General features: G+C 44.8%; 1 protein-coding gene across 1 annotated transcript; it reads left to right on the top strand.

The window, feature by feature from the left end:
• Positions 1–2082: 2082 nt before the first annotated feature.
• Positions 2083–43543, top strand: LOC138785307 (tRNA (32-2'-O)-methyltransferase regulator THADA-like). The gene is made up of 31 exons (XM_069961122.1): positions 2083–2195; positions 4750–4927; positions 5651–5737; positions 15222–15249; positions 15746–15894; positions 17226–17348; positions 17838–17958; positions 18514–18659; positions 19845–19926; positions 20091–20149; positions 21843–22040; positions 22260–22926; positions 24355–24507; positions 25689–25798; positions 26414–26571; positions 27797–27939; positions 28433–28612; positions 30026–30171; positions 30264–30392; positions 32167–32271; positions 32354–32548; positions 32658–32808; positions 33964–34189; positions 34275–34502; positions 35400–35604; positions 36364–36561; positions 36656–36876; positions 37639–37824; positions 37896–38141; positions 38247–38455; positions 41480–43543. The coding sequence occupies exons 1-31, from the start codon at positions 2083–2085 to the stop codon at positions 41719–41721; spliced, it is 5382 nt and encodes a 1793-aa protein (XP_069817223.1). The 3' UTR covers positions 41722–43543.
• Positions 43544–53814: the final 10271 nt, after the last annotated feature.

Raw genomic sequence — 53814 nt, 5'->3', positions numbered from 1 at the left:
ACTACATCCTACTCAGCACTTATCACACAGATCTGGTGGTTCTATGTTCGTGTATTTATTGGAACTGTATGAAGTGTATTTCAAGAGACGTTGTGTTACTTGCTGCACATTTACAAGTAGTAAACCCAGTCAATGTTATCAACAGAGTCTGTGATTATTCACTACCACCTGCCAAGCACATACGCCGTAACCTTGGGACATCTCCCCTATCTGTGGGTGGCGGGTCCTACCACTATTCAGGAGGGTTACTACACCGCTCTGACCACCTGTGACTACACTATCCCAAGGGACCCTGCAGAAACCCGACAGGACACCGACCACAGGGGAAAAGGGTACAACCGGCCTTACATTCTACAAGCAGGCGCGCCATCACACCTGTGTGCTCACCAGGCACTGGAGTCACATGACAAAACCCTTAAGCTCCGGCCTTATCTCGGCCATCCACCACAGTAGTGGCGTCACAGTTCCACCTAGCAAGTGACCGGCCGTCCCACCACTACAACATCCTCCGGATCTCACCTTGTGGGGTAAGGATGATCCCTTACCCCAGAACTACAATGGAGGACCTGGTCAATAACCTGAAGAGAGCGGGGACCACTGTCTGACAGATTTTTATTAGTAACACAGGGCACGCAAGGTCCCTGCAGATCAGCAATGGTTCCTTGACCGACCAATACCAAAACAAAAATACGGCTATCGCCGACTGGTCGTTGTCCCTATTACAAGGGGTGATATTGGCCTGTCCAGCTGGTATTTATCCCGTTTAATAGGCCCTTATGGTGGTTTTACACGGAACGATTTATCGTTCGAACTTGCACGATAACGATCCAATTCGAACGATAATCGTACGTGTAAACGCAGCGAACGATCAAGCGACGAGCGAGAAATCGTTCATTTTGATCTTTCAACATGTTCTCAAATCGTCGTTGATCGTTCGCAAAAAATTCGCAGATCGCTTTGTGTAAACAGTCTTTCGACGTTTTCACCTATGTGTGAGATAGGCTTAAGCAATCGCAAAACGATTGCATAACGATTTTTCCGTACGATTTATCGTTCCATCTAAACGCTGATCATTATAAAAAAAAAATTGTTCATTCAAAATCGTTAATCGTGCGATCAGGCAAATTATTGCTCCGTGTAAAACCACCATTAGTCTATGACCTGTTTCACCAATACATTTTTTAGTTTGTATTACAGCCGCAGGTCTCGGTCTCACTAATGACCTGGACTGTTCGGGTGGAGTTTTTCAGCACAATTTGGCATGTATAAAGGTCGGTAGAGGCCCACTCCTTACAATGGGATTCACACTGTAGAACTTTTTGAGGGGAAAATTTTTAAAGCGGTAAAGGAAAAAAAAAATAGTTTTCAAAACAATCAGTGTCAGAAAGATACATAGATTTGTAAATTACTTCTATTTAAAAATTTCAAGTCTTACAGTACTTATCAGCCGCTGTATGTCCTGCAGGAAGTGGTGTTTGACACAGTGCTCTCTGCTGCCTCCTCTGTCTGTAACAAAAACTGTCCAGAGCAGGAGAGGTTTTCTATGGGGATTTACTACTACTCTGGACAATCCCTGACATGGACAGAGGTGGCAGCAGAGAGCGCTGTGTCAGACTGGAAAGAATACACCACTTCCTGCAGGACATACAGCAGCTGATAAGTACTGGAAGACTGGAGATTTTTAAATAGAAGTAAATTACAAATCTATAAAACTTCTTGACACCATTTGATTTAAAAAAAAACAAACAAAAAAAAACTAAAACCATTTTTACCTGAGTTTCCCTTTAACTTTAATGGGTTCCATTAGGCTGAGGTATTGTTAGATTCTGTAACAGAGCAGATGTGAACAGACCCATCTGCCTCCATAGTACCATAGAGTCCTGACAATGTATGTGGGATATGTGACTAGTGAGGTCCAGGCTGATGTCTCCTCTCACTGACCCCTTCTACAAGAGGCATGACACGTGACCCAGGCTTCTCAGGCAGGGGTGCAGTTCTCCTCCGCGGCACTAGGTGGCGATATACAGAGCGTAGAATACTAATAGACACCCTCCTCTGTGTCTGCAGATGGCTGCCCCCAGGATGGCACACGCTGAAGCGGCGCTGCAGGACCCCGGGCAGTGCGTCTGTTTCTATCAGGGACGAGGACTGCATTCTCTGGCCTCACTGATACTGGCGCTCCAGCGCTTCACCGAGTGAGTGTCCCGTCCGCACATGATATCTATCATACATGTCTGTGGTGCCAGGCTCGGTGTATGGAGGCTGGGATGAGACGGGCACCAGCCTGTCACTATGGCATCTCTCTGGGCTGTGCTATAGAACTCCATACATAATGCAGGGTATTGTACAAGGATGAGGAGGGGATCAGACACAATATACTGTACCTGTATGTACATATACAGAGAGATATATATATACATACAGATACTGTATATACATAATGCAGGGCAGTATACAAGAATGAGGGGATCAGACACCCACAATATACCTGTATGTACATATACACAGAGAGAGGTATACATATACACAGATACTGTATATACATAATGCAGGGAAATATACAAGAATGAGGGGATAAGACACCCACAATATACCTGTATGTACATATACACAGAGAGATATACATATACACAGATACTGTATATACATAATGCAGGGAATTATACAAAAATTAGGGGATCAGACACCCACAACATGCCTGGTACACATACACACACACATATATATATATATATATATATATATATATATATATATATATATATATTTATGCTGATACACGTACATATACACACACACAGATATACCTATACATATATATATATATATATATTGATAAATGTACACATACACACATACAGATATATATATATTTATACTGATACACATACATATATACTGATGCAAGTAAATGTAAACACAGATATACCTATACACACAGATGTATAGTTAATGCGGGGAATTGTACAAGGATGAGGGGATTAGAGACCCACAACATAACCTGGTACAGATATACAAAAACACAGCAACACGTACATATACACAGACAGAGACACACATACACACACACAAATAGCTTTCTAATACGGAACTTAACCTAGTAGAGGTTTTGCTGAATTGCTAGATATAAGGCCTCCCCCAAAAGTAAGACCTACCAAAGGTTTTGTTTGGAAGCATTGCCGCCGAACAGAACACCAGACCATGCAGCTGGGATTCTTTATAGCCCGTCGCCGTTGTCCCCGACCTTCACCGTCCATTGAAGAGCAGCTGCATGCAGGACATGAAGACCATCCATCAAATGCCGCCAACACCAATGTTCCCTTCTATGGGCAAGGCATCAAGAGGCTCGTCGTCTGCTGCCATCCCCATTGTCCCCTACCGCCAGATGTAGAGCTGCACACAGTCTGCCATTATCCTGTCACCTGCCACCATATTGTATGCTGTCTTTGCTGTACTGTACAAGTATGCTGTGGTGATCTCCCTCTAATGGCCAGAAGCCGGGCTGAAGCACTGGAGGCAGGCCGATCCACCCCAGTGGGAGGAAACCGCCATTGATCCTAATAGAGCCGCGTCATAGAGGGACGGGGGTTCCTCCCACTGGGGGAGGGTTAGCCCGCCTCCACTGCTTCAGTCCAGGCCTGATGGTACATTCACTTTAATAAAGCTCAGACTCTCTTCACACCACAGTTATTTTTTGCATTATAACAGAAGCTGTGACAGCAGTACTGGGCATCAACGGTCTGTTCTATGTGCTGAACTGTATGTTTGCCATCAAATCATAGGGAACTAACACTGGACAGCAATGTGGATGTGCACCCGTAGCCGTCCCCATTAGCACAGAGCCAGTCATTCAGAATAAGGGATCCAGGCCCCAACATGGACTTATAATATGTACAGATATGGGGCTATAGAAATGAATTGGTCCTTAGTCTGTCCCCATATTTTGATCTGCAAATGTAAACCCATTCATTTCTATATCCCCATACAAACATCTGTACATATTATAAGTCCATTTTGGGGCCTGTAGAGGTACTCTGATGAAAATAAATAGTTTTTAAATCAACTGATGTCAGAAAGTTGTATAGATTTGTAAATTACTTCTATTTAAAAATCTCCAGTCTTCTAGTACTTATCATCTGCTGTATGTCCTGCAGAAAGTGGTGTATTCTTTCCAGTCTAACACAGTGCCCTCTACTGTCACCTCTGTCCATGTCAGGATCTGTCCAGAGTAGTAGCAAATCCCCATAAAAACCTCTCCTGACATTGACAGAGGTGGCAGCAGAGAGCGCTGTGTCAGACTGGAAAGAATACACCACTTCCTGCAGGACATACAGCAGCTGATAAGTACGTAAAGACTGGAAAATAGAAGTAATTTACAAATCTGTAAAAGTTTCTGACCCCAGTTAATGAAAAAAATAAATATTTTCTCTGGAGTTCCCTTTTAAGACTAGTGAATGGGTCAGTGCAGTTGCAGTGGCTACAGATGCACATCCATAGTGCTGTCCATGGCAGTGAGCCTGTGGCTGCAAACAACCCTACAGATGTGTGAACCTGACTTTTTACTGTTTGTCTATGTTCCAAGTTTGAGAATGTATAAGGAAACATAGGCGGCCGTAACATAGACAGGCGCTCTGTGTTTTGAAGGCTAAAATAATCTAAATGACCTGATGTTTAATGCAGCTGCACTCACGTCTCCTGCTATTGCCGATCCTCTCTTCGCCATGGTATTTATTGTTAATATTTCCTCAGATCATCAGTGAAACGATGTAAAGAGAAGCACCTAGATGAGGCTGTCATCGCGTTGGAGGCGGCAGTGCAAGCTATGGAAACCGTCCCTGATAATGAACTGCTCCCATTACTCCATTATATCCTCACCACTCAGGTGGCCTGTAGTAGCTCTTCTAGTTTTTTCCTAAAGCTTGAAAAGGTGAATTGGATATATGTATAATGAAATTACATGACAGTCATGCAATAGGGAAAATTGTGCAAAGTTCACAAAGTGTCAAAAAATGTACTGTATATCATATGGAATATGGACAAAAATAAGAACTTTAGACAAGTGTTTATAGTGTTATTTACTGAAGAAACTGAAGATGTGATTTTCTGTTTGTAGAATGCTCCTATATTGTGTTTCTACAAAGAAAATGCCTTTTTTTTTAAAGGGAAACTGACAGCACGGTTATGCCTATATCTGTGCTGTCACTTTCCCATTGCCGATCATACGAGCATTGCATACTTACCGTCTGCACTGCTCTGTGATCTGGCATATTCTTAAAAAACATTCTTTATCCAAGGGCTGATCGTGTCACAGATGTGGCCTCTGCCCACCCCACTTTCCAGCCAATGCAAGATCTTCGGGCTGTCAATCATTCTGGAGGAGGCGGGGAGTGGCCAAAAGATACAGCATCGGGTGGAGAGCGGGGCGGGCGCAGGCGGTGTCACAGACTTACCTCTGTGACATGATCAGCCCGGGGATGAATAATGTTTTTTAGACGACGGATCACAGAGCAGTATGAAAGGTAAGTATGCAGTGCCCATGTGATCGGCAGTGGGAAGCTGGCAGTATCTGTGCTGTGTCAGTTTCCCTTTAAGAAATTGAAATCCTGTCTTTGTATATCTGACCTAATTTTTACCTAATTGCTTTCCTCAGGTATTAGCAAAGATTTCTCAGGTTAGACCAAACCTTGTGGTACAGGTCAGAGAATCCTTTTTGGCTCGCCTGTTACAGAGTAAAAAGGTAGGATTAAGTGGACGTAATACACTTTAACAATAGAGTCTTCTTACATATTTGTTCATATTTATTAAATGGTTTCTCTAGTTTCAGACATTGATAATTGGTGGGGTGCTACACCCTGATAACCAGCAGTTCAGCAAGGCTGGGTGTCCTGATATACACAATGTACATCAGCCTGAAGCCTTGGCTCTGTATGTTGTGTGGAGGTGGCTCGGGTTACTGCAGTTCAAATCCCATTAATTTCACTGGTAACTGAATGATAATAACCCAGCTGCACCACTGCGCAATGAACAGAGCTGAAGCTTCTGGCTGATGTACACTGCATATATCTGGGTGCTGCGGCTCCCCTAAACAGCTGATCAGTTGGTATGCTGGGTGTTGGCATCCTACCGATCAGATGTTGAAGGTTTATCCTGAGACGCCCCTGGTGTCCTCTTGCAGCGTCTTAAGGTCCCCCGCTGAACGTTGTCACCCATGCTTCTGAGGCGGACTCGTCTTGGCAGTGACAGCCCACTCAGCCCATCACTGACTGAATTGGGAGCACACTGTAGCAAGTGATTGGCTGAGGGGTCTGACATTGCAGAGATGAGTGCATTTCAGATATAGAGGTGGCAGGGTTTAGAGGGGGACCTGAAGAAGATGCAGGAGGAGGATACTGGGGGGAGGGTGGTGAAGTAAGAATAGGATCTTTATTATGTTCTATGCAAGGACAGCAATATATAAAAATTTAAAGGGGTTATTCAGTGTAAATCTTTTTCTTTCAAATTAACTGGTGTCACAAAATTATATAGATTTGTAATTTACTTCTTTTAAAAAATCTCAATTCTTTCCATACTTATTAGCTGCTGTATGTCTTGCAGGAAACGTTTTATTTTCAGTCTGACTCAGTGCTCTCTGTTGACCTCTCTAGCCAAGACAGGAACTGTCCAGAGCAGGAGAGGTTTTCCATGGGGATTTGCTGCTGCTCTGGACAGTTCCTGTCTCGGCCAGAGATGTCAGCAGAGAGCGCTGTGTCAGACAGGAAATAAAACATTTCCTGCAGGACATACAGAAGGGAATAAGTATGGGGGGCGTGGCTTAGCGATGGCGCTGTGAGGACGCACACGACGGGAGCTCCGTGTACCTCAGCGCCTTCCACCTCTGTTCCTGGACTCCCCTTCCTTCCCTGGCATGCCCGGCAGCCGCAAGAGACCTCCGGTGAAGTCCCCGCACCCGTCGGCACGATTATCCTCCCTCCGCTCCCACTTTGAAAGGTACCGGCGGTCCCCTCACCAGACGGCAGCGGCGCACGTGCCGAGCAACATGGCGCCGACACGTGCGGGACAGAGCAGTGAGGACCTCACTACATCTCCTCCGCAGGGGGCACAGAGTGAGAAACAGCCTTCGGGCTCCCCCAGCCCTACTCCCTCTCCTCTCTTCCCCTGGGACTGTGACCCATTGCCCCAGCGCACGACGGCAACTCAGGCTGCCTCCTTCTCCCTCACACAGCCGCAGCAGCCATCTTCTCTGCAGGGAGAACTATATGCTCTCAGAGAGCTTATTCAGGCTCTACCCTCAAAAAGTGACTTAGATGCGGTAGTGCAGCGCATTGAGCTGTCCCAACAACAAGCCATTGAAACTGTGAGAGCTGAAGTGGAGCAATTAGCCAGCAGAGCCACAGCTACTGAATCTGCTACCTCAGCATTACATACAAGGGTGGCAGCATTGGAGCAGGAGGCTGAGGCGAACAGGCGCCATATGCAGACGCTGGCGCTGCACTTAGATGATCAAGAAAACAGGGGACGCCGAAATAATATTCGGATTAAAGGACTGCCTGAAATACCTGCTGGTGATGATCTTCCTAACAGAGTTACTCGCCTTTTCAATCAACTCACAAATCGCCCTGCTGATGCCTCATTCACAATTGATAGAGTACACAGGGTCTCAAGAGCTTATGTTGGAGAAAATATGGGCCCGAGAGATGTCCTGTGCAGGCTACATTATTTTACTGATAAAGAAATGATCCTGAAAGCAGTCCGTGACCTAGACAATGACATCCCTGACGGAAGCACAGTACGTCTGTACCCTGATGTTTCAGCTCGTACACTGTACATGCGGAGGCTGCTGCAACCCCTGCTAGCTAAGATCAGAGAATCTGGGGCCACGTACAGATGGGGTCACCCCTTTCACATCATCATCAGGAAAAACTCATCTTCCTTCATGCTGCGCAGTCCTGAGGATGCTGGAGCACTCTTCCAATTTCTAGGTATTCCTGCCTTCTCTCTACCCAACTGGCTAGCCCTGGGACGACAAGACCCACCACATGCTCCAAATCGGCGTAGACGTTTTTCGACACGTGTTCCCCGACCGGAAGCCACAGTAGATGTCCCTTGGATGCCGGCGAGAGACCGTTCTCAGAACTTCCCGCAGGAGGCTTAAGGCGAAGTGTATGGGACGTAGTACAACGTTACATTTGGAACTACTCCAGATCCATTCCCTCTGACAGCTGGTGTTGCCGCCTTGATGTACTGTCTTTCTCGAGAATCCTCAAAGACTCTCCATGATGTCATTCGGCGCTGAGATATGCCTGTTGTCAGATACGCTGCCGCCATTTGCTGACAATATATGGGGATAATGGGACAGTTATTTGTTCAGAATATATACTTGCTTATTTGGTTGGGTCCGCTAGCGGCAAGCTGGCTTACCTTATGTTGCCCCCTTCCCCCTGGGTTCTCTCTCTCCCTCCTCCCTCCCCTCCCCCCCTCCCTCCTCCCCTCTCCCCCCACCCCCCCTTCCCTCCCCCAGTTATTTGGGTTTGTCCAGGAACCCCTCAATGGTTACTGAGTGGGATACGACATGCGTTGTTGCACTGTTTGCTTTACTCTAATTTTACTGTGTCTTGCTCTCCCAATGTATAGGTACGGAGGTGGCGGAGCTCCCACCCGTCGCTTTCCATTGCTCTCTACTCTCTTGTGGACCACCTTGGTTCCACGTGCACTTTAGTGCCTGTCTTGTTTTGTTATTCTACATTTCTCTGATCTCTCTTTTCTGATCCTTTCTTTATCTTTATCTAATCTCCCTTCACCTCTGCGTCTTCCCCCCTTCCTCCTCCCCTTCGTCTACCCTCTTCCCCTACTCCCTCTCCTCCCTTTCCTGTGAGGCCTACCCGGGACAGTCCGAGACCCCTCTGCCGATTTTAGACATCATGCCCACGTCCGTGCTATCAGAACTCCAGGTGGGAACCTTGAATGTGAAGGGACTACATGACCCGGGTAAGAGATCCATTCTTTTAAACACCCTAAAAGCTAAACAGATCCATGTAGCGCTTCTCCAAGAAACACATATTACAGCTGATGCCAAATTCAAACTCTCTAACGGCTGGTTCCCCCATGTATATCACAGTCATACGTCCGATACTAAAGCCAGAGGGGTGAGCGTTTTGTTGTCACGTTTGGTGCCCTGGGAATATGTCGACTCTCGCAGTGATGGTGAGGGAAGGTTACTTATGGTCAAGGGTCGCATTGCTACACTGATGTACACTATAGTGGTGCTCTATTTGCCAAACACGGGTCAAGACGCGACTTTCAATAGGTTTCTGGAGCTGATTGAGGACTTTGCAGAGGGTACGCTGCTGATGGGGGGGGACCTAAACATAGCCTTAGACCCGAAAGTTGATACTTCCACTGGGATGTCACATCTGACATACGCCACTCGTAGGCGGTTTAATGCAGCCCTGAGGGAGTTTCAACTGATGGATGTGTGGAGGATTTTACACCCAACAGACAAAGATTTCTCCTTTTACTCCCCTGCTAGAGATATGTACTCCAGACTCGATTATTTCCTAATTCGCCATCGAGATCTTCACCTAATCTCTGCCTCCTCCATAGACAATATCACCTTTTCTGACCATGCTTTAGTGTCAATGAGGCTCTCCTTACCCAGCCCCATCCCCCTGCAGTGGCAATGGAAACTGAACTCATCCCTTCTGTCAGACACAGTTGTAGTTAGTGACTTGAAAGCAACACTGACGGACTATTTTCATACGAATGCCACTGAGGACGTCTCCCCAGGGATTTTGTGGGAAGCCCATAAATGTGTGGCTAGGGGGACTTTAATCAAACATGGGGCCAGACTTAAAAAAGGCAGGGCCACGCAGATACTAAAACTGCTCGAGGAGCTTAGGGGGGTGGAGAGGCAACATAAGACCAACCCCTCGGAGGACCTCAAGGTCACCTTAATGCAGGTTCGTGAGAGACTGAGGAAGGCACTGACACATAAAGCCAAGGCTACCCTGGCCAGATGTAGATGCCACTTCTACGAACATGGAAATAAGTGTGGCAGATCTTTGGCGCGAGCACTCCGAGCACAACAGCAGCAATCCTACATCCCTCATATTCACTCTTCCTCCCGTTCCAAGGTGCACTCCTCCCTAGATATAGCAGAGGCCTTCAGATCTTTCTATTCTCGTCTATACGCCACTGACGCCACTAACCCTGCCACAGTGGATTCCGCATTCCGTGATAAAATACGTCAATATGTGTCGCAATCTGGTATGCAACCACTTAAAGATGAGGACATTGAAGCACTTGAAGCCCCTATTACGGCTGGTGAATTAGCGGTAGCTATTAAAGAGACACAAACAGGGAAAGCCCCGGGACCTGATGGATTCGGTCTGTTGTACTACAAAACCTTTTTGGAACAATTGAGCCCACATTTTCTGAGTGCATTTAACTCTTTAACTCAGGGGGCCTCACTGCCGCTAGATGCCACTAGAGCCCATATAGCAGTCATACCCAAGCCGGGGAAAGATACCTCAGAATGTGCCAATTACAGGCCAATTTCTCTGCTCAATGTAGATCTCAAATTATTTTCCAAAATTCTTGCCTCTCGTCTTGCACCACTTCTTTCTAGGGTGGTCCATCCTGACCAAACTGGCTTTATGCCTGGTCGTGAGGCCAGAGACAATACCATGAAGGCCATTAACTTGATCCACAGGGCGAACATCTCCAAATCCCCCTTGCTGCTTCTCTCAACCGATGCAGAAAAAGCCTTTGATCGAGTTAATTGGACCTTCATGGAGGAGACCCTTAAACACCTGGGTCTGGGCCCATCTTTCCTGGCTTGGATACTGTCCCTATATGCCTCGCCCACCGCTAAAGTTAGGGCAAATGGTATTCTCTCTGGTGACTTGACCATACACAACGGCACGCGGCAGGGATGTCCCCTCTCTCCCCTGATCTTTATTTTGACCCTGGAGCCTTTCTTGTGCTACATTAGATCGAATCCAAATGTCTCGGGCATGTGTATCCGAGGTCAGCATTACAAAGTGGCGGCGTACGCCGACGATTTATTGTTCTTTGTTACCAGCCCCTTAATATCCCTGCCTAACCTCATGACGGAGTTTGACACGTACGCGAGACTATCCAATTTTAAAATAAATTTTTCCAAATCGGAGGCCCTTAATATCACTTTAGAGGATGCTATGGTGACTCAGCTTCGACCTAAATTCAGTTTTAAATGGTCAGACGATGTCATTAAATACCTAGGGGTTATCCTGACCCCTAATGTCGCAGATTTATACCGTCGCAATTACCCCCCACTCCTCTCTAGGATTGCTGCTGATTGTGCAAAGTGGTCAAAAGGTTTGCACACCTGGTTTGGCCGCTGTGCAATATTTAAAATGAACATTCTGCCACGGTTGCTCTTTCTATTTCAATGTGTGCCAGTGCTTCTCCCTACTGCTTTCCTTCGCTCTCTCACATCCATTCAAACCCGGTTTATCTGGGGAAATAAACCTGCTAGAATTAAGAGGAAGACGTTATTTAGACCCAAGGAGCAGGGAGGGATCGGACTTCCAGACCTTAGACGCTACTACCTAGCTTCACACTTGACACATGTGCTAGACTGGTGTAGAAACTCGAATACGAAACCCTGGATCTGGATAGAACAGGCGTCCTCTCAGGTTCCCCTCCAGGTGATCCCATGGATCACTTGCCCGGCCATTTCCTCTCTGAAGACACACCCGACCATAGGACCCACATTGAAAATTTGTGCGGATAGGGTGTTACGACAGTGTTTCTTTGATGTGCATTCCCCCCTGGCTCCCATCTTGGGCCATCCAAATTTTCCGCCAAGCTTTACTGATCCGGTTTTCAGACGGTGGGTAGCGGCGGGGAAATGCAGGATCACAGATTTCCTATCTGGGAGTTCATGGGTTGATACCAGCACGCTCTTGACATGGGATGACCCTTGTCCTTTGGGTCATTTTCGGGTCGCGCAACTTCGTCACTATCTTTCCTCTCTCCCCACACCCCCACAGGTTACGAGGGTTCTCACCTCTTTCGAGACTCTTTGTCTTGAAAAGAGACCTCTTAGACATACCCTTTCCATCACGTACCAGCTCTTACTGTCCTCACCCGAAGAACCCATCCCTGATTTTATGGCTAAATGGGAAGCGGACTTGCAGATTACCTTCACTGCGGAACAGCGTACGCGTATTTTCTGTTTGGCCCATAAGTCGTCAATCAGCTCCAGATTCCAGGAAGCTGGCTATAAACTGCTATCTCGGTGGTACCGAGTCCCTGCAAAGCTTCATGCCCTAATGCCGTCGGTAGACCCGTTGTGCTGGCGATGTGGGACTGCTGAGGGTACATTGATGCATATATTCTGGGACTGCCCAGTTCTCTCTCCATTCTGGAACACAGTTATTAGGGTGATACGAGAAGTGACTGGTCTCACCCTGCCCATGGGCCCGGCGCTTTTTCTCCTCCATCACTGCGAGATTCCTCTACGTGAATATAAGCGCTCTCTCCTTAAATTCCTGGTGATGGCAGCACGCTCTTGTATTCCCTTGTTATGGAAAAAGCAAGGTCCCCCATCCCCCTCTCTCTGGCTGTCCAAAGTCAATGACCTGATGTACATGGAGGACCTGACCTCCAGTGTCCTACACTACGAAGACCGCTTCAAACGCATTTGGTTTACATGGATGCAATTTCAAGATACTGAGTCCTATAAAGACCTACTGAGAGACTCCACTTCAGCTTGAGGCCTTGCTCGCTGTCGGCCCTGAAGGCCCCTTGGGTCGCTGGGTTTGGGCCCCCCCCCCCCCCCCCTCACCGCCCCGGACTGTTCTCTATCCCCCCCCCCCTTCCCCTCCTATTCCCCCCCCATCCCTGTCCTCGTTTCTCAGTCTTCCCTTGCCTTTACTTAATTATTTTCTCTTTTCTCCTTTCCTTTTTTCTTTTGCTAATCTGCTCCTTTTACTTTGTCCTATCTTACTTTCCCTCCTCGGGACCATCTTTCTCTTTTCTCGTCACTACGGCTCTGGATCTTGATCCTGGAGCTTGTGGTGTACATGTTGTTTATAATACACTAAGAAATGTTGTTCGTTGGGCGGAGGGGTTGGAGCTTCTCCTTCAGTCGGCCTTATTTCAGTGGAACTGCGGTTTCACTTTCTGCTGCGCTTTTTATTCTGTCATATGCTGATGTAATAACTCTATTGCAGTATTGTCTCTCACTCATGTCTACTGTCGGAGATGTTTCCGATGTCTTTTTTTGCCTGACGTCAATTTAAATAAAGAATTTAAAAAAAAAAAAAAAAAAAGAAGGGAATAAGTATGGGAAGACTTAAGATTTTTTAATAGAAGTAACTTACAAATCTATATAACTTTCGGACACCAGTTGATTTGAAAGAAAAAGATTTTTGCTGGACAACCCCTTTTAGTGGCCAGAGTACCCTTTTAATATCTGAAATTAGAATTGCTGGGAAAAGCTGGGAATGCCCCTTTTAATGGATAGGAAAATGTTAATAGACTAAGAGCTGTATTAAACGGCCTAACATTACACTGGAAGCGAACACTGATTTGCTAGATCAGTGCTCACTTGCCGAGCCCATACACATCTCTATTATCAAACAATAAGGCCTGTATATAGTTAGCGATGTCCGTGCAGTCCTGATGTACTTACCTGTTCAGGCTCCCCTGGTGTCCTTCAGCATTGTTCCTGTGTTCCCTCACTGCAGCCGCTTACTTCTAATCCTGTCTATGAAATGACAGGCCACTCAGCCAATCACTGAGCAAGACTGGTCAACGCCACTGTCTGTGATTGTCTAAGCGACCTGTCACTTCAAAAACGGGTTTAGAACTGTCAGAGGACACCGGTGAAGCCTGGACAGGTAGGTATAATGTATTTTTTCGTCTTTACCTTAGCATCAGCCGTTGCCCACGCATCACTATTGCATGAAGTCATGTGCGGCGGATGATTTTTAAACATTTTAAAAGACAACGATCATCGGATCGTTTTTTCCCTCTGATCGTTGTCCTTATTACATGGAGCGATAATCTGCCGAATCAGCCTAATTCAGCAAATTATCGCTAAATGTAATAGGGCCCGAATACAGTCTCTATTGTGAGATGGAGTTAGGTTCCATGCAAGGATCAGGAAGTGACAGGGCAGATACATACGGAGCATTTCTGTGTATCATTTGCTGCAGCAATTGAAAGGATCTTTTATTTAAAGTGTCACTGTCGTTTACATTTTTTTTTTTTTTTCAGAAATCAATAGTACAGGCGATTTCAAGAAACTTTGTAATTGGGTTTATTAGCTGAAAAATGCATTTTTATCATGAAAAAGCAGTTTGAACCCCCCTCCCCCTGTCTTCATTGTTTTCTATGGAGAGGGGAGGGGTGGAGGGAGATGAGGCACCAAAACAGGACAACAAAGAGTTAATTTACAGCTACATCACCGGGCTATCTCCTCTGAAGCACTGACCTCTCTGACCTCTGAATACCGGCTTTCACACAGCTTCCGCTGTGTTATCCTTTGTTTGTTCTCTGCGGCCGACTCCCTCCCCTCTCCATAGGTTACACAGGGCCCAACTGATGTAAAAGTCCAGATTTCCTGATAATGAGCAGTGAATTAGAGAGAGGAGGGGGGTGGCGGGGGGGGGGGGGGGGGGGGGGGGGGTCTCGGGAAAGTCTTTTTGAATGCATATTTGCCTAATAAACACAATTACAAAGTCTCTTAAAATCGCCTGGACTATTGATTTCTGCAAAAAAAATAAAAAATGACAGTGACACTTTAAAGTAAATCTGTCACTTGTATCGTTTTGCTGCTTTCCTGTTATGCAGGAGAACAGACTCCATGTTGCTCCCTCAAATAGGGCAGCATAAACCTAACAATAGAATAAAAGGGATTTTCCAGGACTAGAAAAAAAACCTTTGTCTGTTTATTGCAAAAGGATATGACCGCTTATTTTGTCACTGTCAAAATCGATTCATGGAGCACATTTCTAGTGGTAAGCTTATGTAGTCCTGGTGTCAGACACCAGTAGTCCATCTCTGATCCACCAGTGTTAGTATGGAGAAGCCTATTGTGTGATCTGTTGGCCAAAGTGGGTATGGGTCTGTACATTTATAATTAGAGTTATTTTCTGGGGATTAATTACCCCGAAATGATAATATGTGGCTAACCCTATAAATCCTTTTCATTTTGTTATTTTAAATCATAGGTGTTCGAGGTTGTTGAACTGCAGACAGGTAGGACACCGATATATATACCCCTCCTTATTGATAACATAGGTCCTACTCCTACCTGACTAGAATCGTACATGTTAAGGTGCCCATAAACCCTCATCAGCTGTCTGCTGAATGCTCATTTGAGTGTCTATCTTTCCTAAGTCCTCCATTCACACAAACATTCTTTCAAATGAATGTTCCTGTTTTCAGAGGGCAGGTAAGCTGCTGCCAGGCAGCTCTGGTGGTGGCTTATCTCCCTAAACACAAAAGGGTCAAGCAGTTTAAATCCAACATGCCTGATTCTTTTATTCTCTAACAGCATATGTTGGGAAGGAATCAGGAGGCCAAATTACACATTAGTCAGCTGGTCCTGCTAAAAAAAGCCAGGTTTGTCTGACCTTTGACTAATGTGTATGGGGGCATTACTTTCTCTAGCTCTTTGATCTTCTCTAAGTACTTTCTCCATTTTTATTTTATTGTCACGTGTAGTAATTGCAGACTGTTTTTGTCTATGCAGTATGTATGTATTTGGAAGGAAGCTCGTCTGGAAAAACATATTTAGAAAAAAATCTACAAGCTTTACTTTCAAAAATCTCTTCAACATTTTCTTCAATGATGCAAGGAGAGTTTGCTCAACTTTCTGACTACTATCATCTCAGTGTTAAGGTAAAGCGAAAAGCTGTATCAAAATGTGCATTGCTACTAGTCTTACATGTAAATGTCAACTTTTTAATGTTTAAAGGGAATCTGTCATTAGATTTATGTGGCTTCAAATGAGGGCAGCATAAACTAGTGACAGAAATGCTGAACAGATAGGTGTATTACTTACATCATTCTGTTCAGCCGTTCTCCTAATATGCAGGAGAATAGGATTCTTGCCGCACCCCTCCCCCGCCTTCCAGCTGGTGATTGACAGTTGCCTTCACATACACAGCATGGATAGATAACTGCCACTCAGCAGCTGGTGGGCAGTGTGTGCTCGTGCTCATGAATATTCAGAACTACTGGGCTCATGCACATAATGGAGAGGACTACTTATTATACCTGTTATTCAAGAGGATATATCTGGATCAGCTGCACAGAACAATGTAAGTGATACATTATTCTGTTCAGCTTCTCTGTCACTAATTTAGGCTAGGTTCACACTGCGTTTTTTTCATCCATTTTTTGCAAAAAAACGGATGAAAAACTGATGAAAAAAAACAGATGCATTTGTGTGCATCTGTTTTGATCCGCTTTTCCATTGACTTCCATTGTTAAAAAAAGGATCAAATGGATCCGTTTTTTTTAACAGACACAAAAATAGTGTTAGCTACGTTTTTGTGTCCATCAAAAAAAACTGATTCATTTTGATCCGTTTTTTTTTTCAATGGAAGTGTGCATCTGTTTTTTTCATCCTTTTTTTGGAAAAAACGGATGAAAAAAAACGCAGTGTGAACCTAGCCTTAGGCTACTTCTCGATAGGACAGCATAAACCTACTGACAGAGTCTCTTTATGCTAGTGTGATTGTATGGAAAACAGGGAGCTTCACTATTGTTTATAATGCATGAGAGAAGAGTAATGCTGACATAGTACACATGACACAGTATATACATCCTTGGGTTTCGAAATACCAATTGAGGTGACTACTGTAGTTTATTTCTTATGCCATGTTATGTAGTTGTTGTACACGTGATTACTGCTTTACCTCCATGCACATAAACAAATGTATCCCACAGGGATTCCATTTACCCAGTATATGCCAAGAGTGCCCTTTTGGCATATGCCAGGCCCGTATACGTCAAACATACGTTTTTAAAGTAATAGCTGCATGGGCTGTATGGTTGGTTTTTCTGTGCTTACATTTTATATGCAGGTGTCTACTAGATTGGTTTTTACTGTCAATTTTTATTGCGTTTTAAACAGTTCATGTACTCAAATTATTTTTTAGCACAGAAACTTGTGCATGTGTACTGTATATTTAAATGGTCATGCCGTATACTTGTGTTCCCTCCAGTTGTGCCTTCAGCTGTTCAGAGAGTTTGCTGACAGTATTAGCCCACTAGTATGGGATTCTGCCTCTATTCCAAACCCTGTGGAAAGCATACTGGGATCACTCCTTCATATAATTACAGACCAGGTATTAAATGTTTGAATACTTTATTAGGCTATGGTCACATGTCACGTAGTATGAGACCGGTCGTTCCGAGAAAAGATCATCCCGGCCGATACGGCAGTACCGGCTGGATGATCTTTAGTGCTGCTGAGTTTTGATGTGGGCACATCCATGCGCACCCGCATCAGCACACAATGGAGCATGCGGCTGTAGCCGCTCGCTTCATTGTGTGAACTGACAGGGTTTGCTGCGGCCGCTATTCACTGAATAGCGGCCACAGAAAACTGACTCTAGGGGCCTTAAGTGTCTCCAGGGTAAATCTCAATAAATGATTTTATTATTTTTTAAATGAAATCAAACACCCACGTGACATGTTTCTGTATCCTAGTTATTGGGGTCAAAAATCCCTGCCTAAGCAATTGATCACTTGTGCTATTGTATTGTACTTGTGCTGTTTTGTTATGTATGTCTGCTTTTAATTACTTTTTTTTTTCTATATTTTTTTTTTTATAGAATATCAGCCGTGATGCCCGGTTATTAGCTGGCACAGCTTTGGCCGCCCTGGCAAACACAGGACCAGATGTGGAGAATGCTGCTCAAGCTGCAATGCACCTAGTACAGCACTTTGAAGTTGGTGAGGAATTGGAAGATATACTAGAAACCCTTTTACCAAAAGAGCTGCAAAGGGCTTATCTTCCAGCTGACTGTAAATCAAGGGGGGGGGGGGACATTCCAGCTTGAGGCAATTCAGGGACTTTGGAAAGCCTCTTTAGCCCTGTGAACTGAAGAATAAAAGCATTTTTCTATTTTGGGTAAGCACAGACGGATACTGTATATGTAAGGTACCATGTGTCTCCTTGCCCTAACAGCTATGTAACAGTGTCAGCAGTTTAGAATGTCACTTGTAACTGACAGATTCATTTTAATATCCCAGCCCCCCTTCTACTTCCCTAGTAGAGTACCAGTTTGTTCCCAATGTCAAACCCCTGTAACAGATTCATGGTATGGGATATGGGTTTGCCTTTTGTCCCGAAACCTTTGGCAGAAAAAAAAGTAATTATATTTCTCACAAAGGTCTCCAGCTCCCACTCCCCCCTCAAACTTATATCAACTTTTCACTTATAAAGTTTTACCTGTGTATATTTCAAGGTCAATTTCACTATATATTTCTTTTATAAATGCCTTGCAGCCAGTGGTGACTTACAGTTTGGAAAGTTGCATGTGTCTGACTATAGACACACGACCAATGAAGTGGGATTGATAGCAGTATTACGAGGGCTCCTAACCTGTGGTCGCGGAGATCTTCTCACCTGTATATTATATTCTTCGGCCAAGGTAATGTAATAAATTAATAAATTACCCTTTTTCTTTTAAAGGGTAACTAACAGCATTGCTTTGTGTTCAGTGAGACAGCCTGTAGAGGGGCGAGGAAAGAAAGAACAGGCAAGGCCGCCAAACAAGTCCATGGTGCTCAGAGCGGTGATAGGAAGCCACCACAAATTCTTCCATCCGGATCAGTGTTGGTGCTTTGGAATTCCTCCATCACCTTGATGACACTGTTCTGGCTGCGATAAGCAATAAGTAGGCCAGAGCTCTCTCCGAGGACTTGAGAGAGAAAACCGATGAGATAGAGTTGTTATGTATTGTTACTCCAGTAATAATATGAAGGAGATTTGCCACTTTACTCCTTAATACCACCAGACATGGGACATTGTGCCACAGATGCTCCCACATCTTCTATGGAGGACTACGGGAGCCTGGATGAGATTTTATAGAAGTCTGGTAAAATTAAAAACCACAGTGCAGTCAGTGGGGTGAGGAACATAATAAAGAATGTATACTTACCTGTCCCTGTGCCTGCTCCTGGACTCCTGACAGCCTTCTCCAGCTCTCCCTCCTGCAATGTTACAACCCGGCTGATGGATCGCCTGATCAGCCAGTCAGTGCCTCGGGCGGGACACCTCTGCAGTCACTGCCTGACTAAGGCGGCAAACCATCCGCCAGGTTAGATACTTAGCAGGAAGCCGTGAGATAGAAGGAAGCCAGAAGAAATGAGTTCCAGCGTCACACCAAAAGCTGGTGATGTGTCTCTGCGGGGGGGTGATGTGTCTTCTTTATGATGTTCCCCACCCCCCTGTCTGCACTGTAGTTTTTGATTTCGCCAAACTTCTCCTTTAAGCAGCAAATCCAAATGGAAATCAACCTAATTTGCATGTTTTTAAATTCTGCAACATGTATTTTAGATTTTACCTCTTGACTTCAAAGAGGATGGCAAAATCCAATGAATTTGTATTGTTTTGGACTTTGCTGCACAAATTCTGCGGATCTACAACAAAATCCATTACTATGGGTTTTAAATAGGAAAAAGAAATGTGACCCATGAAAATACTGCCACATATTTATTGTCTCTCAATATAAATCTCGGTCCTTCAGAATCTAGATGAACTATAAATACCATGTAGTATATTGATGTACCTGTTTATGACCAGTATTTTCCCTGTGTATTTTGTCCATCCTTAGAGTATGACCCTGCTGGAGTGTCTGTTTCCTGCTGTAGCCCGCCTATGTGAGCAGCAGGTTGAACCATTTTACAGTTTTCAAGGTAAAATATCCAAAGAATCATAGGTTTCAGCAGGGATTTCAAAAGTAAAAGAAAAAAATGACTTATTGTTCCTCCTTTCTATATAGTGCTCTGTCTCTGGTTACAGCGAGTACGGGAGCATCTCACTGCGCTGCTAAGAGTCCAAGGGGCTTTTTTCTTTACAGAAGCCAAAGACACTGCTTCTCGTGTGGTGAATGTTTTATGGATTGGTGCTGAAATGCAGGTAATAATGATTGTCTTAGGGCCCTATTCCACAGTAATGATAATCGGCCGGACCGGCCCCCATTTGGCCCGATTCGGCCGATTATCGTTCGGTGAAATAGAGAGAGCGGTCAGCCGATGATCGTGTCATCGGCTGATCGTTCATTTAGGGCCAGACCTAAAATCATCGTTCCCCCACCGCGCATCGCTACGGTTGAATAGCGGTGCGCGGCGGGCGACCGACGATTTGAGAAGAAACAGCAGCATCATCATACATTACCTGTCCAGGCTTCTTCTCTGCGCTGTCTTCATCCCTGGGTCCCGCACGCTCTATCTTCTGAATGGCCGGTCAGCTGACGGAGTGCTCAGCCAATCACAGGCCGGGACCGCCGCGGCCTGTGATTGGCTGAGTGTGGCCTGTCAGCTAACCGGCCATTCGGAAGATAGAGCGCGGGGGACCCGGGGAGGAGACGGAGCGGAGGACAAGCCCTGCAGCCAGGTAATGTATGATGCTGCAAGGACATCGGTAACGATGGATGTCCTTGCAGCCCTCGCTCAACTATCATCGGGCCATGGAATAGGCCCAGTAAACGAGCGGCGATCTAGCAGATCGCCGCTCGTTTACATCGTTGATCGGGCCCTCCTCAGCCCGTGGAATAGGACCCTTATTCTATCTGTCCAGAAAATTGTATGTTACTATTAGAGCCAGCTTTTCTTTTGATTTGCCATATGAAATATCTCAATGTGTGGTGCTGGTAGTCCTGTGATGTTTCCTTAAAGAGTCTTTGTTGTTAAAACTAACTTTTGACTTATCATTAGTCATGTCAAAAGTTATCGATCACATGGGGTTTCACTGCTGAGACCCACTAATTACAAGATACAGTGGTACCTCGGATCTCGAACATAATTGGTTCCAGAAGGAAGTTTGAAAACCGAGCAGGAAATAATGTAAATGTTTTTAATTGGTTTCAGCACCCTCCAATAATTACTTACAATACCCATATATTACATTGAAAAGTGCCCAGTATATTCTGTACAGGACATTATACACAAGAAACATTTAACAAAACTATCAATTATAGTACAGTAGTCACCAGCTCCTCACTCCTCCTTTACTGTATAGTGCCCCCCACCCCAGCACTGTACAGGATGGGAGATGGTGGTGCACTGACTGTACTACTACTGTACTGTATATGCACTCCAGCAGTCTTATATAGTACTGTACTGTATGTGAAGCCTCACCATTGCTAATCTCACCAGGTACAACCTACCATCCACGCTCCCAAAAACTTTCAGATACCGAGTACTTTAAAACTGGGGGGCCAAAAAGTGTTTGAGAACCAAAGCAAACTTTCTTTGAAAATACAGTTTGAGAACCGAGGTACTACTATAATGCCGGGGAGAGAGTCTGGCAGCAGAGCAATCCACTTCCCTGCCATATCTCTCTAATGGACAATTTCAACAATGTAAGTCAATGAGGCTACATTGTCGAAATTGGTGACCAGGGAGTGGATCTTGTTGCTGCCATGTCCTCTCCCCGGTTATATCTCCTGATCACAGCAGGTCTCATTAGTGTGACCTGCTGCGATCAATAATGTTTCACAGGCCTGATGACATGTCAAAAGATATTTTTAATGACGGGCACTCTTTAAGCCTTTAAATTATTCCAACCATTTTATATAACAAAGGTGCTCTGTAACCTTATTCCTGCACAGGTGGACGGGATGACAGCACTGATGCTCAGCTGCTTCCAGCACTGTTTGCACATTCACCGTCAGGAGTGTCAGCTCTTGGCAGGAATGGAAGAGACCTTGCTGCTAAATCTACTGCAGAAAATCACAGAAATCTCCTGGCAGTCTCGGTCAAGATATACTGTACTCTGTGCCCTGTTACCATTCCTTGGATCGAAGAAGGTCAGAACTCTTTTTTTTTTTTTTTTTAAGCTATGAAATATTTGGTTTTGACTAATTCTTTAGTTTGGACAGTAGACATATTGTATATTATAAGTATTCACCTGCTTTTTAGGAAATTCACATATATTATGTTCTTACAAGAGGCTGTTGACGTATTTCCGTATTATGTCAGACCAGTGAATGGTTGTAGGTTGACAGATTTGCTTTTTTTTCTTACAGGCTTTGGCTCTGTATCCTTTGCTTCCATCCCACCTGTTTTCTTGTTTGGCTACTAACTACCTGTGCCCGCCAGCTGCGGAGACTTACCGCACCCTTCTTCATTTGCAAAAACAAGAGTGGGTTCAGGAGGGAACCGTGAATGAAGAGGAGCTGGGTAAACATTGGGCAGAGATTTGGCTTGCACCCCTTTCTGGTGCATTAAGTTCCACAGACTGCGGTCTGCAAAACAATACTGCTACTCACATACTCCCCTGTACCTTGCGCACATTTAGTGGCTCATCCAGATTGCTAGCTAAACAACTGTGTGGGTTAAACAATCCACATCTCCGTGGCTGGATCAGCCTTGCACGGGCACAGAAAGTAGTCCTGGGTCAAGTAGTGGAAGCAGAGGAGAGGCTGCGGCTGTGTCTGGAATCTGCTGATGATGGAGTACGTCTGGACGCAATGAGTTTTCTGTGCTGCGGTCCGAAGACTAACCAACCCCCTTCCTCTGATGAGCTGCAACTTCTTAAAAAATATCTGCCTTACAATATGGGCTGTGACAACCCAGGCTTTCGACAACAGCTACAGGCAGTGCTACGCAGAGCTCTGGAGAGGCTTCGGGATGCAGCCATGTCTGCCCTCCGCAAGGGACATACTGAGGAGAAAACTGTGGCCATGGCAATTGGTAAGAGCTGTATATAAGTTAAATGAGCACGGTCACTAAAAATAACTTTTGACATGTCATTATAAATCCCAAGGCTATGTTCACACTACGTATATGTCCGGCCGTGGGAAAAATAGACATGCGGCCGGATTGCGAACATGCGTACGCACCACGAACATACGCCCGTAGTACAGTTATGCTTCCCTAGCTTGTTTCGAAGAGATCTGAAACAGGTCATTTACTTGAAAATCTTCGCCCAGCCCAATAAAACACACAGAACCTTTTGGATCTAAAAATCAAGTTTAATTTGGCTGAAATAAGTACTTCGTACGGGACCGCATTAAAATTCACAGCCGTGAGTTGGAACAGTTCCGGCCGCCAACGATGGTCTTGTTCATTTTTCACGGCGTCGTATACGATCCGGCCGTAAGCTCATACGTAGTGTGCATTGTGCGACCGGAAATCGTATACTTCCAAGCGTATGCATCAACCTCAAAACTACGGGCGTATATTTGCGGTTCGCACTACGGCTGGAAATATACGTAGTGTGAACATAGCCCAAAAGTTATTGCCCACAGTGGTTCTTACTGCTGACACCTGCTCTGATCAGAAGATATAGCAGGAGAGATCACGGTAGTACGATCCTCTCACCAGCTGGCTACTTATTTCATCAATATTTTCTTATAGACTTACACTGAGAATATTGACGGACTTCATGGTCGGGAAGTGGATCGCGCTGCCTTGATCTCTCTGTGGCTATATCTTCTGATAAGAGCAGATCTTAGGAGTTCAGTAATGACTTCTATTAGAGTTTAGGTCATGTTGTACAACAGTGCGTCATACAACAAGCTTTCGTACATTTACATATACATTGCAGTATGTCTACCTTACAGCTGCAAAGATCAGTTTCGCCAATAGTGTAGTTCAGTAGTAAATATACAGCAGTTTTTTGAACTGTAAAATTACCTTTTATGGTTTCAAAACTGTATGTAAACATAGCCTTGGAATAGTATAATATATAGCTAGCATATACCAAAGTGTTCTTATCAGTCGAGATCAGAGATGACTTGCTGATCCTGGAATCAAGGAGGCTGAGGGCCCTATTACACGGGCTAATCAGCAGACGAAGGCCAACCTGTGCGGTCAGCACTTGCTTGCTCCCCTTTCCCTGCTCGTTGCCGGTGGTATTACATGCGATGACAGCGAGACGGTAAGTGCGGCATTTTAGCAATTTGCATTTGCTTCCTTCAGTGGAAAAACACCTGGAAATCCAGGATGAATAGATTTAATTTCCCAATATCATTGTATCAACAATTTCAATTAATATTGGAGTAATTTTTAACAAACATGCTTTTGAATTAGGGAGGTTATTATAATTTAGATGCCATTACTAACACTTGCATGTCAAGCATATTTATGTATGTTTCTTATCTTTATTTACTGCATCAGAGTTCACGGATTGGATGTTTCGTCTGAGTGTTTCATCCTTGACCACTTCGGGGAATTATCAGCGGCGTTGTTCTGCCTTGATCACACTTTGCTCTGTGCTGGAAACTTTTACTGACTGTTGGAGCCCACAAAAGAAGAAGGGACAACCCCCACGTGAGTACTGGGTAGAATTTACTAGGTTCGTGTGCGACCGATCCCTGTATCATGCATATATCCGTGCTGACAGTTTCCAGATGCCAATCACATCAACAGTGCATACTTACCATCAGCGCTGCCGTTCCCATCTCCAGCCGCTGCTGTGTCTTGATTCATTCAGGAGGCGGCAGCCTGAATACAGTGACAACTAGACAATGAGACAGGATCTGAATGTCACAGACCCGCAATCTGTGGCACTGTCAACCTCGGAAAAAGAAGGCTAAGATGACAGATCACACAGCAGCGCTGGTAAGTATACACTGCAGATGTGATGGCATCGGGAAACTTGCAGCACGGATATATGCATATCTGTGCTGTTAGTTTTCCTTTTGTTTTCAAATTATGTGTAAAAAAAAAAGATTAAACTTTGAGGCCACAGCATTAACAAATATGTAAAACTAAAAGGGTTGTTCATTGACTTCTTCCACTTAAAGGAGAAATCTGGCGAAAATTTTTATTAAAGTATTGTATTGCCCCCCAAAAGTTATACAAATCCCCAATATACACTTATTACGGGAAATACTTATAAAGGGCTTTTTTCCTTGCACTTACTACTGCATCAAGGCTTCACCTCCTGGATAACATGGTGATGTCACTTCCTGGATAACATGGTGATGTCACTTCCTGGATAATATGGTGATGTCACTTCCTGGATAACACGGTGATATCACGACCCGACTCCCAGAGCTGTGCGGGCTGTGGCTGCTGGAGAGGATGATGGCAGAGGGACACTGAGGGACACAGGGCACTGGAGGGACACTGAGCATCCCCCTGCCATCATCCTCTCCAGCAGCCACAGCCTGCACAGCTCTGGGAGTCGGGTCGTGACAAATCTGCTTGCATAAACCATACCTTTTATGTACCTTTGCTGTATCATTTTACCCCCTCTGCTATAAACCTAACAGGATAGAATAGTGATGGGGGTACCATAGAGGCATAAGTGAACAATTTCTGGATCATTGCAAATCTGCTACTGAATTCACACTCAGAAACACTCTGTGTCTAAGCTGTTGGCACTTTTCTCTGTGAGATGATCTTGGTAATACGGTTATATGCAAGAATTAATTCTGTACAGATATTTTGTCCAGAACCTGTTCCAGTACTGTTCATCCAATCTCAGATTTCTGCTATATTTACAGGCGATGTGTTTCTTCTACTAAAATCTGCAAAGCAGAAAGGATGCTGGGATTTCCTGTCTGCTGGCAATATGCGGACTCTGTTAGGATGTATACAGGACAGTACTAATGAGGTAAACCAGCTTCAGATACACAATTCTCACAATGCTTAACCAATCCTAATTACTAATAAAGGGGTATTTCAAGAAAGATTAACTTGTCCCCTATCCACAGGGTAGGTGACAAGTAAGAGATCACAGGGGATCCAAACTCCTGACCCCCTCCCCCAGCCATCTCTGTATTGACCCCTGGTTTCTGTGTTATGAATACAGCCGCGGGTCACATGCTGTACCAGCAGCTGTATTCATAACACAGAAACCTATGAAGATGCTGGAAGAGTGCTGTACTCGTCTCTCTCCGGCACCTCCTTAGGAATTAATAGAGCCGTGGGTTTCAAGCCGCCGTGTTCGGAGGTCGGACCCCTAATGATCTCATACTTTTCCCCTATCCTGTTAACGGGATAAATAAATTTTTCTTGGAATACCCCTTTAAGTCACTGACTAGTTATATTAGTCCATAAATAGAATCTTGTCAGGATTCCCTTCCTTTTATTGTCTGTGTAGATAGAAATGCAGTATGTTCGCTCTTTGTAACTTTTGAGTTGGTATAAGCTGTTGTTAACCTCTTATATTCTTTTCAGTTCAGCTATTAGCATATGTAATTTTCTGATATGTTGTATTACCGTACAGATTCGGGAGATGGCGTCTGATATTCTGGCCCATTTTTTCCTGCCAGTCTCAAAGAAGCTGACTGTTACATTGTTTCAACTAGGGCAGACATTACTTTGTAGTCCCCGCGTACCAATGGCAGAGTCCGGAGCGATCATAATGAAGACTATGTTGCAAAGGTACTTGGAGAATAGGAAACTGAAAAAACTGGTATGGCAATTTATAAAACTGGTGTAAAGTGAAACTGGCCCAGTTGCCCCTAGCAACCAATCAGATTCCACTTTTCAGTCCTCAAAGACTCTTTGGAAAATGAAAGGTGGAATCTGATTGGTTGCTAGGGGCAACTGAGCCAGTTTCACTTTATGGCTTTGGCTATATCCATGTTTTCCCAGACTCCCTAGGGCTGCAGCCAACTTCAGCAGCCACCGCTAATCAAATGCCAAACGCTCGGGTTTGGACGAACCAGAGCGTGCTTGAAGTCCACACATGTCTAATTGCAAATACAATACATTTGGCATTATACACATTGGGGGACATTTATTTATTTAGTTTTTTTTGCGCCGGCTTAAAAATGTCCCAGCAGCGTCGACAGTACGCAGATTTATGTAGAGGGGCACTGCAAAATCATAAATTTTGCGGACCTAGAGTCCATGCCCCCCGTTCCGCCCCCTCCTCACCCCTTCCCCGCTCTCCTGACGCAAGCGGCTTAAAGGGGTAGTTCACCCAAAAAATGTTTCTTTCAAATCAACTGCTGCCATGAAGTGCCAGAGATTTGTAATTTACTTCTATTAAAAAATCTCAAGCCTTCCAGTACTTATCAGCTGCTGTATGTCCAACAGGAAGTTGTATTATTTCCAGTCTGGACAGCAGGAGAGGTTTTCTATGGGGATTTGCTCCTGTTTTGGACAGTTCCTGACATGGACAGAGTAGGCAACAGAGAGCACTGTGTCAGACAGGAAAGAAAACACCACTTCCTGCTGGACACACAGCAGCTGATAAGTACTGGAAGACTTGAGATTTTTTAATAGAAGTGAATTACAAATCTCTGGCACTTTATGGCACCAGTTGATTTGAAAGAAATTTTTTTTGGGTGGACTACCCCTTTAAACTGGGTAGATGCGAACATTTTATTTGCAAAAAAGCCTTTTGCGAATAAATTGATTTGCATCTGCCCGTTTTACGCCAAAAAATAGAACTCTTAACATTGATAAATTCCCCCCCATTGCGTATTAGTATTATAAACATTAGTATACAGTCACAGAAACTTACATCATAGTTACCAGATTTCTCGTTTAGGAAGCAAAGTTGTAGAAGTAATATAGATTTTAGATAACTGCTACTTTAAAAAGAAAAAAGCTTAGTATGTATGGAATCACTTTGTTTTTGTTTGTTTTCTGGTCCAAGGCCTAATGATTCTGTGTGCTTCGAAGAAAGGGTTCCTTTGTCTGCCCTAGGAATTGTTACCTATCTTACCAAGATGCTTAAGGATCATTATTGTTGTGCACAGGAGAACATCCTACTTGCAGCTAGGGAGAAGCCCATCCATGGTAAGTATTCTGTTTTATTGAAAGGGTATTCTAGAGAAATGATAAACTCAAGGTGCAGCTGTACTAAAAAAAAAAAATCCTCTACTTACCTCTCTTACTCTACCGCAGCTTTCTCTGTGTCGGTCCCCTGCTTTACTGCAATTCCTTATATCCTTGTCACGCATGGACCCTCCCGCACAGCCAATGAGTGGTTGCAGTGGTGTCTTGGCTCCTGGCTGATTGGCTGAGCTGTAAGTTCCTTGTATGACAGACACAGGGAAGTGCGGTGCAGCGGGGGACAAACATGGTAAACGTGGCAGCGTTGGGGAAGAGAGGGGGGTAAGTACAATCATATTGTAACAATTGTGTCTTATTATAGATTTGCATTCAAATACACAATTCCCTGAATGTTTAGTTTGTTCTAGGTAAAGGAATATATAAAGTAAAGAAAATATTGCATGTCACTGGTATAGAAGTCATCTACATCTTTTTCTTCCTTGCCGTCACCATATAGGGGTGCTTTCTGCTCTGAGGTTATGCCTGCTGGATGTTTCCCCTATGTCACAATCCATTGTCCAAGCGGATCATGCCACCAGCTGGCATTGTCTTCTGCAGAACCTTGTGAGCTTGTTACAAGAAATAGCCTCCTTCATCCTCAGCCTGCTGCACAAGGCATGGAGGGCAGAGCCGTCAGGTAAGATGCTTATAATTTTTTAACATGTTTTTGTGGTTCTGCTGTGTTTTGAAATGCAGTAAAAAAGCATTTGACAAAGTTTTGTGCAGCATGTTTTTTTTAATAGGAAAATCATTCTTCATTGTTCACTTTTAAGAACTGCAGCAGTCCACTGTAGTACACATATGGTCATTAGGGGACACAGAACATTGAGAGGTAAAGGCTACTGCTAACAGAAGGTGGCCATTAAGGGGTAGATCACCAGGGGTAGATCACCAAATTTTTTTTCTTTGAAATCAACTGGTTCCAGAGATGTTATTTACTTTTATTAAAAAAAACCTCAAGTCTTCCAGTACTTATAAGCTTCCTGCAGGAAGTGGTGTATTCTCTCCAGTCTGGAGAGCAGGAGAGTTTTTTTTATGGGGATTTGCTACTGTTCGGGACAGTTCCTATTACGGACAGAGGTGGCAGCAGAGAGCACTGTGTCAGACTGGAAAGAATACACCACTTCCTGCAGGACATACAGCAGCTGAAAAGTACTGTAAGACTTCTGTAAGACATTCTGGGACCAGTTGATTTTAAAGAAAACATTTTTTGATGAACAACCCCTTTAAGCCAACAGTGCCAGGTTCTCCTGCACACTCTTTAACCATGCAGACACTGAGCTAATTGGTTTTAGCTTGGGGCCCTTTTACATGGAAAACAAGAGTCCGTGGAGCCTCGGTTGCGAGTCTCAAAACACGGGAATAGCCAGATATCCCTAGCCTGTTGCCATGGGGTGCCTCCATGATGGGGAGAGCACCACACCACCCTGATAGGTAGCGCCTTAAGTCCCACTCTGTTGCGAGTATTGGAACACAAGTAGGGAAACACAGAATAGGAAACCCTTTTACATAGTCCAATATGCCGCTGTGTATGGAAACAGACGAAGTCCGATCAGCGAGGTGCCCATTAGCAGTACTTTTACACAGCAATTATTCAAGACGCCAGGCCACACGAACGATTGCTGCATCATTTGTGTGGCCATTAAGTACATTATCGGCTGTACATCCCCTGTCTAAACAGAGAGATGTGCGGCCGATAGTGAAGACTATACTAACTGCACAAAAGATCAAATGAGCCAACAAGCAAGCATTTGCCTTCTTGATTGGCTAATTGCTGGCCCTTATACCCGGCCCCATATAATTCAGTGTAATTCCACATATGTAGTTCCTTCATTTTCTGGGATCATATGGAGTAAACAATCATAGTTATGATTGTAATTAACGACTATCGTACTGTGTAATATGGCGAACGATTTCAGGTTAATGATAAATTATCCAGTTAGCATTAGTTTATCTTTAATCGCTAAAAATCGCTTTGTATAATAGGACCCTAAGGCTTTTGGAAACATATGTCTTACGTTTCCAATTCATTACCATGTCTCTCACACAGAAATAGCCGCCCCATCTTTTCAAGATATGGGCAAGGCCGTTCGTGTACTGATCGCACATGGCAGAGGTCTAGACGAAGTCCAGGAAGAGCTTCTTATTTCTGAAGAGCACAGCCTCATCATGACTTTTTGCTGGGTCTCCTTAAAGGTGAGGCCCCAGTAAGATAATAAAACTTTGTTTGCCACAAATGTCAATATCTGGTTATTTTTCACAATTTGTTTTCTTATGAAACCCACCAGGAAATTGGAATGTTTCTCGGGCCTCTGGTAGAGAAGTTGATTGCTTCTCCTACACCAATAATTTCGGACTCAGCAGTAGAGGGTTCTATGGCAACATATCACGATATATTCATGAGGTGTCGTCACTGGGTAAGTTTCATATTGTGGTTCTTATAGACAGATGAACTTGTTTCCTGTATAAAAATCACCTGTCCGCACACTCAATTAATCACACTCCAAACTCTCCACCATGGCCAAGACCAAAAAGCTTTTTAAGGGCACCTGGGACAAAATTGTAGACCTGCACAAGGCTGGGATGAGCTATTAGACAATAGGCAAGGAGCTTGGTAAAAAAGGCAACAACTGTTGGTGCAATTATTTGAAGATAGAAGAAACACAAAATGACTGTCAATCTTCTTCTGTCTGGGGCTCCATGCAAGATCTCAGCTCGTGGTGTAAGGATGATTCTAAAAAAGGTCAGGAATCCGCCCAGAACTACATGGGATGACCTGGTCAATGAGAAGAAGAGAGCGGAGACCACAGTCTTGAAGATTACTGTTAGTAACACGCTACACTCTTATGAATTTAAATCCTTCAGGACCCGTAAGGTCCCCCTGATCATGCCAGCACATGTCCAGGCCCTTTGAAGTTCACCAATGACAATCTAGATGATTTAGAAGAGGCATGGGAGAAGGTCATGTGAGACCAGAATAGAACTTTTTGGTATCAACTTCACTCACCATGTTTGGAGGAAGAAGAAGGATGAGTATAACCCCCAAAACAGTCCCAACCATGAAGCATTGGGGTGGGAACATCATACTTGGCGGGTGCAAAGGGAACAGGATGACTGCCCCATTGAAAGGTAGGATGGATGGGGCCATGTATCGCAAGGTTTTGGCTTACATTATCGCAAGATTTTGGCGTTCCCTCAGTAAGAGCATTGAAGACTGGTCTTGGCTGGGTCCTCCAGCAGGACAATGACCGAAACAAACAGCCAGGGCAACTAAGGAGTGGCTCTGTAAGACATATTTCAAGGTCCAGTGTCCACACCTAAACCCAATACAAAATCTTTGGAGGGAGCTGAAACTTAATGTTGGCCAGCGACAGCCCCGAAGCCTGAGAAATCTGGAGATGATCTGTATGGAAGAATGGGGCACAATCCCTGAACTATAAGAACTACAGGAAAATGTTCAACCTCTGTAACAGCAAACAAAGTTTTATGGACCAAATATTAAGTTCTGTTTTTTGTATTGTATCAAACACTTATTTAATTTAATAAATTGCAAAATAATAGCTTCTCCCCACTGTCAGGAGCCGCAGCAGAAGCTTCTACATCTGTCTCTGCAGTGAAAGGCCGCAGTCACTGACTGAGACGGGACCGCACTGCGGTCAGTGATTGGCTGAGCAGCTTGTCGCTGCAGAGACTGACTCAGAAGTTCCAGCGGCGGCTGCAGGGAGTGGTCAGAAAACAGGAAGATACCGGGAGCGTGGACGGGTATGTATAAAGTTTATTATTTCTTTACTCATTTGGTAGCCGACGGCCGTGCATCACTATTACATGTAACAATGCGCGGTCGATTATTTTTAAGTTCTTAAATTGATCGTTGTCTTTATTTTATGGAACGATAATCTGCCAAATCGGCCTGTTTGGCAGATTATCGTTCCATGCAAATGGGCCTTAAAACTTCGGAAAGAATTTTCTCTCCTAAAATGAGGAAAACTGGCTTCTACCTCATGTTTTGTGTTACCTTCCTCTCGACCAACACTGCAGTATTATAGGGTGAACTAGATGGACGTATGTCTTTACATGCTTGCAGACTATGTTATTATCTATAGTAGCTTACCTTTCTCACTTCAGTGGTTAGACATTTGTCTCTATAGTTCGCTGTTTAACCCTTTGGTACAATACTTCTTTATTCGGTAGGGGGCTGTCGATGGATGCAGCACGGGATTTACCAAGCTTTGTTCAGCATTACTTCACCATAAAGATGAAAGGTTGAGAGCGATGCCAGGATCAATGATGGAACAGGTTTGGCATACACGAAATACTGTATAAATCCAACTTTCCTCTCTTTTCTTAATGAGCTCCTAATGTCTTCTGTGTTTTGCAGGCCTTGTTACTGGCAAAATCTCAGAACTCTCTCTCTGTTACCCGCAGAGCTGCAGGCTTTCCAGTTCTCCTGCAGGCCATCTTATCTGCAGAGGGGCCGCAACATCCACTATTGGAAGCTTGTGTAGTATCTTTACTTACGCTAGCAAAAGAGCCTATGCCCTCTAACTGGGACCAGACACGAGACCTTCCCCAGGTACAGAAGCTGAAGGAGTGTAAGGGTTTTTATACAGTGGGGCAGATATACATTTTTTTTGTGAAAGTAGAAAATATCCATGACTATTTCTATATATTTTGGTTTCCAGGTATCTGCTGTTCATGCTCTACAGACTATGCTCCGATCCGCAGGCCTTCGCCCTACTCTACTCTGCCATGCAGTTCCTATGATGTCCCTGGCAGTCGGCAGTCTGTGCTCTCCCTGCTGGGCTATGCGCAATGCAGCTTTACAGCTGTTCAGTAAGTTGTGGCTCGCCAAAGACTTATCCAGTAGTAACTGATTTCGTTTTTTCCCCCCAAATAAGATCTTTAATTTGTTATTGAAAAAATAAGATGTTTCAGTAAATAGTACACAATTGTTTTGTACACACTAGCCTATACAGCAATATGCTACTGAATTACAGTACAGTTGTGTTCAATATTACCCTTGTAACTCCCATCTCCCTCCTCCTGCTATGCAAGATGTCTCCCCTTTCTTATTACTTTCTGAAAGATAAACCCCCAGCTGGCTGGGGACAGATCAGTGCTATGTAGGCGGGCAGGGCTCCTAACAAGTGCCCCAGTGCTCCTAACTGTCCCACTGGACCGTGTAGCACGTGACTAACTGCACCAGAACAGCGCAGAGGAGGAAGATAAGAGACATACCTTCCTCCTCGGCATCTCTTGTGTAATAGGGACATTTCAGCAGATTGAATTCGTCTAACCTGATGATAGTTCCCCTTTAAGCGCTGTGTGAGATAAGCTGATCTGTTCCCTTAAAGTGTACCTGCCGGTTTGAAAAACTTTTGACATGTCATAGAGACATGTCAAAGGTTTTGATTGGTCCGGGTCTGAGAACCAATCAGAAGAGGACTGCAGCTGCAGCATGACCATAGGAGCCCTCTAAGTTTTTTTTTTTTTTTTTTTTATTCTGAGCGAAGAGTGGATGCGCTGCAGCTGCAGTCTTCTCCCGGCTCTATCTCCGCTCTATCGGTTTGGATGTGGGCACTTGGACCTGGACCGATCAAAACCTTTGACAAGGACAGGTACACTTTGAACAAATATCCATCTCATATATTGGAGCTCATGTAAAGAGCCTTGACGTGGCTCAACCATAGTGCAGGCAGGGCTGCACAATCTATCGCTGGATATTACATTCATCATTTGTTGGCCCCAAATCCCCCTATTACTTAATAATAGACGCAGCCAATAAACAATATTTTTTTAACCTGCGATGTGAAGACCTTATATGAGTATTTGTACTTGTTACTTGTATTCTGCACTGATTACACAGGGTAATAAGCAACTTATTTGCTCAATAACCTCCCTGTTACAGGACCGCTCACATCCAGAACTAGGCCACACCTAACTCTGACCATGCAATGAATGTGTCTGCCCTTTTTCCATTATACCCAGCTGCCCTGACTGTTGGGATGCTGGGACTGTCTCGCAGTGATGCGGATTATTCTGTACAGAGCACAATGCACATTGGGGCTCTTCTGCGGAGATATCCAGGACTGAGCAATGTAATGCTGAAGGAGCTGCTGAAGGCTACACATGCAAAAGAAATGCTGCATCCCAGTTTGCATCCCATCCTTACATTGCTTGCCAAGCTACAGCCTGGGGGAGACAGTGAAGCCAGGTGATGGGCCTTTGAGTGTTATTTGGTGGAAATGTTTCTAGGTTTATTATAATAGATGATAAAACTTTATATTTTGTTTATTCAGATGTTTTATAGATTCTTTGTTAGACCTGAGAGAGAACCCTGTGTATGCTGTGCGTGTCATGGCTGCCCGCGCCCTGGTGCCTGTTGTCCCAGTTATGGACTATCACACACTGCTCGTTCAGCTGATAAATGGGCTTCCTCACACCAAGGATGGCGTGTCCCACAATGCTTTACATGGGAGGCTGCAGCAGATTTCTACTCTGTTATCGACAGCTTTGAAGGAAAACTGGTGAGAATAAACTAAAAATATTAAAGACCTTTTCCTGCAGTTATCATTTATGACATGTGCAGTAACCTCTCCAGGAAAAATACACTCATCATGAAGATGTGGGGCTTGTTCCCATTAAAAACATTTACTTTATTATAAAAAATACACAAACAACAAAAATATCATCAAAACAACAGACCAGGTTTGAAGCACTGGGGACGGGACTACACCCCTCCACAGAGCCCCAATCCGCCCCCTCTAATGACTATCAGTGGAGCAGACGGGTGGGATCAGTGCTCTGGGGGTGGTAGCACTGACCCCAGTGCTCCAAACAGCCTTACTAAACACAGTATTAAACTCCAAAATTCACAGAAACGGTGCAGAGGATGAAGGGATTTACTGTCATCCTCAGTGCTCTGTGCACAAAAGGAAGCTATCAATAGGTTAGATTTGTATTTTTTCATATGTTACTGCCCATGGTGAGACTAACAATTAATTTCATATTATCTATTTACTCTCCTTTCTCCAGTTCTGATCCTGCTGCTTTCCATTGAAGACAAAGAAATCTGTCTGAGTTGTTCTCTCTCTCTCTCTCTCTCTCTCTCTCTCTCTCTCTCTCTCTCTCTTTGCTGAACTTCCTCCCTCCCAAGATGGCTCCCCGGCAGGCTATATCTGCAGCTTTGTAATGCTGGGAGAGTTAATCTGAGGTCAAGTTGCTAGTGAAAGTTGCAGATAAAGCCCGCCAGAGATGTATTTACATCAGCCGTCTCGGTAGGGAGGGGGGGGGGACTGAGTGAACAGCTCACATACAGATTTGTCTAAAGCACAAAACAGCAGAATCAGAACTGGGGGAATAAGATTGAATAGATAAAAAGTACTTTTGGTCTCTTAATTTATATGCGTGTCTTCTCTGTTTAGTATTTCAGAGGATATCAGGCAGGAGGTGGCTAAGCAGCTAATACCGTTTCTTTGGCTGCTGTCCCCAGTGCAGAAGTGCCCACCGGTTAGGAAAGCCTTTCTGAATGTGGTTTGCCTGTTGCTGCCTTGTTGTGGTGAGGACTTTGTAAGTCAATTACACCTGGCAGTCTGTAGGGATATACGTGCAGCGGAACATAGTTCACAGGTGAGAGCAACAAAATAATGATATTCTGTATATAACACAGCTTTAAAGGGGAACTATCAGCAGGTTAGATGAGTCTAACCTACTGAAAACCCCCTGGGACGCTGAGGAGAAAGGTCTTACCTTTCTCCACTAAGCCAGTCCCGCACTGTTAGTTTCCATAATCTTTGGCCGGGAGCACTGTTAGAAGCACGGCCCAAACAGCGTCATGCGGCCCAATGGAGCAGGCTGGCTGATCCTCTGGGGATGGGGCAGTGCTCCTGACAGTGCTCCCGGAAGATTACACAGACTTAACAGCGCAGGACCAACGTCGAGGAGGAAGGTAAGACACATACCTTCCTTCCCATTATCCCGGGCGCTTTCAGCAAGTTAGATTTGACTAACCTGCTGATAGTTCCCCTTTAAAGCATACCTGTCATTACAAATAACGTGTGACATGTCAAAACTTATTGATCACCACAGGTCTTACTACTGATGTCCGCTCTGATCAGAAGATATCGCAGTGAAGAGATTTCATGGCAGTGCGATCCATTCCCCGGCTGGCTGCGCATTCCGTCAATAATTTTCAATGCAAGTCTGAGAAAATATTGACGCAATTAGTAGCCAGCCGAGGAGTGCTTCACTCTATTGGGATCCTATACGGCCATATCTTCTGATCAGAGTGGATCTCTGCAGTGAGACCCACTGTGATCAATACATTTTGACATGTCAAAAGTTATTTGTAGTGAGAGTGCCCATTTAAGGTCTACTTATTCCATACAGGTGGGCGCCGACACGTTTCATGAGGCATGTGTATGGTTTACCTGCAATGAAGCCATCCGTTCTTTGGGCCACACCGGCTATGATCTAGTGTGTCAGTTCCTTCAGTCTGGAGATATGACGGTACTAAGATGGCTCATTGAGAAGCAGGTTGGAGAAGTTCCTGAACCATTGGCCCGGTTACTAAGAGACATAATGCAAGTATGAGAAAATAAAGTAATAATATATTTGGACTTCATTGTTATTCGGGGTGAATGATTCCAGTAATAATCCTTATTTTCTTTGTATCTGTCAGGATATGTTGTGTAAACAGCTGACCAAGGATCCCTCCGTGAATCTCAGGCAACTTCTAGAAGGCTTTGTTCACCTGCACAGAGTTTGCCCAATAATTCTTCATCCAGACACAAAGACCATTGAGTGTGTACACGGCCTTCTGTATCTTCTGGAGTCTAGGAGAGGAGGACCACAAGTCTGTGGCCACGCTCTGTGCACACTAAGCCTGCTACTAGCACATTGGTAATTGAAACCTTTAAGCTGGGGGTTTCATGTAGATGATAAAGGAAAATATGAAGGTACTCTTGGTGTAAGGCTTCATCACAGACAAATTTCATATCCCATTTGTTTCTATGTGGCAATTCACGCATCCACAAATTTTGGAGACAAGTACACCGGTCTTATATTAAGCCCCGTCCCCTTTTCACAGCAGGATTCACTAAGAGGCACACACCGTCATGATTTGCGTCTGCAAGCAGGCCTCCTCCCCGCCTCATCACACCCCCACAAGCTCCACCAGCCCGCCCATCAGACGAGCGGGGCGTACGCCAGGAAGAAGGGGCGAATCTGCACCTTCTCCCTGGCGTACCCTTCGTAAATCCCCCCCTAGAAGTCTATGAGATACGCATTTTTTGCAGACCTCCGTAACATTTGCAAAAAAAAAAAAAAAAAAAAATGCGGATCCACAATACTAGCTAGTATAATCATTTTGACTATTCATCCTTTATTACCAACTTTAAAAAAAATATATTTTTTACTTTTATGGATCTGCAGGGTATACGAATGATACTATGGCTAATTGGACAGATTTTTGCGGATTGTAGACAGAAAATTGCAGACTCAAAATTTGGTCTGCAAAAACATACTGACATGTGAATGAGGCCTAAAATGTCAAAAGTTTTGAATGGTCGGGGTCATGCTGCTAAGACCCCCACGATCTGGAGAACTAGCTGAGAAAACTATTGACTTTTACCTGTTTAACATATCAAATTCATTTTTTGACAGTGACCTTTGGGAAGATGTGTCTCTTGCTACCCGCTGGCTATCCATTGTCCTTGCATGTGCTGACCCAACAACATCATGTGAGAAGTTGCGACTGGCTGCCTCAGAGGCTTTGCACTTGGCTGGAGGTGACCTGGTGAGACGGGCACTCCGAGATGCTACATCTGGTCTCGCACAGCTGGCTGTGAGGTTAGACTACTGCTATGAAGTCTTTTCTTTATTTCTTCCATTGCACCATAAAACACCTTTCTTTTTCTCAGGGCTATACTGTGTGGGGTGGATCTGCTCCAAGATGAGGATCGAGGTGTGAGAGACCACTCTACTAGGTTTGCCATCTTAGCCCTGAATCAGTCTGCTGAGAAGTCCTTGCACAGTGATTGGGCTGCTGTTAAACTTCTGGAGCTTTTAAGGGATCATTTCTGGAGCTGTGAGGAAACGTTCCATTCTCTTATATGTCGCCTACCCCCTTATGATCTTCATGCTGCACTTTCCTCTCTTCATGACAGGTGATTTTAATGGACACTTAAGTTTTTCATTACCAAATGTGGAAAGAATCCAGTGCGCTGTGAATATTATTATTCTGTCCCTATAAATGACCCTTGTTCTTGCAGGTCAATGACACTTTATGAGGAGGATGAGCCCAATGTGTTTGCAGACCCCAATTTCTTTTGTAAACTGCTGTGTCCATTGATCCAGGAGCTGCTTGATCTCATGGCTCAGGACTCTTCCTTGTGCTCTGTAGTGCTTCAATGGGTGGAAAGTACAGCAAATCCAGTGACGGAGCAGATACAAACATGGCACAGCTGGGTGACAGAACAGGGTAAGTGAAGTTAGTAAGGACAAGCACCATGCTATATCTAGCTTGAAATAAATTACATGTACACTAAGGGCGTCAAGCGTGCATTGCTTTGTGCAATAGCGATGCACAACCGATAGCTGGTGACTGTGTAAAAAAAACAAAAAAAAACCTCCTGCATACCTTTCCACGCTCCCTGGTGTCCTGCTAGCCTTGCCCGCTCCTGTCTCTGTCTGAAGTGAAAAGGCCATTCAGACAATCACTGGGACAGCGCCGCAGCACTGTCCAAGTGATTAGCTGAGTGGCCTGCGACTTCACACAGTGCCAGGAGCAGGCCAGAGCTAACAGGACGTCAGGGAGCACACGGGCATCACTAATGATGTCTGTGTAGCCGTTGCTGCCAGGTTATCGGGCAATGTATGGGCTCAGTAAGTGATTGGCGTTCGCTTACAGAAGGTTCATTTTTTTTACCTCTACCTGGAGTTCCCTTTTAACAATGGTCACCCTAGGTCTTCATGACTAGTGCTTACTTAAAAAACAACAACCGCAACAATAAAATCAACTTCCAATAGTCTTATGAGGACCAATAATATTTTTTAAAACTTAACTTTAATATATAAATATATATATAAATATGCTATAATATAGTTATAATGAATGGCGCAATATACAAACAGTGATTAAAACCAGGGACCTGTAGTGATTGGTGGAATATAAGGAATTATCTAATGCAGTTGGTCTTTTTGCTGAATAAAGGTTCTAGCTATATCGAGATAATGCTCAATCTGGTGAGACTCTCTTTTCTACAGATACTGTCACTAGGTGTCAGTGTTTAAACATTGTATATAGTATATTGGCAAAGTGATACATCAACAGAGTAATGCTGTATTCAGCTATTGGTGTATCAAGCTTTTTAAGGCCAAGTGACATTGTATTGAGAGAGGATCACTGCGGAGCCGATCTCACACTAAGCTGTGAGCTCCGTGGGATGAGCTGTGTATCCGTTGATATCCCATGAGGCGTTGCCATATCAGCAGTGTCAGTCCGTTGTGAAACACTGGGTGCCGGCATAGTGCACACACCAGCACTTAACGGACTCTTGACCAACTCACTAATCGACATGTAATATATATGTCTCTTACTGATAACCAATCATACAGGTCCCTGACTAAAAACTAAGACCCCCACTACCCCAATGTTTCACCAATATATTGTGGCTTTCTTAAGGGGAATAAGTGTAGAGTGGCTCTTCCGGTCTACGGCGCTTGCGTGAGCAGCGTCAATGGAAAGTGGTCGGCCTATGAGATCATTGCCGCATGTCGCATGCTAACAAGGAACCTGCCACCTACAGTACATGTCCGACTGCTAGCAGATTCGCTTTAAATTCTGTGACTGCCGACAGTGCCAGACTGTGGAGGGATACAAATTGTAACATCCAGTGGTCAGTTCATAAATATTCAAGAGGAATGAGTGGAACATTAGACCGCAGTGTTCTTAGAAAAAAAAAATGTTCAAGAATTTTTACTTTGCAGGCAACCTTGCTTATCAAGACAGCCATGTCAAGAGTGACAGTGGTCCTCTTCAACACAATAGTCTCCAAATGCTCCTTTTACTAATATCAGTAGTGAATACTCTTACGATTTCTAAACTTAGGGGGGAAACAGTTGGCTCTCAATAAAAATGTGATTAATTAAAAAATTGAGGACCTCTTAGGGTATGTTCACACTGAGGAAAACAGGTGGAAATTCTGAGCTGAACCCCTGCCGTGGACTCTTCTCAGAATCCCGCCTGCCTCACTGTCTTAATGTTATGTATAGGGCGCCTCCACCCTATACATAACCCTTAACACCTTAACCCTTTTTTTCCTAATCGCATAGTTCTTCTTTCTGGGTACGAAACAGTGTTGTGCACTCGGCGAGTCTATTACATTGATTGTTAGGCATTTCACAATCAATTCTTTTATTTCTAAACTTACATGGGTTGTCCTGTACCTATTCTGTAATGACTGTAGATAGAGGCCTCGTTGACACAATGTATTTTTGATAAGACAATGGCCGTTGTTTAATCACAGCGGCTGATCACATTAACCCCTATGGAATCCCGGCCGGAGAGTATACAATGGGATTCCATGCGGCCACACAGGAAACTGCCGTGTCTATTTTGTGCGGCCGCTATTCATTAAATAATGGCTGCATGAATTAGACTGTGCAGACAATGTAAAGAACAGCTCCCGGCCGCAAGTTTCATTGCTATGCCTAATTGGAGTGCAGGCACACCCGAATGTGCTTGCATTCCAGTTAAGAACAAGTGATGTTAACCCGGCCGGTACTGCCGTCACAGAACGGCCGCTGTTTTACCACGTCTGAACATGGCCTTGGGCCGAATTCACATTATTGGCTAAAAACACTGCCCAAAATGATAACCAAGTTGCTACCTGTGAACTTATTTTTAAGCACTTATATGACTCTACTCTACTTAAAGCGGCTCTGTACCCACAATCTGACCCCTCCAAACCTCTTGTACCTTTGAATAGCTGCTTTTAATCCAAGATCTGTCCGGGGGTCCGTTCGGCAGGGGATGCAGTTATTGTCATAAAAGTAACTTTTAATCCAGCAGCGCTGTGTCTAACGGCCGGAGCTTACATTTGTATATGCATTAGGCTGGCACCACCTCTCCGTCCTTCCTCCCCACCCTCCTCAGCATTAGGAATGCTCCAGGCAGACTGCACAAGCTCAAACAGCAGTAAATGTTGAGGAGGGTGGAAAGGAAGGACAGAGAGGGTGTGCCAGCCTAATGCATATACAAATGTAAGCCCCGACCGTTAGACACAGCGCTGGAGGATTAAAAGTTATTTTTATGACAATAACTGCATCACCTGCCGAACAGACCCCAGGACAGATCTTGGATTAAAAGCAGCTATCCGAAGGTACAAGTGGTTTGGGGGGTCAGATTGTGGGTACAGAGTCGCTTTAAGTTCACATTGTTTTTTTTTGTATGGTAGCCTTTTGGTTATTTATACTAACATGTTTTACCATTTTTCTTTTCTAGGATCCATATCGCTTCTGTTGCTTCGAGCCTCTGCTTGCTCCCGGGTGCATGCTGCTCTCTTGGGTTTGCTGGTTCGAATTAAGCTGCTCCTTAAAGGCCAGGAGATGCTGTTAGAGAATGGCATCCAGATCACACACCTAAAACTCTCTCCGGACTCTCTGACCAAGGAGCTATCTCAGATAAAGGAGGAGCTTGCACTTCATGGTCTGGGAGTTTTCAATATGCTAAAATTATTATGTTAATTTGTTTTCCCTAAGACCCATTGGCATCACTACATATGGGGTAAATTCGCCCCTGCGAGCCCCTGGGACGAAGGAATATTTAATGAAAAAATAACAATTAAATTTTAATCCCCTCCTCCATGAGGTATACATAGGCTCCACCTCCCCCTAGACCTCTAATTATAAAGAAACATAAAACACAGGGAGGGAGTCTTGTGATGCCAATGGGTCTTAGGGAAAACAAATTAACATAATAATTTTAGCTTCCCTTACGTCCCATTGGCATCACTACATATGGGGAATTAGCAAGCATTATCCCAAATGGGCGGGTTATTTATTACGTCCGCATTAAGAACAGATCTTGCAAAGGTTGTTCTTGACAAGAAAGAAGTATCCAGCCTGAAATATCTCACAAAGGTAGTCAAAGATGACCAGGTAGCTGCCTGGCATATGTCGTCAAGTGGCACAGCGGCACGCTCTGCCCAAGTGGAGGCCACAGCTCTAGTAGAGTGAGCCCTGGTAAATTCTGGTGGATCCAGATCTGCAGAGGAGTAACATAAGGCAATGGAGTCACAGATCCATCTGAATATTGAAAGTTTTGAAGCCTTTCTCCCCTTGTTCTTTCCTGCGAAAGGGATAAAGAAATTCTCTTCTTTACGAAAATCACCTACTCTATGTAGATAGATCTTGATAGCTCTGGATACGTCCAATAAAGAAAGATCCAAGTCTTCTTTAGATGATCCAGTAGGAGAAAATACAGGCAATACTATTGGCTGGTTGATGTTGGCAAATGAAGCCACCATAGGCAGGAATCCTGGAAGGAACCCAAGGATAACCTTGTCTTGGGAAAAAAATCACGTATGGAGGTGCGGAGTCAAGGGCTTGAAGTTCTCCAACTCTCTTAGCAGAGGTAATGGCTAGTAAAAGAGAAACTTTCAATGTTAACTTGAAGTCTACTTCCTCCCAGGGCTTAAAGGGAGGAAAACACAGGCCTCTCAACACAAAGGATAAGTCCCATGGGTCTACCTGCTTTACCAGGTTAGGCCTAGTCTAGCCTTAACAAAATTCTTTACCTCCAAGATCTGAAAAAAACGTGAGTTTAGGTGTGCAGAGAGGGCTGCTATCTGCACCTTGATGGAACTAGGTTTTAATCCTTTATAGAAGCCTTCCTGTAAAAACTCCAATGCCTTTCTCCCCTCCATTTCAGACATCTGCAAATAATCAATATATTACAATACATATAAACCACTAGCCTGGCTAGAGTGATACCGGAAAGAGACACTAGGTGGCAGCAACACTTACTTTTAAGTATATAGAAGAGAGATCACAGCACTTTGCACTCAGATGTTTTCTATTAGATCCAAATGAGCCACAGAAAATCCTTCCAGAGGAAGACAGCCAGACCTAGAGGTAGCAACAGCTTACCTTCTGCCTTGAACACACAGCTAATCCGGCATGCAGAGAGCGCGCGCCGCTGCCGGCCCCCGGAAGTGACATGACGCTGATGCCGCAGTGCTGAGACGCACGCAGCGCCGATGCGTTCCACAGTCGAACGCGACTGGAAGAAAAGCCAGCGGCTCGGGTGACACGCAGAGTGCGTTCCAAGACGCACTAGGTAAGAAAAACTTAAAAGCTAAGACCTGCAGAAGCAAATATCAGGATACTACCTGGACACCGGCTCCAGTGGCATCCCAGCAATCATTACCTGGAGAGAAAACCTGAATGCAACAGGTAAACAAAGCATAAAAACGGGGGAGGGACAAAGTCCCCTAGGGCTGACAGCAACAAAGTAAAAAAAAACCTGAGGTCTAGGGGGAGGTGGAGCCTATTTATACCTCATGGAGGAGGGGATTAAAATTTAATTGCTGGGGGGCGTGTCCTGCAGCGCATGGCGGCGGTCGCTTAACTTAAGAGCTCCGCACCGTGACCGGCATTTCAGCGGCTAACAGCACCCTAAGGCTTGCGGAACGGACCCCAACCTCCCCCCGCAGGTCCCTGGAGTCTTGTGGGATCTATGAAGACCCGAAGGAAGTCTAGGAAGAGCCCGATGAAGCTAACACACTTCTTCTCAGCAGCGGAGCAGGTCCAAGATGGCGCGGCAGCGTCTCCTGCTTTACACAGAGACCCGCTCTCCCAAACCTCTCAGACTGCCCGGCATGGCGGTGAGGTTTCTCCGAGCTCCTACTCATCAAACTCGGAGCCTACAGGTTATTCACCTCCTTCACAACGCAATAGCAATGACGGACGGCCGAAATCTACAGCGCCAGGAGGGGGTAAGCAGACGCCATCTTCCCTACCTGTGGCAACACAGTATGGCGATGATCAAGCAAATAGCTCTCATGCATCCTCCTCGGCCCCTGTAACCAAGGCGCTGCTGCGCACACTAATTTCGGATCTTAAATCTACCATGCAAGCGGACTTTAAGTCAGCCATGAAAGCCATGCGCCAAGATGTAGCAGCCATAGGAAACCGCACGGCCCACCTCGAATCTAAAATGGAGGACTTTGCCAAGTCTCATAACGAGGTTGTGGATACCACAAATGCCTTAGAAGAAGAAGTAAAGGTCCTCAAACTCAAAATTGCGGACATGGAGGACCGCTCCAGACGCAACAATTTGCGCTTCCGCGGCATCTCTGAGGACATTAGAGCAGAACACCTGCAAGAGTTCCTCACTGACTATTTTGCTGCATTGCTCCCCCAGGCATCATCTACTGAGTTACTCATAGACCGGGCTCACCGTCTCCCTAAGCCCAAACGTCTCCCTGCCTCTGTGCCGCGAGACACTATAGCTCGGATACATTTCTTTCATATTAAAGAAAGCATAATGGCAGCTATCCGCAAACGCCCTGAATTGCCTGCTCGATTTTCCGACATAACTATCTACACGGATTTGTCAGCGGCCACCCTGGCTCGACGTAGAGAGTTCGCACGTGGGACTAAACTCCTGCGCGACAATGGCATCTCTTACAAATGGGGGTTCCCCGTCAAGATTATTATCACTCACAACGGCGCCACGAAGGTAGCAGCAACACCTGAAGCCCTCGATAAGATCTGTATTGACTGGGAACTGTCTCCTGCGGACATCCCCGGCTCTATTTCTCCATCTGGGAGACCTCATCGACTCCAGGAGGAGTGGGTCACTGTGCCGAATAGGAGGCGTTAATGGTCGGTCCCCGCCGACCAAATTTGCATCTCCCCTTTTGCAGTAGTGCCCCCTCCTCACTTCCTTCGTGCTCTTAACAGTTGTGATAGCACGCAGGAGGTTGGTCCGAACCAATGGTTCTTTTCTTTACTATAACTGCCGGTTGCTGCGATAGTGAGGATCTATGAATAAGTTCTGGCACCTCACTCTCCACCCCCTGTACGTGTACGTACACAATACAGCAACATACTGCATATCCTTTAGTTGCTATGTTCCCACTTTCTGGGTTATGTTTTTTGTGTTACTTACCTGTTGTTTTTTCCAGGCACATACAAGTTTGGCAGCTGAAATTGTCCGTTGCACTACCATGATGCGCCCTGCTGCTCATCTCATAATAGGTGCGGTAGGTCGACTCCCAGCGTCTCCTCTTCTACCTCCTTATGGGTCTTAAATTTCTCTCCATAAACGCGAAGGGGCTAAACTCCCCCTATAAGCGGTCAATGTTGTGGAAGGAGGCCTTGACTCATAATACTGATGTTTTGTACATTCAAGAAACGCATCTACTAGCCCAGGATGCATTCCGCCTCCAACATAAGAAATTTCCTATAGTGTTCGTATCCCCAGCCCCTAATAAAAAAGGGGGTGTAGCTATTGCTATTAGAGACACGGTTGCTTTTAAGCAGCAGCTCACTGAGGTGGACCCTGGGGGTCGATTTATCATCCTGCAGTGTCAATTGAATAGTGTTGTATATACCCTTACTACTCTGTATGCTCCCAACAGAAAACAATGTGCCTTCCTCAGAACCACCCTAAGAAAAGTGTCTACAATTACCAGTGGCCTTTCTGTACTTGCTGGGGACTTTAACTCCCCCCTTTGGCCATCAGTTGACTCTACCTCCTCTCAGGTACACCACGAGCCCACCCCGGTTTTCCTCACGATATCTAAGTCGGGTCTGTATGATGCATGGCGTGTGGGGCATCCAACCGATAGAGATTTTTCCTTCTTTTCATGTCCACACAAAATCTATACCCGTATAGATTATTTCCTTGTGGATAAAAGTACGCTACCCCTGATCACAGACACGGCCATACACACGATCACCTGGTCGGATCATGCCCCCATAACACTGACCCTCAGAGAACGGTACCCAGCACACCCAGCTCCTCTATGGAGACTTAACAATTACGTACTCCAACACCCTCTCTATATTCCTACCACCAATACAAAAATTAAGGATTACTTTGAGTTGAATGACTCTAACGCCATCTCCAACAGTACCTTGTGGTGTGCCTTTAAGGCAACAATAAGAGGCCATTTCATTAGCCAGGCGGCTTTCGACAAGAAAAAACGCTCTCAGACCCAGTTGTCCTTGCATACTGAGCTGGCCTCATTACACCGTCAAAACAAAGTTCAGTATAATGCAGATAGGGCAAAAGAAATTTCTAAGATCCATGATCAATTACACACTCTTAACATGTATCAATATGACATGGCACTTAGAAAACTGAAAATGAACTTCTACTGGCAGGGTAACAGAGCAGGGGCATTACTAGCTAAGCAATTAAAGCGCAGAGAAGCTAAGACTCGGATCCCTTATATTACTAACCTCTCAGGACATAAAGTGCATGATCCACAGGGGATTGTTAACTGCTTTGCTGAATACTATTCCTCTCTGTACAATCTTAGAGAGGACCCTCTCACCCCTCAACCCACTGAAGAACTGATCTCCTCTTTCCTTACCAAAGCCCAACTACCCTCCATCACAAAAGACCAGGCAGCGGCCCTACAACTTCCCTTCTCGGAGACGGAAGTCCAAGGCCTTCTTAAAAGCCTTAAGCCCAATAAATCCCCTGGACCTGACGGTCTTTCCAATGAATTTTACAAATTACATGGCTCGTTATGTGTCCCTTATCTTACCAGACTATTTAATGACTTCGCAAATAATTCCCTGCCCCCCCCAGAGATGTTGGAGGCAGTTGTAGTGACCCTCCCGAAACCGGGTAAGCCCCCGGATGCCCCCCCTAACTTCCGGCCCATCTCATTATTAAATTCTGATTTGAAGATTTACGCAAAACTGCTGGCGGCGAGACTAGTGGACATATTGCCCACCATAGTTAAAAATGACCAAGTAGGGTTCGTGGCTGGTTGTCAAACATCTGACGGCACGCGGCGCTTCCTGAACATAATACATGCAGTCCACGCGGGTCGGGCGCCTTCTCTGCTAGTCTCTCTTGACGCGGAGAAGGCGTTCGACCGCGTCCATTGGGGTTATCTAGAAGCGGTTCTGGACCGATTAGCCTTCCCAAAAGTAATGAAAACTGCCATAATGGCGCTATACTCCAACCCCTCAGCACGAGTCTACAATATGGGTACTATTTCCAAGACCTTTCTCATCTCTAATGGCACCCGTCAAGGGTGTCCGTTATCTCCCTTAATCTTCGCCCTTATGATGGAGCCATTTGCCCAACATATTCGACTCTCTAACCAAATTCAGGGAGTACCTGTGGGCAAAGAGGAGCATCGCATAGGCCTCTTTGCCGATGATGTTATTATCTCTATCACTTCCCCCGCGATCTCGCTGCCAGCAGTCATGTCTATAATCTCAGAGTTCAGTGCGGTTAGTTACTACAAGCTCAACGTATCCAAATCAGTCATTTTAGACATGTATACTGACCCTGATCTGAAATCCTTACTACAACACCAGTTCTCATTTCAATGGTCCTCTAGTTCTATTACCTACTTAGGCATCCTCTTAACAACCTCCCCCAACAATCTTGTATCAGCTAACTATACTGCCTTACTATCGCAACTAAACAAAGACATATTAGCCTTCTCCTCTCTGCCCATATCGTGGATAGGCCGTATAGCGGTAACGAAAATGGTTATGCTGCCCAAAATTTTGTACATATTCCGCAACCTCCCGGTAGTCGTTCCATTGCCGCTAATTCGCAAATTGCAAACCATTCTTATGAAATTCATCTGGCTAAACCAAAAACCTAGAGTGCAAGCTAATATTCTCTACTTACCTGTACACCAGGGTGGTCTTGCCTGCCCATGCTTACTTACGTATTATAGAGCTTCTGTGTTGGACCAAATGAAAAAATGGTGGTGGCATGATTTGCAATCTGCGCAATGGGTAGGAATGGAGGCACAATACTTAGCCCCCTCTACAGCACGTAACTACCTCTGGGCAGCTGGATTATCCCCCAGACCTCATCCTCCCTCACCACCCACAGCAATAGCGGGCCTCAAGGTCTGGACCAACCCCTCTATTATGAGACCCATACGTCCCCTACGTTCTCGAGATATTCCCATAGGAGCTCTCCAGGCCTTACTTCCACACACTGATCTATCTCCATGGGTACACGCAGGTATCACTACCGTAAGAAACATCAGTGACCCAACAGGATTACTCCCCTTTGAGAGGATAGCCACTAGTCATGCCTTATCACATAAGGAATTCTTTAAATTCTTACAAATAAGACACTTATTGCATACTACTGAATGGATTGGGGACTCACCCCCTACTAAGTTTGAATCTTATTTCTACAATGAGAATAAACAATCTAAAGGTATCTCAGTTATATATGCAAGCCTTATGAACGCAGATAGATCCGGGCCTCCGGCCTTCTGCACGCGTTGGGAGCAGGATCTGGGCGCTTCTTACTCCACCGAGCAGTGGCGTTTTGTGTATGCACTGCCAAAATTAACCTCTAAATGCGTAAGCCACTTGGAGGCGTCCCGTAAATTGCTGTACCGATGGTATTATACGCCTGCCCGATTATCAAAAATCTACCCATCCGTCTCCCCTCTGTGCTGGAGATGTCAGGCCCAAGTAGGCACACTTCTGCATATATGGTGGACATGTGACCGCATCACAGCACTATGGACCCAAGTGGAAAACATAATTACTAGCATCTTGGGGTACCCTATCCCTTGGGGCCCAGAAGTGGCGCTGCTGTCGCTGACCTTAGATGATTTACCGCTGCACCACCTCACCCCAACTTTTCACATACTAACGGCCACACGCACAGCCATTGCCAGAAACTGGAAATCTGGTACCCTGCCCTCCCTCTCCACGATATTAGCAACGGTACAGGCATCTTACACAATGGAAGAATTACTGGCTCGCCGGCAAGGCACTTACCTTCAATTTCAAAAAAAGTGGGCGGACTGGCCCAGTCATACACCCCTAGACCCTGCTCCTTCCGCTGCCCAAATCAGCACAAAACTGCGCTAAGGTACTCAAAATGACACACTGCCTATCGAGTATTCCTACTCACGCAATTCCCTACCATGTAATTATGGAATTGTGCCTGGAAATGTAAAATGTAATCTGTTTTTTCTCCCTTGTTGTTCCTTGTTGATCAATGTTTGTTTGTTTAAACTCCAACTCCTTTCCCCTCCCCCCCCCCCCCCCCCCCCGATTTCTTACTGATGTGAAAATTTAAGTCGCATTGGACAGTATCACTCACCACATAATACGTTCTGATGTACGTGTTGGACCGCTCCCTTTGTCCCGTGCATTACCCAATACCGGGGGACCCTTTATGTTGTACCCGTACAGTGTTTTGTATCTATATGAAAATTTATAAATAAAGTGTTAAAAAAAAAAAAAAAAAAAAAAAAATTTAATTGCTATTTTTTCATTAAATATTCCTTCGTCCCAGGGGCTCGCAGGGGCGAATTTACCCCATATGTAGTGATGCCAATGGGACGTAAGGGAAAGTGACATTATAAGACCATGCCAAAAACATTTGCAATCCTATGCGCTATATTCCTGACTAGAATATATTGTAAATTGTTCCAGAACATGACGAAAAACCTACCAATGAAACAATGCCAAAATAAAGTGATATTCCATCTTTATATGACTCAGAACATAGAACATTTAAAGGGAAACTAACAGCAGGACAGAGGAAACTAACCTGCAGTTTGGGGCTTATAGAAAGGGGACACTGGGTACCAGTGCCCTTATTAGCTTCTTCGCTGAACAGTCTTTGTTTAAAGGGAACCAGTCAGCATGATTGTGCTGATATTGTTCTCTGCAGCACAGTATAGATCTACTGTGCAGCTTGCGAAGCACACCAGCTACAGCAGTAAGCAGGAGTAGCCTGTGACTAGTCACTGCTATGACAGCATGGCCACTAACACAAAAATGGTTGTGTGCATTTCCCCATAGGAATCAATAGTTTCTTTACTGTTTGTAATTACAGACAGTATACAGCTAGAAATATACAGTTGTGTAAAGGAGGCCAAAAGGTCATGGTACGACATAAGGTTAAAACTTATACACAAAGTAGACGTCAGATGTTTGGGCTGCTGTGAAAACACCTTATGCTCCAGTCTGCACAAGCCCTGTTCTAACTTAAAGAAGCAGTGCACTTTTTAAAAATTTCCTCCCCTGCTGAAGATCAATATGTACACTTATCATTAACGATAAGTTTCCAAAGGCGCGTCTTTATTTCGGTGGTACAGTGCTGTTTGGGTCTTGCTGGCTGTGACGTCACCGCTCTTCTGACCCTCTTTACCCGTTGATTTTGAAGACCAAAAGTCAGGGTCTCCAATACATCTGTATTAGAGCGCTCTCATAGAGATCCATTGAAGAGTCTGACTTCCGGCTGCCTGCTGGCTCGTAGCTATAAGAGGTCACGTGGGCTTCAGCGGGACCCGAATGGCACCTCACCATTGGAATGAAGCCGTCCAAGTGTAAACCGATCATTAATGATAAGTGTACATATCAGCCTAAAGCAGGAGAGGAAATAAAAAAAAAAAAAAGAGTGCACATCTTACAGCTTGTGCACGGAACTCTCCATGCAACCTGCGTCAGCTTTGTCTGCACGCAGCGGGGAAGTTTAAGGGCCCTATTCTACAGGCCGAGGAGGGCCCGATCAACGATCGCCGCTCGTTTACTGGGCCTATTCCACGGCCCGATGATTGTTGAGCGAGGGCTGCAGGGACATAGTTACCGATGTCCTAGCAGCATCATACATTACCTGCAGGTCTTCTCCGCTCTGTCTTCGTCCCTGGGTCCCGCGCGCTCTGTTTTCAGAATGGCCTGTCAGCTGACAGGCCACTCAGCCAATCACAGGCCGCGGCGGTCCCGGCCTGTGATTGGCTGAGCGGTCCGTTAGCTAACAGGCCATTCTGAAGATGGAGCGCTTGGGACCCGGGGACGAAGACAGAGCGGAGAAGACCTGCAGGTAATGTATGATGCTGCTGCTTGTCAAATCGTCGGTCGCGCACCGCTATTCAACCGTAGCGATGCACGGTGGGGGAACGATGATTTTAGGTCTGGCCCTAAATGTCATTGGCTGATCGTTCTCTCTATTCCACTTAACGATAATCGGCCGAATCGGGCCAAATGGGGCTGATTTGGACGATTATCGTTACTGTGGAATAGGGCCCTTAGTCTCAGCACTGTGACAGTTATGTATTAAAGAAACTACTGTTAGCTGTCGATACCTTCAGCCAGCATTGTTTCCATGGACCATTCATTTTCAAGCGATTCTTTTACAGCAGTTACTGATTTGCACATTTATTTACTTGATCATATTTATTTATTAGTATTGTTCCTGACCTCTTGATCACAAAATGTTCTGTATTCTTGACTGTTGTTGCAAAATAAAATCTATTTTATACTTTTGCACATCTGTAATTTTTCATTCAGAGGAATGTTTCACCAAAATGTGCCCCATGTGTTAATATAATTGAAGAGAAAGAAAGCCGCCTGTGGCTTGCTCACAGTGGTTCTCCTGATTTGGCTGTTATTTCCTCAGCTGATTCGGTAAAACTGCAGAGTGACAATGTGGCAAGGATGGATGGTGGACCCCCTAGCGTATGGGCCTGGCCATAGGCTGTATCCATGTTTTCTAGGCAGCCTTAGGACTTTATCTAATCTCAGCAGCCACCGCTAATCAAATGCCACATGCCCGGGCTCGGACAGCCTAAAGCATGCTCAAAGTTCGCTAATCTCTAATTGTAAGCACATGTGATGCCATATTTCTTACCATATTTTCCGGCGTATAAGATGACTTTTTAACCCCGAAAAATCTTCTCAGAAGTCGGGGGTTGTCTTATACGCTGGGTATGGTCGCCACATACAGTGAGGGAGCTCAAAAATGGCCGCATCCCTACCGTATATGGTGACTACAATATAATAAAAAAATTTACTCACCTGTGACCCGTTCCCAGTAGCTGTGCATCTCCCGTCCCGTTTCCGGCACAGGCAGTGTGATGCAGAGACAGCCGAGTGTCTCATCGGAGAAGCTTGCAGACGCTCGGCTGCTGGGAGAGCTTCAGGAGAATGTCGGAGGCTCCGGAAGTCCCCTGCGCCAGGAACAGGGCGGGAGACGTGCGGCTGCCGGGAACGGGTCACAGGTGAGTTAATAATTGTTTATTTTTCTTTAAAGGAGAAGTCTGGCGAAATTATTATTAAAGTATTGTTTTGCCCCTCAAAAGTTATACAAATCCCCAATATACACTTATTACGGGAAATGCTTATAAAGTGCTTTCTTCCCTGCACTTACTACTGCATCAAGGCTTCACTTCCTGGATAACATGGTGATGTCACTTCCTGGATAACATGGTGATGTCACTTCCTGGTTAAAATGGTGATGTCACTTCCTGGATAACATGGTGATGTCACTTCCTGGATAAAATGGTGATGTCACAACCAGACTCCCAGAGCTGTGCGGGCTGTGGCTGCTGGAGAGGATGATGGCAGAGAGATACTCAGTGTCCCTCCAGTGCCCTGTGTCCCTCAGTGTACCTCTGCCATCATCCTCTCCAGCAGCCATAGCCCGCACAGCTCTGGGAGTCGTGACATCACCATGTTATCCAGGAAGTGAAGCCTTGAAGCAGTAAAAAGTGCAGGGAAAAAAGCACTTTATAAGCATTTCCCATAAGTGTATATTGGGGATTTGTATAACTTTTGGGGGGTAATACAATACTTTAATAAAAATTTTCACCAGACTTCTCCTTTAACAGCAGTTAACCCCTGCCTGACCACAGCAGGGCTCCAGTTAGTAAACCCTTCTGCGGTCAGGCAGGGGTTAACATTTTCCAGGGTATAAGGCGAACCCCTGAAAATCTTATTGAAAGTGGGGGGTCGTCTTATACCCCGGAAAATTCGTCCATAGCCTTGTCTGTAGCTGTGGGTCCGTGGCTTCTGGCTGAACAGTGGATTTGTGAATCGGACCGTACTTATCCATGCAGTTCGTGGTGGTTATCATAAAACCTCTCACAGTGTTTGGTCATTCTGTCCCTTCAATGTCTCTCCCTATTGTAACTTGTCTTTTCTTATGTGATTTATCAGCTTGTGCACAGCACCCTGGAACTAATGATATTAAATGAAAGCTTTCCAACATGTTAAATGATGCTGAGATTTATTTGGTGCTTCCGCTCCCTAGAACTGTTTGATAGATTGCCAAAAACAATGTTTATCTGCCCAATCAGTCCGCTACCATTGCTCTATAATGGGTTACTTTAGGTTATTTGTATGCACATGCAGATTCAGGCAGAGACTCTTTCATCAATAATACTTTTAATAGATGCTGCATATTACAAAACAATATATATGTGCTTTCCATATAGCTGACAGCATGCTAAATGTATTCCTATAAATGAAAAGTAGTTTTTTTTCTCTTATGTAACAGATAAGAGGACAGGATGATATCTCTACATATATGAACTGATTTACAGATGTGGATATGGAATATACAGTGTGGAGTGGTTATCAGAATTCAAGTGTTAGGGTATGTGCACACTACAGAATCCCGACAGATCACCCTCCGCGGATTCCGCAGCTCGCCCCCGCTCACAGACGCGTGCCTCTCCACTGGTCCCATAGTCTTCATTCTATGGTTTGCCGGATTGCCAGGTGCATGGCTGTTTTATTACTACTGTAAGTAACAATATATAAATGAGCTATAATATATATATTTTTAAATAATAGGATATATTATAAGGA

This window comes from Dendropsophus ebraccatus, chromosome 3 (assembly GCF_027789765.1).
Source record: "Dendropsophus ebraccatus isolate aDenEbr1 chromosome 3, aDenEbr1.pat, whole genome shotgun sequence".
NCBI classification, from domain to species: domain Eukaryota; kingdom Metazoa; phylum Chordata; class Amphibia; order Anura; family Hylidae; genus Dendropsophus; species Dendropsophus ebraccatus.
This window is presented reverse-complemented; position numbering and strand designations above follow the sequence as displayed.

What these genes read in the sequence shown, in the direction of transcription:
- LOC138785307 (XM_069961122.1), top strand. Translation starts at nt 2,083, where the DNA reads ATGGCACACGCTGAAGCGGCGCTGCAGGACCCCGGGCAGTGCGTCTGT. An exon ending in GGTTGTTGAACTGCAGACAG is followed by an intron (nt 15,250 to 15,745) that starts GTAGGACACCGA and finishes TTGTCTATGCAG; the next exon opens with TATGTATGTATTTGGAAGGA. An exon ending in AGACACGAGACCTTCCCCAG is followed by an intron (nt 32,549 to 32,657) that starts GTACAGAAGCTG and finishes TTTGGTTTCCAG; the next exon opens with GTATCTGCTGTTCATGCTCT.